Below are 72,089 nucleotides of genomic sequence, written 5' to 3' on the forward strand. Positions count from 1 at the left end.
CTTTATTTTCTTGTATTTTGGTTTCACTTCTTCAATGTCTTTCAACAATAGCTTGGCCTTGAAATCAGACTCAAGATTCTCAGGTTTGTAGTTATCAAAGTTGGATAACTTAAATGTAGTAAGTCTTCCTACTATACCTTCAAGAGTTAGTTTTTTTCCTAGTATGCATCTCAACTCTTGGATGGTTGATACTCTAATAGCATAAATGGGAAGCAAGGTTCTTAAGACTTTGCTAATAACAGTTTCATCATCTAAATGACCAGTTGCACTTCTTATTGCACTTAATACTTCCTTTATTCTAGAGGCATATTGAGAAATGTTCACCTTCCTCCGTTCTCATGTCATAAAACTTTCCTCTGAGTCTTTCTCTTTTTGCTCTTTGAATGTTCTAATCTCCTCCATAAATATCTAACAAAGATTTCCACATCTTGAATACAAAGGTACATCCCTAGATGTCATCAAATTGAACATAGTTGAGAGTAGAGGTAATCTCTAGCATTGTTTGATTGTGCTCCTTCTTTTTCTTCATATCTTCTATAGTAGGGACACCTATTGGATCAACATGTTCCACTTCAATTGACGTTTGTGCATGATCGCCTATTGATCCAAGGTGTAGCTTCATCAAAATTTTCCATGTAGTGAAGTTATCTCTGTTCAACTTAGGAACTTCTCTCTTAAACATCTTGATCTCTGCTTTTAGTACCTTTAAACCAAATCAATAGATTTCTCTAATACCAATAGTTAGAAATGCTTTAGAATAACTGAGAGTGGGGGGGTGAATTATTTTTTCAAGATCCAAATGTCTTGATAAAACTTTTTCACTAAGTATAGTGAGCCCATTAAACTAACCATGCATCCAAGCTAAACATTCTTCTTAGCAAATTACTGATAAATCAACATGTAGGAATAAGACATGAAAGATCAACACATAACATAGTGATTTATGTGGAAACCCAATTTGGAAAAAACCACCAGTAACATGCTACTCCTTTCTCACTCTCCTGAAGTGATGCCCTGTGAAAGGCCTGCCCTATTAAAGGCTACAAAATACATTGTCAAATGTGACCAGGTTAAGGGATTTCAACCACCCTATTAGAAGTGGGCCTAGTTAAAGGACTTTAGAACATTCACTTGGAATGTTTCCCTGTTAAGGATTTACAAAATGGTTATTAAACCAATCTAAGTCCATAGGATTTTTTCCTAACTGATACAATTGATAGAGAGTAACAATAAGGGCCTTTGATTTGATATAACTCACAACATAAGTTGCAGATTTTAGATCTCAATTTAGTTCACGAATTTTCTTGGCTTTTAGTCTCTGTAGCTCTGACAGCTTGTCTTTCTTTCTAGCTTTGTTTCCTTGAGTCTTCACTCTTATTGTGCTAGTGCAATCTCCTCTATACCCAACTATCGAAGTAGAATCTTTGTGCTTTGTTCTTCCCTCTTGATGCCTTTTTGTTGACACTCTCTCCAACCTCTCTTGCTTCTTGACTTGTAACTCCTTAAATAAGAGTTTGGAGTACTTTTTCACTCTAATTTTTGTGCTCTTATTTTGGGTTCAAATGGATTAGGTAAGATTCAATGTATCTTCCCCTAATCTTGTTTCTTCTAGAAACATCTTGTGGAATCCACCTATATTCACCTAAAAATGGTTTACCTAGAATTCTATACCACCAGCTCAACATCCTTATCTTCCATCTAGTTCACAAAATTCAAGGTAACAAACTTATCATCTTAGATCTGACGAATATTTGACTTTTCAAATAATGCAGCAACTCAACACTATTGAATTTCTATTGCTTGGCACATACTATGTTACTTGGCACCTACTGTGGATTCACTCGGCATCAACTAAGTTTTACTGATGCCTGACACCTATTACATTCTTTCTAGCTCAGCACCTGATCTTGCTCAGGATCTTCTGTTTCACTCAACACACACTAGATTTTGCATTTTCTTGGCACTCATTGATAATCTACTTGGCATGAACTAACTTTCTTGGTACCCACTAATAAATTTAGACAAGCTTTGTAGACAGCTTTGTTATAACTTATTCTTCTAGAGTTTCTAAGTGTAGCCGACCTCTATATCTTCAAGTATATTATCAATACATCATTTTACCATTGTCTTAATTGATCCTTAAACCATAATGCAACCTTTCCCTTAGGTGCTTTTGTTACATCTTATTGATTAAATCCTCTTCATCAATCAACTAAGCGATAGTACTAAGATCTTATTGGCAATTGTCATCCCAACAAATAGCAGGTTTGACATTAGTGAGAAAAAAAATGATTGAAAACATTCTTTATCAACAATCTCCCTTTTTCTCAACAATCTCCCTTCTTCAATAGTGATCTTTTCAATTAGATTTCAAAAACTTACACAATCATTCTAGATAGATATGTATCAAAGATAATTTAATATATTATCTAAATTCTTTAATCAACTTCTTTTCTAACTATTGAATTTCATCTTGAACTAAATGTGTTTTTAAAATTGTACGATCATACTCTTGGTTATCATTAGTTTATTAAAAAACTATATATTAATGTTAGTTTATTGTAGGGTCATACTCTTAGTTTATTTGTTTATTAATGTGTTTTAAAATATTATATTTTGTAAAAGTTTTTTCAAATAATGTATTGGTTTACCTAGTTAGCATATTTTTATCCACATAAAACTAATATTTATCTTTAGCCCTAGCAATTAATAATTTAACAAATATGTATCTTTCTAGTCCTACTAATTGATTTAACAAGTTTGTATCTTTATTCCAACTAATTGATTTACCAAATATGTATCTTTAGCCCTACTAATTGTTTATTTTATAATGATTACAAATAAATATAATGTTTTAAATTTGTAATCTGAATCATTTGGGTTAATTTAGTAGTTTTAAGCACCTATATTAATTCAATTAAACCACCCTATAAATAATTATTATTTTTCAAAATTAGAAATTAGGTTCATAGATCAATTTGGAACTTCTTTAAATATTTAACTATTGAAGTAGATAAAGAGAAGTTAATTTGATTATTTTATAATGATCACAATAAAATCTAAACTTTAAAATCTATAATCTAATTCATGAAGAATGTTCTACTAAAATACAAAAAAAATACAAATACATATACGTCTCAAGAATAAACATCTACATCTAACATCTCTACTGAAATGCATCGATATGCAAACTATATGTCTCAAATAAACATACATATGTAGCAAACTATAAAAAGCCATATACATGTGACCATCCAACTACTGAAGTACTAAATAGTCAAATAAATAGTGAAACATATACATGCCATCGAGGTACTAAAATACATGTGTATGTAAGTCTCCAGAATATACAAAGTCTCCAATATATAAATGCATCAAAATATATATAAATCTACTACTACTAGAGGGACCCCTCAAGGTGCATACAAATAGAATGACCCTCTGATCGAGTCTCTTATACATCTTGTGGTTGAGGCATATATATAGTTTGAAACATATATATACATGTGTGTACATTCAAATTAAATACAAGTGCATATATCTATTTTGAAACATAAATAACTTTACAAACTATTTAAAACTTGTACCTAAGCACTATTGGGTGCCTCAATAGAATCATCTCGTTGACGTGCATGCCCTAACCCAACACTAGATGTAATCATGTGCTTAGCGACCTGTGCCTACATGATTTATTATAACTTAAATTAAATATCTATTTGAATTGAATTTTTCATTTTCATATATTTAAATTTAAGAATATATATATATATATATATATATATATATATATATATATATATATATATATATATATATGTACCTAGATCTCTGGAGGTGGAGGTTGATCAATAGACTCCATCATATCATCTATCGATGCACCTATATTGTCTAAAATAGCAGTGTGTCCTACTCCTCCACCATCATCTCTTGAAACTCCTACACCTACTGAACCACCCTCAACACCAAAATCTCCAACTGCTAGTAATGATGAGTGAAGTGGATTATGTAACTAGCTAGGTAATGGTGTAGAATCAGTGCCAAGTCAAAATAACATGTCTATATACAATGAAAATCCCATCCTTGGACTAGTATCAATCTCAAATAGCCCTCATAACTACTCAACAAAATCATCAAGGCCCTTAAGCTATAATCCTAACATCTCCAACTCATATGCCAAAGTCATCTGTAGAGTCTCATGAGCCTAGCGTAGAATGTTGTGAGTTATGTTGTGTGGTGATTGTCACTAGTGTGGTTTGTGCCTGTGGAACTATGGGGCTTTGATGGTGTCTAATGGCGTCCATCACTAACTAAACTGGCATCCCCAGTGTATCAAAAATATAACTGATACTCTGTAATAGATCCTTCAAAAAATACAGTGCTAAATCCATATTCGTGTGTTGTCCTGAAAGAGCATGAACATTACCTAGTACTAGTAGTCCAGCATCTCTATATGCCTCATAAAGGGAGGTGCCTTAAGTGCTACTAGATGCCTTTGAAGATGGTCGACCTGGATGACTCCATCGAGTGTGAATATAATCACCAAGAGAATTAGATGTGATACTAGTAGTCGTAGATGTAATGTGTCCAATATTGTTAATTTCTCCCCTCTAGGAAGTAATGGCAACTCTATCTACAATAGGCACTAGTGATGGAGTCACTAGAGGGAGTCACTATCCAATGAACTACCTCACATTTGAAGGTGGCAGACATTGTACATTGCGATACTGGTCACGATCTATGATTCGACCACACCCCTGTCTACAATAAAATGTCTAAGTAGTTGACAGTGAACCCCATGTGCAACTCAGTGTACAACTATTTTGCAAAATAAAGAGGTATCTGGTTGTTATTAGGATAACGACCATGTATGGCTAAAAAACAAGTATAGATCATACTAGCCATAACAAGATCTTTGCATCGTGTGACTTGATAGCCTCTCACCCTACCTTGTGTACCCTCATATGATGGAAAGAGATCTCATTGATGATGTCTTTGGGGGCCACCCTCTTGATGTCATCAAAAGATGCATCTCCTAAAATCTCAACTCTAAGCTCCCTAGATATGGTAGCTAATACATTAGGGGTAAATGAATGGTGAGCTCTAAATCTAGCAGTCAAATCCTGTAAACTCCTACATATGGTAGCACATATGTCTCTATATGGACCATCATCAAAGGACAATATAGACTACTCTAATCTACCAACCTCCTGCTCTACAAATGCAAATAATGCATTGATATCAATGCATGGAGGTGGCACAGTAGGAGCCACAGTAGGACCTCTAGTAGGAGTTATAGGTAGAGGACCTCCAATAGGAGCTACACTAGGAGCCATGCTAGGACCTACACCACCTAGAGCTACACCAGGAGCCACACCAAGAGCTGGAACATGAGCCCCACCATGAGCCCTACAATGAGCCACAACAAGAGCCCCACCATGAGCCACAACATGAGCCCCACCATCAACAACATGAAAAACTACACAAAGAGCCACAATAGGAACCATATCAAGAGCCACAATAGGAGGAGTCACAACAGGAGCCTCATCAGTGCCCTCAAGATGATGAGCAAGTTGATCATGTGAAGTCATATATGTACAATGATGGAGCTAATATATATAGTAAATTGTATATAATGTATATAATGTACATGTGTCTAGTCTAGTACACACAATTTTTTATTTAAATTAAAAGATATGTAATCACATGTCTAGATAATCTATAACATGTTTCAATAAAATTTATATGATCATACATGAGAGTTAGAGTTAGAGTTAGAGTTAGAGTTAGAGTTAGAATTAGAGTTAGGGAACTTGATTTTTAAGGAACTTTAGGATTAAAGATTACCTAGAGGCACTAATACATTAGGGGTCAATTTGCGATGTCAATTTGTGATGGCAGACAAATGTGATGTGTTTTTGGCTCTTTTTTTTCAATTATAGCCCAACGACGTCGCAATTGCAATGATAATGAGATATAATAAAAAAAATGAGTAGCTCTACAACAAATTCCTCTTAGACCAAAGTGATCACTTCACTGTCCTCAACAGAGCACTCTTGGGTGGACTCTCGGGGATTCTCAACCAGGTATGAAAAATGTTTACAAAGCTTCTTTACCCCTCCTCCAGTTTTACATCATCAGCTTCAATTGACTTTTTTTTCCTCTCCATTTGGTAAGAACGTCAACGTTACAGAGTTATATCCCTGTACTTGCCCTTTTGTAGGCTAATATTTATTTGTGTAAGTAGAATGTGTTTCTTGCACTTTTTTGCTCTCTCAAAGGTTAATCAGAACATCAATTGGCCCAGTCATTTCTAAGGATGGGGAATGTCTAGGTCTAAACGTTGAGCAATGCTTTTGTATGATTTGTAGACCTTTCTAAGGATGGATATGGTCTAGGTTTGGATGTTTACTAATGCTTCCTATTTTTTAATTTTCAAGGTCAATTTAGGAAGAAAATGTTGCTCATTTGTATTGACACAAAAATGATTGATCTTGGACTATAATATAGGAGGGCGTGTCAGATATTGATCTATCTTTATACGTAACAACTCATCTGCCTTGCCACCCAAGATTGATTTGATTGTAGGGTTGGTCATGAATCTGCATGTATAGGAACTTTCTTTCATCATTCCTATCCCATCCACCCGGTAGGTCAGGTGTTCATAGATTGATTCTGCAGCTGCAAAGGCAGGGCTCGCCACTATCTTATTCTTCGCTACCAGAAGCAATGTCAGATGGATGGATGATTTAGGGAAAGTTTGAGGCGAGGCTATTTTCAGACTCCTATTCACATTCTAACCTAAGTTCGCTTTGGTTTTTCTGGTGAAGGGGAGCAATGGAGCCACTAAAGAAGTAGATAGATTGGAAAGCCTCCCAGGCCAACCCCCCGTAGGTTTTGCTTAGTATGCTGGTTATGTGAGCATTAATGAAAGGAAGGCCCTATTTTACTGGTTCTCCAAAGCCATGAGGGATTCGTTAGAAAGGCCTCTTGTTCTTTGGTTGAATAGAGGTATATTCAATCTTATTAATTAATGTCTTTCATTTTTGTTCATTAGAAGATCTTCAATTTATTTATTTTCTAAAAATTGGGGTTCTAATACTGACAATTAATTTGGGGCTTTTGTAACCCTTGTAGGGCCCGGCTGCTCATCCGTTGGCTATGGCGTGGCATTAGAATTAGGGCCATTTAAAGTGCAAAAGAATTTACCTTCCCTGCATTTAAACCCATATTCATGGAACAAAGGTTATTATCATTTCTCAATCCATTTTATTTCTCAGTGAACAAATTATTTCTATTTTTGTGAATGTTTCTATTCAAGGACTTATAAAAGGTGGGTTTTTTAAGTAAGGGTAAGAAAGACAACTGTAATAAGAAGCTTTGATGAAATGGAAATGCTAAATAATTAGATCTGGGAATTATGGTTTATTTAAAAGAAAAGGGTAAAAAATATATTATTGACCAATTTTGACTTGAAATTTGAAGAAAACAGTAAAAGAAACATCCAACCAATCAAGCCATAGTCCTAATAAAGACTCTCACTAGATCTTTTAAAATCCTAGAGTACTCCAACGATATGTCATTTCAATCCCCAATATTGCATAGCCCCATCTCATAAGAGACTCATTTAGCTAGATAGTTGGCCACATTGTTCCATTCCTCCATTCCCTTGAGCCAGATCGAAAAGCTACACATCTCAAATTTTGATTAATCACCACAGCCAATTGCCAATTCATTCCCTCCACTTCCGTATTATTTAGATGAAAGTTGGATTCTTTATTTTTTAATTTTTTTAATCAATTTATATATGGAGGATTCAAAATTTAAATATTGAAATTTATCAAAATAGTTAGATCAACATTCAACTAAATATAGTTAAATCAAAGTAGTGACCTATATTTTCCTTAAAGTTATAGCAGTTTAATTTGATAAAGTAGTAAAGATAAAAATTTAATGGTTATATTTTCCAATGAAATAAGCTTAAAATAATTTTAATGATTTCAAAATTAAAAATCTCATATATAAACATTAGCAAAATTAGAACTTTAAAATAAAAATACTTGGTTGAAATAAAGAAAAAAGTTGAAGTGATTACAATGGTATAAGAGTCTTTCATGAAATGAAAATTCTAACTAATCAGATCTAGGAATTAAGGTTTATTTAAACTTTCCAATTCACCTTGCCTTTATTTAAAATTCTAACTTGCCAATTCACCTTGCCTTTGTTCAGCTTTCCTCTCCTTGGGAACACTCCTAATTCACCCTTCATCCAACCAACTCTTAATTTTTGTATTCAAGGATTCCCTTGATCCTTATAATGCCTCAATAACCTTCAAACAGCATAACTAAGGAGTTCCAACCCCTACCAAGCATCATTTCTATCTCAATCTTCAAAATTGCCTTCAATAGGCCTGCCCAATTAGCCTTGTCCTGCAAGTAATCTGTACTTTACTCTCAAACTTCCCAAACAACCTAGTAACCTCTTCACCTTTTCAAATACCCTTTACTAATTTCTTGAAACCCTATGAATCTCAACCCTTCAACCCTTAACTGGCGTACATTTCTATGGCTGGCCCTACATGCTTCTAGGCCTAATTAGCCCTCCATTTACAAAGCAACCCTATCAAGGGTATATACTCTAACCCTATAACTTTCAACAATCCTTAGTTATGAAGCAAAACAAATGAGTTTGTCATCCTTTGGGCCATGGAACCCCTAGTTACAACCTAGCACACCATTCTTCTCCAATTCAAGCTTTTAACTAGGGCTTTCTCACAAATAACCCTACACTCACTTTTGGGATGCAAAATTAGATCCTACATCTTGTACTTAACATATCTTGACATGTTCAAAAGGAAAAGCATATTCTTATTCAGCCCAAACACTCACTGCTATACCTATGGCCCATGTTCCATTCACCCTTCAACCTGTCAACTTGCAAATTTAGTCAGCCACCTTGCTTATTCTTCAAAATCCTACATTATTAGAACCAATTACATATTGTACAAGGGTTGGATCCATCCCACAGCCATAGTAACCACAGAAAGTGGATGGATCCACCCAATTACATATTTTTTTCAATACAAAATAGTGCATTGTTTCAGGACAGTCACCTTAAAGAAAGAAAAAGCTGTTAAGAAATGATTGCAAAGGGTTCTAAGAAAATTCTTAGATGTTCCTAAATACTTCCAAAACATTATAATATAAGAAAAATAAGAAAGAACCTTATTTGATACGAAACTAAATCTTAAAAAACTAGAAAAACTGTCACTGTGACAGTGAATAGCAGAATTCCTTTATTTATTTCTTTGCTTGATACATTCGCTACTCCCTCGACTACTACTCTTGTGTCTTATAAAGATCTTAAATTTCTAGACTTTTTCCCATCTAACTGACTCATAAAACTGAACCAAAGCCCCCTTGGTCACCAATTGTCACATGACAGTAACAAATACTTTTTTAACAGCACGCATTATTTGTTTTGTTATCCTTCATGACAAGGACTTATAAAACCTTGTTTTTCATTTCTAGGGACTTCTAAAAGAATTTTAAAACAACATTCACACCCCTATAATCTCAACTAACCCATTCAAGCCTTATTTGGCTTATGTTGCCAACATTGGCAATTTACAAGATCTTGCACTTTTAGTGCATTTTACACCAATTAGAGCCTTATTACATTATGTAAACAATATTATTCATTGCCATCAACCTATAACTCTTCCTAGGACACTCTAGGACTTCAAATGACTTCATAATGACCCCTTACATCACATTGCCTATTCTTGGCAATACATTACAATTCGATAACTTTATGAAATTCCTTACATTTTGATGGCTTCAATAGCCATACTCCATCATCAAATAACTTAACATGTCTTCATTAGTCATTGATTTCCCTTAGTACCTTCATGGTCTCCTTCATGACTCTTGGTGTACCCTGTAGGTTCATGTGTCCCTTGGGTGCCCCTGCACCATTGTACCACTTCACTAGATGTGCTTCCTACATCAGCCTTGTTTTTATCTTCAACAATTACATCTCAAGCAGTAGTTGTTAATGTCTGTTGTGAATGATTATCCAGTTAAGCATCGATGATGTTAACTCCCCGAGCCTACTAAGAACTTTGTTCTGGCATTGGTGCATCAAAAATATTAACTACAGATGCCTGCTGAGAATTTTGATCCAAGTTTGTGGACGTTTGATTTAAATTTTCTCTCATTTCTTCAAAGGGCAAGACAAATTCTAGCTGTCCCTATCTAACTATTTCATTTCTTCAATTTTCCCTATGGATGACCATTTCATTTCTTCAATATTTCCTATGGATGTCCCTATCTAACTATATATCTTTTAATTGCATATAATAACTAATTTATGTGCTTTTTCATGACTATGTTTGACTCATATAATTGTGATCTCTCTAGCACTATGATGTCATTTAATATGTCTTGCTAAAGCTTGTAATTTTTTTTCCTTTTTCCATGTCATGTAATATGTCTTGCCTTGTAGCTTATATATTTTGAAATTGTTGTTAGGTCTTGTAGCTTGTATAGTTTGATTATTGGAGAGCTTCTACAGCTAAGCAAGAAGGTCGTTGCACGAGTTATAGCCGTACACTCAGGTATGAAAATTATATATTTTTTAATCTAATGTATTTAACTAGAATTTTAGCTTATATGTTTTGAAATTGCTTTTAGTGGCTTAATGTTGTAAGGTCTCTTGAAATAAGACCTTCAGGCGGTTGGTCAAAGTTTTATGAATAATCTTATCCACAAATTTGCCTAGAGAAATTGACTGAATGTTATAAAAGGTAATTGGGTTAAATGTCTTAGGAATAAAGTCAAAGAAAGTATTTAAAGTATTTAGCTAGGTCTAAGAAGATTTGTGTAGTTTCAACAGTTTTGCTTAGTTTGTGAAAGTTGTAGACCGAAGTTTTCATAGCCTAATTTTTGCTTCCTACAAAGAATGATCATATCAGATAATATAAGTGAAGAACAAAATAGTGAGACAATCGCTAGATTGTGGTCTAACTTGAAAAGAAAAGGTGATGGAAAATGTTATTGTCCTTGCAAAATTTATAAGGGCTTAAACTGTAGAAGACTGCTAATCAAAATAGTTAAGAGACATTATAGGGAGAATGGTCACATTGAAGGGGGGCATGACTATCATCCACTGGTAATTTGTTCATTATATCATTTTAACAATTTATATACATATGAAATCACTTGATGATGAGTTGATGATCATGGTTTATTTATGTTAATCAATTTTATATAGGTTGATCTCCCTAGGGAAGTACATGATATGAACTACAACAATCTGAAGAATATGTTTTCTGAAGTGGAGGAAAATGGAGGTGCGAATATTCAAGGTGAAGATAATGATCCCATGGAAGATGACGATCATGTGCCAGAAAACACAATTGAAGATGATGGTATAAATACATTGATCTATGACACATTTAGTCCAAGCATATCTGATCATGATGATGATGATAGCCTCGATGTACCTCTACTTGAGAAGGCATATGAGCCCCTATACAAAGACTCCCAAACAACTCTTCTCTCTGTTGTATTTTTGTTGTTGAACTTGAAGGTTATGAATAGTTTATCCAACATAACAATGTCACGTATGTTAAGGTATGTCATATATGTCTTTATAGTTAACAAAGGGTGAATAATGTACCACTAATATTGTTTATATTAACAACTTATATTTTTTGTTGTAGATTGATAGGCGAGTTTCTGTTACCACCATCAAATATTCTACCTTGCTCATATCGAGAATTATCTGTTGTTATGAAAGATATTGGAATGGAGTATGAAGCAATACATGCTTGTCCCAATGATCATATTATATATTATAAAGAACATGAATTTGCAACACAATGCCTTGTATTTCATATGAGTAGATATCGAACAGATCGACTAACAAAAAAGGTGCCTCAAAAGGTTCTTTGTTACATCCCCATTATTCCACAGATACGACAATTATTCAGGTGTAGTAGCTTGGCTCAATTTATGAATTATCATGCATGCAATAGAAGTCGAGATGACATTATTCAAATCCCTGAGGATGGTTCGGCATTTATGCACATAGAGAAAAAGTGGCAACACTTCAAAGAAGAACCTCATAATCTCAGGCTTTCATTGGCAGCGGACGGTGTCAATCCATTTGGAGAGATGAGATATGTTTACTCGGCGTGGCCTATTTTTGTTATCAACAATAACATTCCTCCATGGATGTCAATAAAGAGGGAGCACATTATGTTGGCAATGATTGTTCCAAGTATCTTATCATTTGATAGTTATTCATTTACGTGTACTTACAAATCTTGCAGTAAAACGGTCATAATAATTATGTAATGTTACTGTTCATTCAAGTAGGTAAATATCAAGTAAAAGATATGAATGTATATATTGAGCCTCTTATTGATGAGTTGGTGAAGTTATGGAATGGTGTCACTATGTATGATGTGTCCAGACCAATAGGACAAAGACAATTTCAATTACATGAAATACTTGCATGGACAATACATGATGCCCCAAGGCTAACACATTTTTTTGGTATGTTATAGTGAATTCAAGTTGTGCACGATAATTCTAATTATAAAAATCAACATATTTAATAATCCAATTATATCATTATCTTGTAGGTCTTCAAACAAAGGAAAAATTTGCATGTCCAGTTTGTGGTCCAAAGATGAAATCTTGTCATTCAAAAAGTTTAGGAAAGCAGGGGTTTGATGAGTGTAAACACTTGCTCCATAGGAATCATAAGTATCGAAGTATGGAAAAACATATTTTCAATGGGAAAGAAGAGACTACATCAAAGCCACAAAGAATGACACCTCGCCTATGGAAGTTGGAATATAATAGAATTAATCATCGAGGTAATGTCATTCCACCTAATGGTTTATGTTTGTAATTTATATATTTCTATTGTGATTTTTGTTTACTAATTGTGTAATTGATGATTGTGAAGGTCGTCAAGGCAGTACTAACAACCTTCCAAAGGGACTAAAAAGCTATCCCAGATAATTTAGTAGGTTTCCCTACTATGAGCACTTACAAATTGTGCATTTGTTTGATACTATGCATATTGGAAAGAATATAATAGAGACATTGTGGAAAATATTGGATGGAAGGCGTGACAAAGAAAAAATTGTCAAAATTTGTAATGACATTCATGAATCCAATCATGCATTGAAGAATTTCATTCACTCAAATAGCAACAGAGATTAGATTAATATAAGTGTCCTTCCTTGGTTATTAATGGAGCAGCAAAGTGATGCCATAAAAAAAGTCATACGAAAATTTTGATTTTCCACAAGATTTGCTACAAACATAAACAATCTCATATCAAAAAAAAGTGAATTTGGGCCAAGGCTCAAAATGCATGATTGGCATACTTTTGTCAAGGTAATTTATGTTCTTCTATATTTACAATATATTCATAAACTACGTGTATTGTTTGTTATGTTATGTTAGAAAACAATGAAATGATTGGTTTATAATTACTGTAGTATGTGCTTCCTCTATCTCTCCCAGAGCACTTCAACAATAACATCAAACAAGTGATATACGATCTTGGAAAACAAATGAGGTAAGCAGTAATATCTATTCTATTTGTTGTATATATTTATTATATTCACGATTTTTTTTTCTTGCTATGTAATCTATTATATATTATTTTGTAAAGTCTCGTATCTATATTTTTTTGTGACTTGAATCTCTTAATGTAGGTGGTTGCCATCTAAAGAAATCCATAAAGAAGATATAAACTATTGGAAGAGAAGAATTCCTCATTTACTGTGTCAAATGCAAAAGTGTCTACCTCCAACTTTTTTCAATGCACAGGAACACTACCTCATACACCTAGTTGAGGAGATTGAATTGTGTGGACCTGTACATACTAGGTCAATGTGGATGGTTGAGAGGCACTTGAAATCTTTGAAGGCTTTGGTTTGACAAAGAGCACATCCTAAGGGTTCTATGGTAGAAGGATATATGGTATACCAGACTATGGTGTACATTACTGAATATCTTCCTAAGTTTGCATCAAATATCCATGTAGATCGCATTTGGGATCTTGAGCCTTTTAAAAAATTAGAAGGGGAGTACTTGATGGGGAAAGGTAAATTGAGGAAAGTGAGAGGTAATAAATTATAAGATGTTATTGTAATAAATTATTTCTTAATCTTCAAAATAAATCGGTTGTAATTTGTCTTTTTTTGTTGTGTGCAGGTACTCAAGAGTGGGATGCACTACATTTGTATATTGCAAACAATCTTGATTGGATGACGGTATGGATTGAATGATGTCAACATTCTAGTCACACATTAACATGGGAAGGTGTATCTTCATTGGTTAAAGAAGCTCATCGTAATGGAGATTCCAATGTTACGCAAAGGGAAATAGATTTAGCAGGTGGTTCAAGAAATTTATAGGTACGTACAAATTTATTAATCACTCGTATGTTTATCAACTCACGATACAATAATTTGACATGTTTCACATATTATTGCAGGTTAAACACCACAAGGCTATATTCTGTAATGGTCAAAAATTTCATGTCAAAGTGTTGGATGACACGAAGAAAACTTGTGATTTAGGAATAACTGTAGTCTTTCAAGTGACTAATATTTCATCTAGAAACAACTTACATCCTCAAGAATCTGAAAATTGATACTATGGCATTTTGGATTATATACTTGAGTGTGACTTTAGTTCCTTCAAATTAGTACTCTTCATTGTCAAATGGTATAGGCTACGACTTAATCCAAATGATCCTGATAGAACTATTATTGAACATGATAATGGATTTACAATGGTTAATACAAGGTTGTTTGAGCCAGTTAGGGATGAGCCCTATGTTCTTCCAAGCCAATGTGAGCAGGTATTTTACTTAGAGATTTCACATAAATCGGGTTGGTCATTTGTTGTTAGACATGAACCAAGAGGAAGGCCAATAAAGTATAATGTGATGGAAGAAGAAGATACTGAAGAAGTAGAAGATGATGTAGATGGTGATCATGATCGATAGCTATTGGATGATGTTCCTGACACAAATTTTCATGAAGAAGAAGAAGATGATATGATGATGATGCTACTACTGATGATGATGATGAAGATGATGTTGATGTTGATGATGATGATGACAATGACAATGACGACGATGATGAAGAAGATAATGATGGCGAGGATGATGATGATGATGATGACGATGATGATGATGATGAGGAGGATGATGATGATGACAATGAGGATGATGATGATGAAATTTAGAGGTATTCCATCAATCCTTAATCTATTTAATATTCATTTCTTGATAGAAATATATTTTTCTTTTATGGTTACATAGTTTATTCATTATCTATTTAAAAGCTACAAGTTTCAACTACAAATAGAATACTGCTAATCTAAATTAACTATTAATCTAAATTAATTAAATAAAACTATTTAAAACACATATTAATACGTGAATGTATTGAGCCTTATTTTCTTTCAGGTCAAAAGCATTTGTAAGTGTTTAGTTTAGAAAAGGGAATTCATTAAATATCTATGAGAGGGAGTTGTACCTAGAATAAAATTCATAGGGAAAACATAATATAAGTTCTTACCCAATTTGTTGGTTAATAATTCTGCCTCTATAGGTGATGCAGAGACCCTAGGTGGACTTGCAATCATTCATAACAAGAGGGACTTCCATAGTGTTCTCACAACACCAACCAAGCATCTTCATAAGACCCCTCTCCTTGATCCAAGCCAACTCCATAACCTATCAGAGTGCACACCAAATCTTTATACCACCTTAGGTTCTACATCTTTGGAATAATCCCATGAATGTCCCTCAATCCATCCAATGGATTCATCCAAGCAATCTAATCAACAAACTATCAAATGCTCACAATGCCTCAATAGGCGCCAAACTTGATTTCACCTTAACTAGGTGTTTCTTCCACCTCCACACACATCAAACAACTTCAAATAGCATGTCCCCAAGTTGACTAAGCCCTCAACTCATTAGCTGATACAAAAACCCAGTTTTAGCCCTTCACTAGGGCTACTTCCCTAGTACGCTTATAATGTGAGCCTGATTTAAGTGTTATGTTGTGTACCTTTTAATGTTTTTAATTTTTATGTGATGCTTATGATGGATGTGATTATGACTACGATGTGATTATGCTCACGATAATTGAATTACATTTGTAAGAAACTGAACCCCTTTCAGGAGCATCCCGCACAGTCATTATTGTTTTTTCTTGTGAAGGTATATGGGCAGGTATGAAAACTGTGTGCTATTTTGGATATAAATAAAAGGGTGTCTGGATAACTGAATGTGTTTTCCCATGCTAATATCATGTATCTTTATACCAAGGCCGTCTCTTTTCTCGCAAAATCCTTGATGATGTGGGCTACAATCATAGAGAGTCTACATAGAACACGAAATGTACATCATGATCACACAACAAAATGCCCAACTGCAAAGACTGGCTTATATGGTGGAGCTTCCAGATGCTTCTTTGTTTTGGCTTATATGCCAAATGCTTGCCCTTAATGCAAGGGAAGATTATGAAGAAGACGAGGAGGACATCAAAGGTTAGTATGGGCAGGTATTGACAACTGAATATAACATTCCAGCTAGAGCTGCTCATGCCTAACCTATGACTGTGGGTTTAACAGTGACCTACATACTTTGTTCAAACTATTCCTTACTGACAATGTGTGTAAACAATTAATGCTTAAAATCATTTGCACACTCTCTGAGGAGTTTAATGACAAATATATTTTTCATAAAATTAAATCTTTTGCCAGTATGTGATATATTAGCATTTAAATTTGTATGCATGTACATAGTAAACTAAAAATCTCAGGCAAGTTGACATTATATTGTAGTTATTTTAAATTGGGTTTGTGAAATGTATGATGCACCTGCTTTTAAATTTTAGATCTTAATGCCACAGTATTTGGGATTATATTAGCAACTAATAAATTAATGAAGGTAGAACTCTTCCTCTACTCTGCCACTGTCTCTCCACCTGCACTAAACAATTATATCCTTGAGGCCAAGCTTAGAGAAAAGCACAAGATACAAAGATTGTATTTAATATGTGATCTATTTTATGTATTTTGTCAATTTAATGAGTGATCAGTAAAATCTAACATTTTCTTTAGTTTCATAAATTTTGAAATTTAATTATTATTTGGCGTTCCCTAAAGAGATCCTGAAAACTTAATTCAAGGTACATAGAGAATGAGCATTTTGTTTTCTGGGTGGTGCTTCAACTGCATTATTTCTTGGTGAAAAAAAGCTTTTACTAGTTCTTATTTACTTTGATTTCTATGAATTGAATCTTTCTTTGGGATGTTTATCTAATGTCATCCATATATCTTGACTGTCTCTTGAGGGATAGCAATGCTTTCAAAGTAGTAGTTATATAGATCTGTCATCCAGATTGTTCAGCCTTTAATTTTTCGCTTGTGAAGTGCACATTACAATTTGTGCTATGATATTTCAGTACATGTTTGTTATACTATTTTTATTATATTCCAAATGAATCATTTTTATTGCACGGTCAAATCTTAGTGTCAAGATATAGCTTGCATTGTGTTGTTAAGACATATCTTTGGAAGAGGCTACTTCCCAAGATCATTACAAAGCAAAGTCAATCATTCTGCTACAAGCATTGGACATGGCACATTACAATAATAATAGGCTTTACGATTATGTAATGTCTCATTTGGAAATATGATTTTTTCTTACAGCTAAATAAGGGGCAGCTGAAGCCAAGAGTTTTATATTGAAGTATGATAGAAACATCTTTTGAAGTGACAGTTTCTAAAAGTAGTTCAAGCCGAAAAAAAAGACACAAGTTCAAAAAATGAGTCTAAATTTTGAGCTGACTTCGCCAGCCTAAAATTTTATCTTGATAAACTGGTAGAGAAACATTAGAAGCTACATGACCACTTTTGCAAAAACAGAAAAGAAAGTAGAGTAAGGAGATTTTGATCTATTATTCCTCCATCTAAGGAAATCAAAGATCCTTTTTCCTCTTTGTCCTTTTGTGGGTTCAATTCTTGAGAGTCATCTTGGCTAAACCATCTGCTAAACTATTTCCATTTCTGTAGATGTGGTAGATGTAACCTGCTCTAATTTGTTAATAAAAGATAACACAACTTCCAATAGAGAATGCAATCTCCAATTTTGGTTAGCCTTTGATCTTACTAAAATTATCATAATCAATGAGTCCCCTTCAATTTCTAATTTTTGCTAACTTCAATTCTAGTCATAGGGATAATCCTTTTAGTAAGGCTTTGAATTCCACCATATTATTGGTATCCTCAGCTAGAGGTAGTGCTTACCTTGCTACAGTCTATCCATTGCTAGAGTGAATGATACATCCAACACCCGATGGGTTGCAATTTCCTCTTGGGCTCCATTAAAGTTTAACATGTACAACCATTGGCTGGCTAGGCCCATTTACAATTCTCTCTTTTCCTTGAGCTAACTTTCCCTCCTTTAGCTATAACCCAAGGGACAATGAGTTCAAACCAATTTAACCATCCCATCCGGTATGAAATTTCGGGGAAGATTATTGAACTAAGATTCATGAATTCATTATTTCTAAATTTCTACTATTGTTGCTTCTATTTTGTTTAACAATGAAATAATGCCCATGCCTTTGTTTTGGAAGATTCTCCTATTCTTTTCCTTCCACAATTCCTAGATAAGGATTGGGGGTGATATAATCAACAAGTTTCCACATAAACTCTCTTGGTTTATTAATGTTCATGATTGAAAAAGGGACAACATATCATTTGGTAATGCATAGAGCCGCCCTAATTTTGTACACAACAACTACCAATGTTGTGATGAAAAAAAATCGGTGAGTAGTAGATGATTGGCATACTCCTCGTTCATTTGGCAGAGGGGGCATATTGATGGCCCTTGGAATCCAAACCTTTTAAACTTGTTTGCAATCAAGATCTTCCCTTGTAACACCACTGAAGAAAAGACTCTCACTTTTGAGAAGGACACTTTTCTCTAGCATAACTAAATTGGCATTTGAGATTCAATTTGATTTTTTTGATAGGAGATTACCTTGTATGCTTCCTTCCCACTGTATTTTCTTGATTTAGCACCATTCCAAATGATTTCATCACTACTTGGTTTAAGAATGAAAAACCTATCTTTGATGATTTTATTTAGGTTGTCTATGTCTTCCCGATGCAATCTTAGACTTTCCAATTTTTTCCATTTCAACATACTCTTAGGGTTAGGCTCTGGATTGTAATGTTGTCCTTGGCATATTTTCCCCATCTTTCAAGGCATTTTTTTTCATCCTTTTGAATTCAATAGTTGTCTAACGATGGGTATCCTCCCCATGAATCATCCCAAAATAAAGCTTTACTTCCCTCCATTATGTTCCATGTGGTGTGGTCTAGTATTATTTTGCTAGAGTTAGATATAAAGATCCATATTTAGAATCCTTTGGGAAATTTCGTAATTCTCAAGGCTTCCTCCCTATTTAGGTTTGCAAGGTATATCTCTCTTAAGATTCTAACCCATTTGAAATGTGCTTCATGATGAATTTTCCAAAAATAATTTTCCCCTAAAGCTTGGTTTTGATGTAGTTGATTTTTGATACTAGTTCCCCCATATCCCACTAGTTAAAAAATTCTGTTCCAAGCCATAAATACAAATTTCTTATTGGTATTTGTTCCTTGTAAAAAATAATTTCCTCATTTTCTTTACAATATCCATATAATTACCCGTTAGTTGCAAGATGCATGACATCAAGTATATTAGGATTGTTCTTAGTTTAAATTTCTAGGGACCACATTGCATTTTACCAATCTGCTTTAGTATTCAGAATAAATTGATTATTCGATTATGTATGCAAAAAAATTTAAATTTAACTTTTTCCTTTGTATTTGAAAACACTGACTTAGTTTTACAAAGCTACAGTTAATATTTTACTTCCTTTATGTGTTCTGCAGCCTGCTTCGAGAACTGCTATTACAGGGAAGGGCATTGTCATTTGCAAATACCCTTCTGATCCAACTATTGCATTGGGAAACTTCTCAATCATATTGTCATTCTTATCAACTATGTTTGGGGTTGTAGCTGTATTTTATCCCTACAAAGGGAAAGTTGTTCCTCTGTACGCTCTCCAGAGGACCACTTCTCTAGTGGTGTTTTTTGCTATTGTTGTGTAAGTAATCGCAAACATATGTCTTGATAGCTTTTGAATTTAACCGTGTTACAATTTTTTATCATCAATGTTTGGAATCTTAAAAAGAAAATAGAAAAATGATAGGTGCATTTTCAATATACTAGTCAACACATTTTTAATATTCTCTATCTACAGTGTACAGTTAGTTTCTTTTCTCTGTTTAGGTGTTTGAGGACATAAATGTTGAATGGAAGAGAAAATTCAAGGATTGGATAACATTGTTATAATTTAATGTGAGATGAGCCAGTGGAGTTTAATCAACTAGCTATTTGAAACAACTTACTACTTTAACCTTTTCAATTTTGGATATAAATAAAAGGGTGTTTGGATAGCTAAATGTGTTTTCCCATGCTAATATCATGTATCTTTATACCAAGGCCATCTCTTTTCTCACAGAAGCCTTGATGATGTGGGCTACAATCACAGAGAGTTTGCATAGAACATGAAATGCACATCATGATCTCACAACAAAATGCCCAACTGCAAAGACTAGCTTATATGGTGGAGCTGCCTTCCTGGCTTTAGATGCTTCTTTGTTTTGGCTTATATGCCAAATGCTTGCCCTTAATGCAAGGGCATATTATGAAGAAGATGAGGAGGACATCAAAGGTCAATATGGGTAGGAATTGACAACTGAATATAACTAAGGAAATTTTTTTTTTTTTTAAACTTTGTATCCATTGCAATTGCGACGTCAACCACAAGCATTGCAACAAGGTTGCTATAGCGATGACACCAACTGTTGTCGCAATTGCCAGGGTGTCCATCGCAATTGTGACGTTAGCCACAAGCATTGCAACGGGGTTGTTGTAGCTGCGATACCAATTGCCCAGGTTTTCGTCATAATTGCGATGTCATCCACAAGAATTGTGACGAGGTTGATGTCACAATAAAGTGGTTGCATAGCAATGGATAGGCATCGTAATTGCAATGGTATAGGATAGACATTGTAATTTGTGACTAAAAACAACGACGTCTATTACTATCGCAATGGTGACACATTGCTATCGTAACTGTGACACATAGCTGTCGCAAATCGATGCCAAATGTATTAGTGAGGTTTGACTTAAAGGGTTCACTTGGGGTAGATTAGGGTAATGATTAGGGTTTCATTTAGATTAAAGGGTTTGATTTCTAGGGTCAGTTAGATTAAGGTTCAATGAGTTAGATTACCTAGGTTTGATCAGTGTTTCATTTAGATTAAAGGGTTTGAGTTTTCAGTTCTAGATTACATTAGAGTTTGAGTTAGAGATTACGGTTTGAGTTTCCAGTTACCTAAAATCTTACATTAGAGCTTGAGTTAGATAAAAGGTTTTCATTTCTAGATCTAAGGGTTTGAGTTTTCAGTTAGGATTACATTATCTAGTTTGAGAACTTAGATTAGGGTTTGAGTTTGAAGTTAAGATATAATATTAAAGAGTTTTCTCATTAGGGTTTCAATTTGAGTTCTAAACCTGGGTTAGATTAGGGTTGAATAGTTATAGTTCTAGGGTTAGGTTAGGGTCATCTAGTTAGAAATTAACAATTCTAGATTAGGATTTGAGTTAAAGATTAGGTTTTGATTAGGGTTCAAATGATTTCGATTAGGATTTGAGTTGTAGATTAAATGGTTTGGTTAGGGTTATGATTGTACGAATTATTTAAGATTTGAGATAGGGTTTGATTTAGATTAGGGTTTGAGTTAGATTACTTGGTTTGGTTACAGTTTAATTTAGATAGGGAACCATGATTCTAGATTAAGGTTTGATTTAAAGATTACCTGGTTCACTTGAACTTTATAAATTAGGGTTTGAGTTTTCAGTTAGGATTAGATAAAGGGCTTGGTTACGGTTTAAGTGATTTAGTATTTAAGGGTTTTCAAGTTAAAGATTAGGGTACACATGATTCTAGGGTTTGATAAATAGATCTAACCTGGTTTGGTTAGGGTTTGATTTATAGGGAACTTGCATGGTTAGATTAGGGTTTGTCTTAGATCGGGTTTAGATTAGGATTTCATTAGGGTTTGAGTTAGGGTAACTTGAGTTAGATTAGGGTTTCAATCTAAGTTAGGGTTTAAAGATTAGGATTTTAGTTATGGTTAGGGTTAGGTTAGGGTTATCTAGTTAGATTAGGGTTACGATTAAGATTAGGATTTGAGTTAAAGATTAGAGTTTGATTAGGGTTCAAATGATTTAGATTAGGGTTTGAGTTCTAGATTAACTTAGGGTTTTTTTGGGTCTTACGGTTGTACATTACTTACTTGGTTTGAGTTAGGGTTTGATTTAAAGGGTTTTTAGTTTAGATTAAAGGGTTTGAGTTAAAGATTAGGGTTTGGTTAGGGTTTGATTTCTAGGGTTATGATTAGATTAGGATTCATGATTCTAGGGTTTGATTTAAAGAAATTAGGGCTTGATTAAATATTAGGGCTTGAGTTTTTAGCTAGGAAATTAGATTAGGGTTTGATTATGTCGTTTGATTCCTAGATTAGGGTTTGAGTTAAAGATTAGGGTAATATACATGTGATTAGGGTTTGATTTAGTTTAGGGTTTGGTTAGGGTTTGATTTATAGGGTTATGGTTAGATTCTAGGGTTTGTGTTAGATTAGGGTTTAATTTTAGGATTTCATTTAGATTAGGGTTTGAATTAGATTAGGGTTTGAGTTTTCATTTAGGATTAGATTAAAGGGTTTTAGTTTTTAGTTACAATTAGATTACGGTTTGAGTTAAGGTTTGGTTAGGGTTTGATTTCTAGGGTTACCTTAGATTAGGGTTTGAGTTAGATTCTACGGTTTGATTTAGATATAGGGTTTTATTTAAAGATTAAAGGGTTTGAGTTACATTAGGTTTTGATTATGATTTGATTTCTAGACTTACAATTAGATTAGGGTGTTCAGAACTAGAATAGGTTCATGATTAGGGTTTGATTTAGATTAGGATTTGAGTTAGATCTAAGGGTTTTAGTTTTTAACTAGGATTAGATTAGGGTTACATTAGCTCATTTTAGTTATGAAACTCTAAGGTTAGATTAGGGTTAAAGAGTTTTCAAGTTAGGGTTAGAAATTAGGGTTAGAGTTTGAGTTAGGGTTCTAGGGTTATGGTTAGTGTTTAAGGGTTGGAGATAGCTCATTCTAATATTTTTTTATTTTCTACAGTAATTTGTTTTTTTGTGTTTTTTTCTAATGTTTTTCTAATATTTCAAGTTTAATATTTTTTCTGATATTTTGTATTTTTTTCAAATATTTTATAATTTTTTTCTAATATAAAATGTTTTTTCTAATGTTATATACTAATTTATTTTCTTTAATGTTAAATACTAATATTTCCTAATGTTATAATACTAATTTATTTTTCTAATATTGTAGATTAACGTTTTTTTAATATATCACTTAGTAATGTTTTTCTAATAATTCTACACTATTATTTTTTAAATATTTTTATAATTTTTTTATAATATTTTCTAATTTTCAAGACTAATATTTTTAAAAATATTTTCTAATGTTTTTTCTAATTTTTTATAATTTTTTTCTAATATTTTCTCATAGTTTTCTAATATTTTCCAAACTAATATTTTTAAATATATTTTCTAATGTTTTTATAATATTTAAATGTAATTTTTTTTCTAATATTTTTCTAATAAAACTAATATTTTTCTATAAAAAAATTCTAACATTCTATGTTACTAGTACACTATTGTTTTTTTAATATTTCACTTAATAATGTTTTTCTAATCATTTTAAATTATTGTTTTTTCAATATTTTCTAATATTTTTCTAATGTTTTTTTCTAATATTTTCTCATATTTTTCTAATATTTTCCAAACTAGTATATTTAAATATATTTTCTAACATTTTTCTAATATTTAAATGTAATTTTTTGCTAATATTTTTCTAATAAAACTAATATTTAAATGTAATATTTTTTATGTAATGGTTTTTCTAATGTTTTTTTTCTAATTTTATGATATTCTAGATTAGCATTTTTCAATATTTTCTAATGTTTTTCTAATATTTTAAACTATTGTTTTTCTAATATTTTCTAATATTTATCTAATTTAACGCTAATTTTTTTCTAAATTAATATTTTTCTAATATATAACTAACAAATACAAAAAAGGTATAAATGTTAAATTAATAGAATTAAAAAGTTTATTAGGCGCACTGCAGTTTATAGGGGGGTCGTGTTGCACCGATTCCTGCAGTCTAAAAATAAATAATAAATAAAAAATAAAAAATAAAAAAAATTAATAGAATTAAGTAACATAAATAAACAATAAAAACATTAAATTAACTTGAAAATATGCTTTAAAAACATTAAAAAACTTTTAAAAACATTCAAATAATAACATATAAACATACCTGGAATAGCACAACAACAAGAATCTAGAGGAGAATGACAGAAAATGATGCAGCACACTTACCAATCTGGTAGGTTCGCTCTAATGTCCATATCGAATTCACTCGCCATAAAAATGAACGATAAAATGGGAAAACAGGGGTTTTGAAAGTGAAATCTACATAAAATATGTTCGTGTGAACATATTAATGAGGTATGTTCACCTAAACATATCTCATATATATGAAATGTTCGCCTAAACATATATTTTAATTATGTTCGTGTGAACATAATTAGTATGTTCGGGCAAAAATATAATAAATATGATATTCAAAATCTGCAATTTTTTTCAATTTCCTTCATCCCACAAAAGTGGAACCCATTATTGTGGGTTCACCCCAGTGTATGCCAAGTTTTCCAGTGCAAACTGAGTTGTGCAGTGCTTATCGAGTTCACAGTTGATGTGTTGTGAGTCTAGAGTTAACCAAGCTACTCAGTGTTAACCAAGAGACTCGGTTTATACAAAGCTTGAAGTAATAGTATTAACTAAGCTATGCAATGTGAATCAAGTGATTCAATTTGTATGCTGAGTTTAACAGTATTCATTGAGCCACCAATACAGACCAAATTCAAGACTACTAGGAAGTGATCAGTATGGATCGAGCTTCTATGTCTACCAAGTGCATGACGATGTCAAGCATTAATAGGTGATGTTGAGTATTAGAGCCTCACTGAGTCAATCTTCAGGACCTGAGTTTCTACACTTAGCCGACTTTGTAATATTTGTGAAAACTTTTATCATGGCCAACTTTGTAATTGTGTAATTGGATTGATATATATGTAATGTATTGTATCACATCCAAATAATTGAAGAGAAGTAATGTAATGATTAGAGAAAAATAGAAGAGTGAATTAAAAGGGCTATAGTAGTATAAGGAGCAGAAAAGATATACCTATCACAACAAGGTGATTTATACACTCAAAGGAATCTCATTTAGCAAACCAAGATGCAAATCAGAGATCAGCTACTGCTTCATCCTAACAGGTGGATCAGTCAAATCCTCTAACAAGGTAGACCTAACAGTCTTATGTAAATCTCTTTACCGAGTGCAAACTTCATTTTATGTTTGTAAATCCTTTTGCAAGGTGGACCTAGTAGTCATTATTGCTCTTAACAAGGAAGATCATTAGAAATGATCATTGTAAGCCTTAACCAACCAACTTTATATTGTAGTACTAAAGCTTGTGGGTATCATCCCCACCCTAGTTTTACTTTCTATTTGGAAGGTTTTTGGGTTACCAAATCTTGTGTAAAAGTGTTATGTATGCTTTCATGTTTCTAGTTTCTCATTCATGCAGTTAGATCATAATATAAATAAGGATTAATTGCTAATAGGGATAAAAGTTTTAGAAGTTACTAATTCACCCCTCCCCTCTCAGTAACCTTTCTTGTCATAATATTTTCAACATATAGAACAACCACAACATGCCCAGTTGTGAGGCCTTCTAGGTTGTGGTCTTAAAAAGAGAAAGAAATATATGAAATCAAAACATTGGCTTGCATCTTCTTAATAGGAATCCTCCTACTAACTACTTCCCTTCTACCAATTCTACTTTCCTACATCTAACTGAGCTTCTTTATCGCCAACTAAGCCACAAGTTGGCTACTCAAGCATTTTAATTGCAATTTAGGACCATACTTAGAAGACTAAATGTAAAACCCGCACAAACAAACATATGAAATCACACAAGGTAGGTCCACATGTGTGCTAGGAGTGAGCTCCAAATTGTATAGGATGACATGTAATAAATCAAAATTGTGTCAATTGGATCAACATGTTACACAAGGTGGAAACAACAAGAAAATAGGACTGACGAATGATAGAAAACTCAAGAAATATCCAAAATAAGAATTCACACACTTAGGATAAGGATCTAGGATAGTTCCTCAATATGATGACAATTGTGCATAACATAGAAGAAAAAGAAACACTTGCTACTCTGCAAACAATAGACTAGTACATAAAACTGGAAATATTTTTGGTTAATGCAAGATCACTTAAAGACGCAGGATGCTCTTGTAGACACCTAAATTTGATTACACTACTTTGGTAATCCTATTTAGTTATCTCTAAAGGCATCATTAATTAAATTCCTATTTAATTAATCTTTTGCCATCCCCTAGCTGATTAATTTAATTAATCATCTATAGTCCTAATTGATAAATCAAATAACCTATTATTTATCAATTAATCCTATTCTTCTATCTAATTCCAAAATCCTCATTTATTAAATAAATCTATTTCATAAATAAAGCCCTCAAATCTAATAACCCCTAACCTATTCCTAATCCCCCTTTTTAGCCTAATCCACCCCATCCACCCATACTAACCAAGCTTAGCCACTAACTCACCCACCCTCATGAATGCCATCCACTTGCAAATCTCTAACATCCCTAATCTAATCCTAAACCCAAGCCTAATCCACCCCCTAATGTTGTCACATTCCCTAAGCAAGCTTAAGACTTTCTTAAGCCAAGAAAAGTCAACAATCTCAACTCCCTCCAAAATATCCCAACCACCCAACAATGAATGCTCTTACAAAAGCCATAAAGACTCTTACAAGCTCTTACAAGCCATAATGAAGGATCTTTATGAAGATATTATCCCTTGAGCCTTCTTTGTTGACTCATCCTTCCCCTTTCCTCCATCCACTCACCTTGTGACATGTGTCACTCCCTGGTTGGTGCTAAACAAGCACAATCCATGTGCTCCCCTTTGAGTGCATCCTAGCCCTCCTTAAACTTTCATCTCTCCTTGCATCTTAACCCTCCATCCCTCAAGCCCTTAGCCTATAAATTGAATCCCCTCAACTATGTCCTTGGTAAAATGAGATTGAAATCCATGCTGATATCTTCCCATGGATTCTCAGGTATAGGTAATGGCTGATACAACCCTGTATTTTGCTTCACTCCCTTTTCCATCTAACATACTCTACAAGTTTGTACAAACTTCTTTACATATTGTTGCAACTATGGCGAGTAATAATTCTGAGCAACCAAAGAAATGATTTTATCTCCACCAAAGTGTCTAGCCAATCCTCCACTATGCTTCTCCTTGATCAAATTCTCCATCATAGAACTTCTTGGAATGCACAACAGACTCCCTTTGAACAACATTCCATCCTAGATTATGAAATCCAACCACTTTTTCTTGTCAAGCATAACAAGTTTTCTACAATCCTTCTAATTTTGACCAAAATCAGGATCCTATGGATACAAATTATTGTGTTCCTTGAACCCAATCACCTCAATCTACATTTCTATTAGAAAAAAATTTCTTCTACTAAGAGCATCTGCAACTTTGTTAGACTTCCCACTCTTGTGTTTCAAAACAAATGTATAACTGTGCAAAAACTCAACCCATTTCAAATGCCTTTGATTCAATTTTTCTTAACTATTCAAATATTGCAAAGGTTGATGATTAGTATACAAAAGAAATCCTCAGGAAGAAGATAGTGTATCCACTTCTTCAATGCCTGAACTATAGATTAAAATTCATGATCATGAAAAAAATACTTTCTTTCAACATCATTCAACTTCTCACTAAAATAAGCAACAAGCCTACCTTAACAGCTTAAAATAACTCCTATTGCAATACCATTAGCATCAAAGTCTACTTAAAATGCCTTATTAAAATATGGAAGCACTAGAACAAGTTACTTTACAATTTTTTGTTTTATAAGATTAAAACTTGTATCTACTCCTACCATCCACTTAAATTCTATCTTTTCCACTCTCATTTTTTAGTCAAGGGTCTAAAAATATTGCCAAAACCTTTAATAAAAATTCTATAAAAACTAGCATGTCCATGGAAATATCTCATCTATGTCACACTCCTTGGAGTAGGCCATTCAAGGATATCCTTCACTTTCTTAGGATCCATTTGTAATGCCCCACCCAGAGATCCTCGGAACAAGGATGAAATACAAGCCAAAATGTTTTTTTTTAAACAAGTATGATTGCACATGAAAACATCATACATGGATCACATAGATCATAATGGAAGACTTAAACACCATCTTGGTGACCAACAAATCTCCAAATGCCACTACCCGAACTGACACACACACAATAGAAAATAGAAACCCAAAATGACAATGACACAAGAATCTAAGATCTGTCAAGGCATGGAAAATTAAGTAAACCCAATGGGTACTAGAATTGCCAAAAATTGATCCCCAAACACTAGTGGAGATGCCCCCTATTTTTTGAGCAAGGACCAATAGCAAACAGATTCTTACGCAAGGATGTGTAATACACCATGCGAGAACATGCCTTTTCTGCAAGGATGTGTACCAAATGACACGAGAAGGTACTTGGCCAAATAGCCAAGACACCCAAAACTAGTGTTGGGTTTCATGCGAGAAGGTGCCAAAGGCCATGTGAGGGAACCCAATACACCACACAAGATCTTACATTCTCTTGTGAGAAAGCACAATTTTGCACGAGATCCCAAGATAGCACGCCAAAAAATAAAAAGGTAAAATGCTAAGGATAAAAATTCCTCCACACTGGGGAGTACCATATCCATAATTTGAGGCATAAACACTCGAACACACTACTTGTAGATTGAAACAACATCTAACCATCTAACAAGTAAACATAGAAGTGAAAGGAAAGTATAGAAGGAAACATCATTGTGTAGTAAAACAACATCACAATAAACTGAAACCACATTGCAATAACTTAACAGAATAACCAAACTAAGTGTGTGGCTCCTCCCAACCATAATAGCATCATTAGACCACCATGGGCCCTAGCCATCCCCTATGCATAACATCCCAAGCTACCAAATAGATCATCGGTACTATCATAAAGGGACATAATGACTAAAACGTGCAACATCATAAGCATAAGGAAATCTAATATGCTAGGAGAAAAGCATAAGATAATCCTACAAATATGAGCAACATCAACTATCAAACATCATCTAACATGATATAAAAGCATTCCAATGAAGGCATAAATCACAAAAAAACCTAATCCAGAAACCACAGTACCAAGTGAGAACATTCAGCCATAGCCACACTAGGAAAAAAAGACCATCTCTGTACACCAGTCCCTAACAGTGGTATAGGTAGCTACACCTCCCAACCACATGGAACCCATAGGCCCACTCTTGCCATGCTGATGGAGATAATGATCCAACCACAATTACACACAAATCAAATGTCCATGGCTAACACACACGTCAAATAATATGATGACTAAAACCAAGACATAGACAATGCATAAACTATAGGTCCTAGTCAAACACTCAATGGGCTACTAAGTGGGGGCTGACATCATGGAGAGTCGCTTGGAATCAACAAGCCCAAGCTAGTATTGGTAGCTGCAATCCCCAATAGAAGGTGCACAATTTGGGTGGCAACTCTTCCCAATGGAAGGTACTCTCCCCAACATTTTAATTATCTTATATTTATTACCACCCAATATTTTAATTTAGTTATCACTTATATAAAACTTCCTCTACCAACCAATGGGAATAGTCACCAAGTTACAAGATAAAAGCCACTCCACGTGCTACCCTACCCTACCATGCTCATCTAATGATGAGTGCCCATAGGCATGCAAATTTCCAACACAACCCCAATGATCATAACTTCTAAAAGCACCACAAAAGATCAGGCCTCACAATTCACCCAATAGATTTTGTGCACGTAATCATGTGTGACACATCACTATCATGAAGATCAAACACAAGGACTAGATGAGAACACAAAGCAGAAAGTCACTCAACTAAAAACATAATTAGGAGGATGGATGTGACATGCATCCCAATGCAACATAAAAGTGCAACAATGGTCTAACTATTAGAAATATTCAAGACTATGCTAGGTTACTAAGAGGGAAGGGATGAATCAATAACCTCTAAAACTTTATCAAATTCAGCACTTTATAGCAATATACCAATTATCACTTATTGATCTAATTGCATGCATGAGAAATTGAAAACATAAAACATTTATAACATTTGAACACAATAATTTGGTGACCCAAAAACCTTCCAAATAAAAACTAAAACTAGGGTGGGGATGATACCCATGAAACATCATTAGTATAGCATAAAGTTGGCCTGTTAAGGCTTACATTGATCACTTTTGATGATCTACCCTATTAAGAGAAATTAGGACTGCTAGGTCCACCTTGTTAGAGGTTTTTACAAACACACAATAAAGTATGCACTCTGTTAAGAGGTTTAAGAAAGATTGTTAAGTCTACCTTGTGAAAGGATTTAGACTGATTCGCCTATTAGAATGAAACAATAAATCTCTGACTTACAACTAAATTGCTGATAGAGATTACTTGAAGTATTGATCACCTTTTGTGATGGATATGTTTCTGTTGTTCCTTTTATGATATGGCCTTCAATATATACTTTATCTATTACTTGATCACATTCACATTCTTACACACTTATATTCATGAATTACATATCCACATACATTGGATATGATACAATACATTACATATATACCAATCCAATTTATATATTAACAAAGTCGGCCATCATATAGGCTAACACCAATATTACAAATTCTACCCAAATGAAGACACTCGGGTTTTGAAGATTGACTTGGTGAAGTTTTGATACTCGGTGTCCATTGTCATTACTCAGCATCATTATGCACTTGGTAGATATAGAAGCTCGGTCCATACTAATCACCTCAAAGTAGTCTCAAACTTGGTTTGCACTGGTGACTCGATAGATACCATGTAACTTGACATAAACTAAATTACTAGTTTACCATGACTTCACTTGGTAAACACTAACTTTGCATATGGCTTGATTAACACTAGCTTTGCATCACATGAGCTGCTAGCTCTATAGAAACTATAAAGCTTGCTAACCACTAGAGTGCTCAAATTGAACTGCTAGACTTCACACTACCTGATTCTGCCCAGTTTGAATTGATGCACTTCAAACTAACTGAATTCCCTTGGTAACCACTCGAATGCTCGGTGGCCACTGGAATCCAGAAGACTTAGTAGCAACTATAGAATTTAATGGCTACATAATTACATGGAAAACACTATATATTGTTCAATGAGCTCAGTAGCCATACAAAATTTGAATAAGTGTTGTCACTAATAACAAACTTGATTGATATTTCAACAATCTCCCCCTTGGGCATTAGTGACAAAAACACTTATTAGTGAAAACTTATATACATCACCATGTGATACTGACTCAGAAGGGTATACTATTTTGAGATTTTTCAAAATTTGTCTTTGTAAGTATACACAATATACTTTACAACATATCTACAAAATTCTCCTTTGTTTTATACATTTTCTCCCTTTGCATGATTCTCCCCCATACAATATATATAGTCTCACTATACATAGTCTCTCCCCCATTTTGACAATAATGCCAAAGATGTATTCAAAAATTATTTACATGGAAACACCAAAATGAGATAGACACTCATAATGTACCTTAAGAATAAGTGCTAGATTTTTATCCCAACTTTCTTGCAAAATCTTGCATGTATGAAGAGCAATTTGAACTTTTGTAGAGAGTTCTATCATGTGATCTGCAATAGAGAAGTTATTGTCATGGATGAAGGTTTTTGAGTAAACAATGTGTTTTTGCATTGTATCCATGATAGGAAGGATTATATTTTGAATATCTATCAATGTAGACTAGATCCTTGCTTCTTCTCTGAACAACTCTGCCTACATGTCTGATAGAGATTTGATCTTCATATGATGTGCAGAGCTTGAACTAGAGTCAAGTTGCAATTTTTGTGCACTATCTTTTAGATCCTCATCAATCTTTGTCAATTTTCTCTTTATCTCCTTTGTGAACTTGGTAACATTACATAACTTCACAAAAAGTGATGTCACATTAGTGCAAGAGGTTTCAAGATTGGTCAAAATTGAGGAAAGCTCAACTTGATGGATAGCAATTTGTTGAGCAATGTGCTCAAGCACTTTATTGTCAAATTTCTTTTTTGTTTTCTCAATTTACTTATCTTGACCACTAGAGTCCTCGTTAAAATTTTGGACTACCTCAGCTAATTACAATAAAATAGGTTGAGAAGCACCAACCTCAATACCTATAGCCTTAGACAAAATATTCTTGGCATCATCAATAATCTTATATTCTCTATCTCTTTCTTCTCTTAATTTATGTTGTTTTGCCTTCTTTTGGAGGAGTTCACTAGCTATATGCATTTGATCCATAGTAAGATTATAAAAGTCCCATTTGCAAATTTCTATTTCCTCATCTAGGTCTATATCCTCTTCTATCTCCTTTCCTCTACTCAAAAATATTGTACTCATTTGAGCCTTAGGTTCAACTATCCTTGTACTTAATGCCTTCGTATTCGGGATGGAAACAATTGTAGATATACTAGGAGTTGCAGTGAAAATTGACATAGAACTAACCGATGGAATACTAACAGGAATGCATGGTGAATCCAAAACTGAAATAGAATAAATTGTAGAATCCAAAATTGAAGTACTTACTGCTAAAGAACTCAAAATTATAGAAGCCATTAATGACTGGAACTCAAGAGTTGAAGAAGAGGGAGGTTGCAACTCAGTAGATGAAGTGGTAGTCACTTCTATCAATGATGTGTTGAGTTGTATGGGGGAAAAGAGTGATTGGACGTTTGAAGTACCTGTAGTTGTCACAATCAAACTTGTTGAAGTTGTCTCTAAGCTTGATACAGTAACTGGTTTGCTTAGAGAGTGAGGAAGTGAGGAAATGACTGCAGCTGCTATCTTCATAGGGCCAGTCTCCTTATCATCTTCTTTATCTTCCTCGGTAGCTTCCTCCTCTTTATCTTCTTCAACTTCCCCATTGTCAAAATTTGTGGGCTCAATATAAGTTTCTTCTTCATCATCATCACTGTTATCATCATCATCCATAACATCTATTGGGAAGTCACTTTGTTTATGCAAATGATAAATATTCTTCCACATGCTTGTGGCATTCTTAACCACATGCTCTATATCCTTGATCAAAATTAAACAATTATTAAATCTAAGAGTCAGTTTGTCTTGATTTTTCTTTAAAGACTCTTTTACCTCAACATCTATCATGCTCGGTAGTAACTGCCTTAGGGTTTGTGCATAAATTTCTTTTGTTGTTTGCATTGCAAAGTCCCATCTTGGCTTTATTTTCTCTAACAATTCATTAGAGATTTGAGAGGCTATTGATTTGGTGAATACTTCCATTTTCCCATTTTGGTTAACTCTAGTTCTTCAACCTATTTCTTCTCTGCCTCTGGCCTAGTTTCATACTTCAAGGATTTGAAGTTTATTATGCTTGCATCTTCTTCCATCTGTTTCAATTTTTCTTGGAAGGTGGGAGGACTACAGTGGATGGCTTAGGTGGCTTGTTGATGATCACCTTGCCTTTCTTCTTCAAGGGTTCTTCTTCTTTTTTTTATTCCTCTTCATCCTTTGCCTCTTCATCTATATCTTCTCCTTTGCTCTTGGTTAACATAAGAGGTGTGCTTGTTTTTAGTTTTGCTATCCTCCTCTTACCTTTTTTAACCACTTGTGGGAGCTTTATCTCTAGCTCTATCTTTTTCCTTGCCTCATCATATGTTCCAAAGTATGGTGCCTTTGGATCAACAGGTTCATTAATTAGAGCTTCAATAATGTCCTTTGTTTCATCAATGTTTACCTCATAGGGAAGAGGTTTTACCCATAAAATTTTGGGTTTTACTGCCTAAATGTAGACTTTGTCACTGTCTACCATGAAAAAAACATCATCTTTGTAATCTTCTACCTATTTCTTAGGTATTTCGAATATGTTATTCATTTTATCTTTGAATACTTCAAAGTGGTTGTCCATATTGCTAACAAAGTTCTCTCCCATTTTTGCAATGTATTCATTAATTTGGTATAGTACAGGCACATCTTTTCTCCATACGACCGTGGCTTTAGAAGGGAAGAACTTCTAAACATAGAAGAAAAAACAAGACAACAGAGAGCCAAATTTGTAGGGGTTGTTCTTGGAAGCCTGAATACTTTCCATGTTCTTGTTGAATTACTTCAACAATAGATCTACCAAGTCATAAGACAAATTGTTCTTCACAGTTTTGTAAGTTAAATCCATAGCTTCACATGATACACTATTGAGGTGGCTCAAACTATATATCTTGTGAGCTATCATATATATCCTAAATTTTAGTTCTGCATCAGTTACACTACTAATTTTCATGCCTCTACGTTCCCACTTAGCTAGGGTTTTCTTTTCTAGCTCAGCCTGACCTAGGGTTTTGGTGGTTTTGGCTTTAGTGAGCATGGGGAGGTCGGTGATGCAATGAATCATTTTCTTTGTGATTACAACTGGTTGCTCAAGCCATAGCTGACCATTATGCACCCAGCTTAGAATGTATTTCATCCATTTGATTTGAAAACCTTAGAGCATGTGAGGAATGTGGGTCAAACCTTTGTCTTCCAAATGTTTATGCTCAGGTTTGAGAACTCCATTAACACATAATTCACCTAGGGCATCATCCATTTCTAGGCTTCTAATTTCTTGAATAGAACACTTGAAATGAGTACAAATATCGTTAATAAGGAGTACCTTTGAAGGAATTTGCGATTGAGCTTTGGCTGAGTCAAGGGTTTCTACAATTGCGGGCACAAGTTTAAAATCTAGCACTTTCCACTTGACTCGTCAAACCAACATCTCAAACCCTTTCTTCGCTTTGGTGCTGCTTGATGCCATTGTACTTGGTAAACTATGAAAACCTTGATAACTTGCTACAAATTCACTTAAGGTTGCTTGATCACTTTGTAAATCATTTCTTTGCAATAGCATTATAGATTTTACGGTGAAAAATGAATTCAATTTCATGTTTTTTGTTAAAACTTTTCCATTAATGCTCGATATGAAGGTAGCTGGGTTGACATCATGCTTGAAACTATGCTTGACAATATGCATGACAGGCTATCATCCACTATTCTATTGATTACTTGGTGAAGGCTTCGTGACTCAGTAATCATGTGTAACTTGTTACTCTCAACCTTGTTTAGTAGAGTCTATAACCTGACCTTACTCGGTAGAGAAGGTAACTCAGTGATAACTAATATCAATCTCTCTTGGTGATCCTTTTGTATCTTGAATATTGATTTGGATCTTTGTCACCTTTCAATTGGAACTGTTTGAATGTGATCTTGGTAGCATAGTTCTAGTTCTCCTTTGGAAACCTCGTTGAAAATGGTGGAGTCACCCACTTCTTGAGTGGCATGACCATCATTGCTTGGACTAGCATCCTCGGTAGATTTAGGAATCCATTGCTACCTCATCTACTTTTTCTTTCTTTTCATGTTAAACTCTATCTATATTCATGCAACTTTTGTCTAGATGACCAAGTTAGGTACAAGTGAAACATCTTATGGTGGTATCTCTTTTCCTTGTGATATTTTTAACACAATTCATGCCAATGTGTCCAAATTATCCACATTAATGACATCTACACCAAGTTTTGTAGTCCCAACCAAATATTTCTTTCACAATTTTCTCTGTTGGATTGAATGACTTGGTTATGTAATATGATGCCTTGTGACTTTGTTTCTTGCATTTGTGACATTGGCCTTCAAATTTTGGTTTCTCTTTGCATTCATTAGCCCTGTAACCATGCTGATTGCAATTGTAGCATTTTTTATTAAATTTTTCTTTACCATTACTCCAACATTTGTTTGATGTATGACCTAACTTACCATAGTGATTGCAAGTAAGTCCTTGATTTCTTTGAGCACCTTGTTCAGAGGATTCACCTTCTTCTTTGTATCCAATTCCTACTTTAACCTTTTATCTATAGAGATTCTATTCATTTAGTTGATTTAATTGATTCATGTCTACTTGGGATTGCATCATTCTTTCATTGATTTTTTTTTTTAGTGTTTAGGTCATTTTTTAATCTTTCACTGATTTTCTTTTTAGACCTCAACTCATTTCTTATTATTTCATTGATTTTTCTTTTCAAATTGAGATCATTTCTTAATCTTTCATTTATCTATCTTTGGCTCATGATTTCCTCATTTGCATTGGAGATTTGATCCATAAGATCTGCATGCTAAAGGGATTGGTTTTGGATTTCATTGTCTCTTCAATACATTTCTTCTTTTATCTTGTTCCTCTATTCCAAGATTTCACATAGCCTCACTGACTGAATTTCTTGTTCTCTTTTCAGCTTTCTTACTTCTTCTTGTAAGGAACACTTCTTCTCTAGGAGTTCTTTGATTGCATCATTTGCTTCATCTGAGTTACTTGAAGGAAAAAGTTTTCAATTCTTTCTTCAATGTAGAGATGATCATTCATTTGATTTGCAAGTTCCTTCCTTCTTTTCAAGGATTGGGAAAGTTGTGCCTTAGCCTTTTTGAGTTGTGCAATGGCCATTTCTAGATCCAACTTTTCATTGTCAATTGCCTTATCAAGTCTAAATATCTCCACATCCTTGATCTTTGCTCAAGCTATAAAATTTCTCCTGAGAACCACAAAGCTCTAATACCAATTGTTGGAAATATTCAAGACTATGTTAGGTTATCGAGAGGGGAGGGGTGAATCAGTAACCTCTAAAACTTTATCAAATTTAACACTTTATAGTAATCTACTAATTATCATTTATTGATCTAATTGCATGCATGAGAAATTGAAAACATAAAAAGTTCATAACATTTGAACATAATAATCTGGTGACCCAGAAACCTTCCAAATAGAAAGTAAAATTGGGGTGGGGATGATACCCACAAAACTTCAATAATGCAGCATAAAGTTGGCTTGCTGAGGCTTATAGTGATCACTTCTAATGATCTACCCCGTTAAGAGCAATTAGGACTGCTAGGTCCACCTTGTTAGAGGTTTTTACAAACACACAATAAAGTATGCACTCTGTTAAGAGATTTAAGAAAGACTGTTAAGTCTACCTTGTGAAAGGATTTAGACTTATTCACTTGTTAGAATGAAACAATAGATCTCTAACTTACAACTGAATTGCTGATAGAGATTCCTTGAAGTACTAATCACCTTTTGTGATGGATATGTCTCTACTGCTCCTTTTTTGATATGGCCTTCAATATATACTTTATCTTTTGCTTGATCACATTCACATTCTTATACACTTATGTTCATGAATTACATATTCACACACATTGGATATGATACATTACATTACATATATACCAATCCAATTTACATATTAACAAATTCGGCCATCATATAGGTTAACACCAATATTACAAAGTTGGCCCAAATGTAGGCACTCGGGTTCTGAAGACTAACTTGGTGAAGTTCTAATACTCAGCATCCATAGCCATTACTCTACATTGGCATGCACTCAGTAGATGTAGAAGCTCGGTTCATACTAATCACCTCAAAGTAGTCTCAAACCCGATCTATACTAGTGACTTGGCAAATGTTGTGTAACTTGACACAAACTGAATTACTAGTTTACCATGACTTCACTCGGTAAACACTAACTTTGCATATGGCTCAGTTAACATTAACTTCGCATCACATGAACTGCTATCTTTGTAGAAACTATAAACCTCGGTAACCACTGGAGTGCTCAGGTTGAACTGTTAGACTTCACACTACCTGATTCTACTCTACTTGAACTATTGCACTTCGCACTAACTGAATTCCCTTGGTAACCATCAGAATGATCGGTAGCCATTAGAATTAGTCCAAAAGACTTGGTAGCAACTATAGAATTTATTGGCTAAAGAATTACATGGAAAACAATGTAGATTGTTCAATGTGCTCAATAGCCATACAAAATCTAAATAAGTGTTGTCACTAATAACAAACTTGACTAATATGTCAACACTAACTGACATCCAAATAGATCATCTAGGTCCATGACCAACATCATGCCAAGAAAATGAGGTTAAAACCCCAAAAATTGGAAAACTTAAAAATTAAAACCCATTTATTCTTTGGGTACAAAAGCCTCAAAAATATAATAATATTTGGGTTCAGACACTGTATGCAAAAATGGCTAGCATAACAACACGAAACCCCAAACTCCCATCCCAAAAATAGGGAAAATGTTCATACCCAACCAACTAGGTAGAACTAGCAAACAAAAATGGAGGAGAACACTAATTCTTAGCCTCCTAACAAACAACTACTAAAAATAGAAGTAGCAAAAGGGGTAGAAACCAAAAGCCCAAAATCACAAAAAATCACTTAACAACTTTCGTGACAATGCAAACCTCTAAATGCACAAACATGCTCACTGGTCTAATCACATAATGTAGATGAGTTCAAATTTAATAATCATCGAAAGGTTTTAATTAAATGGTTTAAAATAAGGATACGTCGACCATATAGGGGCGACATTGGTAAAATATGAATAGTTGAATCACTAACTCCATGTGTCACTACTAGGGATATAAATCTTGCATACTAAAATACACAATCAAGTGCAATTTCTTATAATATCATAGCTGAAGAAATAATGCATTAAATACCTAATTAATCCATTTACATCACTCACATTTGCATAAAGCATAAAGAGACAAGAATGAAGTAAATCACCATAGAATAAAATCCATCACATAACATAATCAGAACATATGTCCAAATACTAGTTAATCAGATATCATCATAGATCTATTGTCATCTCAAAATGGCACCGACATGCAAATATCATAAACTAAACAACATAGCAAAATAGCATCTATGGTACTGAATCAAAGTATAATATTCGACCCTCAAGTCATCTCAAGGTATATATAATAAGAGTATCAAGTATCTCTTGAAACAAAATAACAAGGTACATACTGCAAACATGAGAGGCACTACACCATTTTTAGACCTTCTACTAAAACTACAAATCCTAGGTACACCAACTCCTTCTTCACAAAACTACACATCTTCAAATTTTCTCAACAACTTTTCTTCCCTCAAATTATCAAACACCTTATGAATGTGCATCAAATTCTCCTCTAATGTCTTACTAAATATCAAAATATTATCTAAGTAAACAATGACAAACTTACCTAGAAACTCCTTTAGTACCTCATTCACGAGTCGCATGAAATTTCTTGGTGTATTAGTTAGCCCTAAAGGCATGAATAACCACTTGTATAATCCCTCACTTATCTTGAAGGCACTCTTCCACTCATCTCCTTCTCTTATGTGAATCTTATGGTACACACTCTTCAAATCTATCTTTGTGAAATACACAACTCTACTCAAACAATCATAATATCATCCCTTTATCGAAATGAAAATCTATACTTGATTGTGATCTTGTTGATAGCTTGATAATTTGTACACATCCTCTATTCCTTATTATTCTTTGGTGCTAATATTGTTGGTACAATACATGGACTCAAACTCTCTTAAAATTAACCCCTTTTGTAACAATGCATCCACTTGTCTTTTCAACTCCTCGCTTTCTGTTGGCATCATTATGTGTGTTGCCTTGTTTGGTAAACTAGTTCCTAGAATCAATTCCATCTAGTGACTGATATTCCTTACTGGTGGTAATCCATCTGGTACATGATCATATACAATATCTGGGAATGCTTGTAACAAAACTACAACTTTAATAGGTACCTCTTCTACTTCTTCTTTGCCATCTTTTGGAATTACAAAAAAATACATATGCTCATGCCTCATACCCTCTAGGAACTTCTTTCCATCAACAAAACATACTCTAGCAACATTGCATACATTTTCATTTGTATCCTTCAATGGCTTTAGTTTATGTTTTACTCCCTCTTTTGTCAAAGTGTAGGTATTTGCATGCCCATTATGTATAACATGTCTTTCAAACTACCACAACTTGCCCAACAACATATGGCTTATGTCCATAGATATAATATCACAAAGCACCTCATCCTAGTAGCTTCCAATCTTGAACTTTACTATGCACTGCTCATTGACCATGAACTTGTGGTCATCCCACACCTAGGAAATATGGTGTGGATGCAAGTGTTTTTACCTCTTGAGAATTAACTTCTTGGCCAGCTTTTCTAAAACCAAAGTGTCAGTACTTCAACCATCAACGATCACATCACAATATTTATATTCACATTTTCACCTTGTGCAAAACAAGCTCCTCTTTGATCAGGTTCACTTTCACCACTCAATGAGACTCTTGTATTAACTAGGACTTCTCATCTTTCAGCATCTTCAAAATGTGAGGATTTGGCATCTTCATTAACTTGTGCAACTTTGGCCTAGAATTTGATTCTCTAATCAGTGGTTTTATCTTTCCCTCTTCTATTTTGCTCCAATTGAATCTTATGCCACTAGATCTCCATGTGACCCTCCAAATTGGCCTTCACAAATTTGACCCTATTAGGATCCTGAATATCTTCACACTCAAAATATTCTTCTAATTCATTGATCCAATTGATCAATTCCTCCAAGTTAGGATTTTTCAGAAATCTTTTTCCAAGCTTGGAAATGGCCATAAAAATCTTTCCTTCTTTTGGGTTCAAAACTTCCTCTTCAACCTGATCAATTTTTCATTCTCCCTCTATTTTATCCTCACTCTCATCTCTTATAGTGAGATTCATCCCTCTACACATTTATTCTTGCATTTTCCTCTAGAGGGCTCTAACCTTAGGTGTAATAACTTTGGCACCACACTTTCTTCATGGAGCCATTTTTTCACTTATGTTGAAACCCTGGTGCAGTCAGGTTCACAATTGGTGATATGTCTATATGCTTAGCCCAAACCATACTCGTGGTGCAAACTATGTCATAGTCAACAATCTATTTACACACTCAAGAACTCCCGCTCTAGTACCACTTGAGGAAGGGGGCTCCCTTTAATACCACAACACACAATAGAAATAGAGAAAAAACATAATTTGAGAGAACAAAATATGGGCTTTTTATTACTGTCACAAATTTGAAATTATAGAATTACAATATTTAAACCCACATGGGTGCCTTCCTTACAATAGTCTACAAGAAAAAGTTGTAATTATCATCCAGAACTGCCCTAGACAACCTATGGGTCTTCCTTATATGGGCATTTTTCATCACCCAGGAAGCTTCTAAATACTAAGCCCTAACCCTCGAGGTAGACCAAGCTCATACTATTTTATTTTATTACACTTTATTACATGGGATCAACTTATAACAATTTACAAATTACTTTTTTGGATGGCTCTACTTTTGGAGACCATAACTAGCAAATCGTTGACCTGATGGGCTATTATAACCCCAATCCAGAACCCTCAGCTAAATTTCTACAATGAAAATTTGGGTGATATTATTCAATTGAGGTTTGGCCTTATTTTGAAGTCATTTAGGCCTTCATGATTGGACTTGAAGTTTGGATAACCAAAATTCATACCGAAAATCTGCAATATCTGCACTAGTCCATATGATATGACAACGAAACTCATCTAGAAGGTTGAAATATTTAAGATGAACCTCCCCATATCAGATTAGAACAATCTAAGCACATAATACTAACTTACTAAAATTAGCAATCCTCCACAAATAGAAACTCTACATTGGAATAACCCTTATTGAAAACACAAAACTAGAAATAGAAATATTTTGGGTGATGCAAGATTGCCCTTACACCTAGGATTCTCTTGCATCATTATGATGATATTCTCCTAATTTTTAGAACTTCCAAAGTCAAAAGAAATAAATTATCAAATAAAAAACATATTAAGACTTTAAAGTTGAGATATAATAATCCCAATACCAACATGGTCCTATTAATTAACCCAAAAAGTCCTCCTCAAGTAATTGTTCCTTTCTCTTGTGAGATAGAGATAGTATGTATTTTTACACTAACTACCCAACATAACTCACAAAACCAAAAAGAAATAAAAAAAGGTTTTTATTGATGTTGTATAACATCTATATCACTTTTTTCTATGCCCAATCAAATTGGATAATCACTATCCATTAAACTACCTTCATTCAATGATACCTAGAGCAATTTATGGATTACTTTGAAAGGTGGGAATATTACACTTGGAAGATTCCAAACCTACATTCATGGGGGCTATGGTGATATTGATAGTTTCATGCTTGGTCTAAGTGTTGTCCACTTGTGCATGAATAACATGATTGAAGTTAATACATATTAGTCCACATGTAGCTAGAGGCATGTTATCTTAGTGAAACTTTCATACATTTTAACTAAATACAAGGATAAATTATTATATTCTTTTGTTTTCTATCTCCCACTTTTTAATTCCTCTTACATACATGATTTAATTGTTGATCTCGTCTAAGTCATTGTCTTAGGATCATAGTCTATTTTTAGCTAAGGCCATTTATCATATTCGTATTGCTCTCATTGGCCATTATCATTTTAATCAAGACTTGTGACTATTATTTTTCTTTTTTGTATTCACTTCTCTACCATTTATTGTTTTCATCACATGCGTCTTAAACCTCTAGCATCAAGGTGTCAACCTCTTATTTCAATTTCTATTAATTGCTTTTTCCAAGGAATTTTGTTGGTGTGCAACTATTCAATTTTGTATCTCTTTAGGAATGTTATAATGCTGATCTTGATGAGTAAACTATTCTTCTTTGAATTTGCTAAATGGTAGTCTCATTTTCTAGTTTTTTCTTTTAAATACATACAATAAAGAATATCATAAAACATTTTATTTCCTCCTATTTTAAGGTTATCTCTATGAGATTTAGGTTAAATTTTATATTCTCTTTTAAATCCAATGGGTTTCCAAAGCTATTACTTGTTTCATTAAACATCCTTCATATTATTAGTTTTAGCACCTTGAACCCAAAGCACTATCTCCTTCAATATTTTTCCTTCTTATCATAACCAAAGATACCAACTCAACTCTGATCATCTACATGCTACTTTATTCCCTTTTTAGGACCGTATCCCTTGGAATTGTGCCTTAGAATATTTGAGCTAATTGATGTAACTCACCCTTATATTTTTCCATTCTTGCCTCCATATCCAAAAAGTTTGTAGTCACAACTTTTAAGTTCTATTTAAATTTATTTACTCTTGTTAATTGTAGGATTGACTTATGAAAGAGATGTCGAGGCTTTTGATTTTCTCTTTAATCATTATATTGCTCCTCTTCCTAGTAGTTTACTTACTATAAATCTCCTTACCAAATGTATTATTCAACCATTTCATTTTTTAACCATTGATGTTTGGGACTTATATTGAAGTAGGGTTAGAAATTTTGACATGGGAGACTAGAGAAAAGATTGGGGAAAATATTATTTTAAGGGCATATTAGAAGATTTGGTATTTTGAGAATAGTTTAGAGTTTTTGTGATGAGAATTAAATAAAAGGTTGGGGGTCAATCCTAATCCTTAAGGGCTTGTTGCTACTATAGTACAATTTTTAACTAGGAATAGAAGTAACAAGATAAGGCTTAAGGTAACAAGCCTTCCTTACCAATATATTTTAGTAATACATGTGGAAGGAATTGTGAAACCATGAAATCTTGTAGAAGAATAAAATGGAAGAGTAGGGGATACAATTTATATACTTATAAGTATTATCTAGAAATTGTTGTCATTTCTTTATCTTCTTTTCCATTTATTTTATCCTCTCTCTAAAAGTACTCCTTTTGGGTTATCACCTTTTTTACTTATTTATTTAACTATATACTCAAGTTTTTGCTGATAAGGTTTTTGGGAATCAGTGTGTATATCTTCCCTAATTTAAATATTTAATGAACTTATGTTTTAAGGAGGTTTCGCTACCATGGCTTGTTTATAGTAGACACACTACTTATAAGTCAAATAAGTGACCCTCTAACTATGTGTACATGAGTGGCCATTATAGGTGAGTTTTTTTTTGTGTGTACTTTATTTTACTTATAGATTTCAACCATAATTGCTCCCAAAATCTCTATTTGTCATTGGGTAGGTTAGGGCATTCTTTACAACTTCTTCTAAGAATCCATGTATCCTAAAAATGCATCATGTAAAATAGATCTATATCATCACCTTCTTCAAGAAAAGTACAAATAAATGGGGACCTCTCATGTGGGTGATTTTTCTCATATAAGCTAGTAAAATTATAGTCTAGTTCATATATTCAAGGCTCTATCTTACTATGATTAACCTCTTCATCCTAAATTTCAACTAGACCTTGATCATCATATTGTTAAGATTAAGACACATCAATCCCATAAATCTTATGTATAATATTTTATGTAAATAATTTAATAAGGATATGTGGTGCCTTGTACCTATTCTCCATTTTGAATTGTCAAAATGATGAACCCTCTTTTTGTTTCTTTACTTGTCATAGGATTGAAGTTTTTGTCTTTTTTCTTATTTTATTTTTACATTTTAATTTCTATTTCTATTTTTCATTTTTTCATCCTTTTATTTTCTCTTATGTTGTTTATTGTTGATATTTTACACTTAATATTCAAGCATGCCTTTTGAGGTTTCCTCAAAATATTGATATGTTTTTGTTATACTTTTAGTGTTGGTCCCTTGATATTCCTATTAGACTATCCCTAAACTATAATGTATGTAGAAAAATGTCCTCATTACCTACCTCCCTAGCTCAACATTAATGATAACCTGCTTGTTTTTTCATTTTATCTCTTTAATCCTAATTTTATTTTATTTTAATTTATCTTTTAATTTTTTATTTACTTATTTTCTCTAGTGATTTCAAAATCCCCATCTACAAATATTTGTGATTCTAGGTCAATAATTTTGTTGATAATGTCATAAGTTGCAAAGGTGGTGTCCTTGCATGTGCATGTGCATGGTTGTGTATTCACAAACAGTCCTAACCATTATCTTCTTTACAAAGAATGGTTTATTCCATTTTTATTTTGTTGTCCATAATTCAAGGTTTTTGTGGATGTTTGTTGGGTAATGTCAAGCATATTTGTTTTATCTTGTTTTCATTTGTTATATATATATATATATATATATTAGTCTTTTAGTTATTTTTGTTCTTGTTGTGGGCTATCTATCATGTGTAATTACATTTTTGGGTCATTCCCTTATAAAAATCTATTTGTCAAAGTTGCAAACTACATGTTCTTAATGACATCAACATGATGCCATATTTTCCTATTAGGGTTTATTCCATTTTTTTGTTTCGCCGAAGGTATCCTCATAACCCTGCCTAGTATCCAACCTACCTTACCTTAGTCTTACTTGTTACCAAGTTTAGGGTTGCAAATAGGTGTTTGGAGAAAGACTAATTCTCTATAGATTTACCAAGTCACCCCCACAAGGCAAGTTCTCTAGGTGAGTCTAGTCTTGGAGTTGAACTTAAGACCACTAGGGAACAAACCCAAGGCTTAAGCCAACTCATCTACTCATACATGCTAGGATTTATGCCATTTTTTTTCACTTTTGTCATTCAATATTTTATGTGGAACATGAGTAGGGCCATGATGTTAATTTAAAAAATGGAAGAATTGTTTAAAAATATGATACTAATGTATGATATTGTTGTTGGAATAATCAAATATGGAAAGAGTACTTATGAGAGTGGGGGGTGAATCATAAGTATCATATTTTAGCCAATAAAACTTTTAACTGAAAGTAAATTGTATGCATGTAAATACATCAAATAAACATGAAACTAAACACATGCATCAACAACTCATAACACTGGAATTTGGTAACCTGGAAACCCTCCAAGAATAAGAAGGTAAAACTGGGGTGGGGATGATACCCACAAAAATTACTGCAGCAATATTGGTCAACCACTTCTGATGGTCTGCCCTGTTAAAGGCTTTTACACTGTATTAATAGTGACCTAGTTAGAGGATTTACAAACACTTAACATGAAGTGTCACCCTGTTAAAGGATTTTAATCACCTAATTAAAGGATCTGATGAAATAGCTATTAAGCTAGCCTATCACCATAGGATTTTCATTCTAATACAATTGCCAGAAAGTATTAGTTATAATGAACCTGATAGATTACAATCCTTAATTGTTGAATGCAGGCACCTTTTCCCTTTCACTGATCTTGATCCTTTGTGATCTGATAATCCTCGCTTCTGAAAATAGATTTCCCTATGCACCCTTGTATATCCACTCATATATTATAAAATGAAATTTTGTCTTCCTTATAAAGACATTTGAGGATTTAGGGTTAGGTATGGATCTATGATCCATATTCAATCTCCATTTTTTGCTCATTATTTGCATTTATTCTATTGGTTGCATGCCTTCATCATTTTTCTTATTGGCTGCATGAAGATTGCATAGGAAAAATAAAAGATTCGATCTCATCATTAAATCCTTTAGAGTTTACCTTATGTTGGCTGTAAAAATGGTTTACATCATAATTTGTGCAATTACAAACTCTTATGCTGATATACTGAGTTACTCGGCTCCTGAAGTATTATTGATACTCGGCACTTGCTGTTTCCTGGATAGCTCGGCACCTAAACAAAATTGTATCACTCGGAACCTTAAGTTACTCGGCACTTGTTAACACTCGGCACCTTGTGTTGCTCGGCACTTGTTAACACTCGGTATCTAATCTTCACTCGGTATCTGATCTTCACTCGGTATCTGATCTTCACTCAGTATCTGATCTTCACTCGGTATCTGAAAACTACTCAGCACATGAAGATCACTCGGCACCTATTGTGCAGCTCGGCATGCATGGTGTACTCAGCTTCCAATGTGGAATGTGATTAAGTGTGTTGGCACTCAAGTGTCAAAAACCATTATGAGGTTAACAATCTCCCCCTTTGACATGAGTGACAAAAACACTTAACTGACCTTATAAGTACATTTACTAATCTGATTGGTATATACAGAGTTTAAAGAAAACTTGATCAAAGTTTGTAACTTACAATCTTACAATATATACCTCAAAAGTTTTATAACTCCCCCTGAGTTGATTGTGCCTTATCTGTATATCAATCAAGCTCCTCCTTTGTATCTTTTCTCCCTCATTAATTCATCTCATAATATCTAGATTTCCCCTTATTATGTCTGTTTTCTCCCCCTTTTTGACACTTGTGTCAAAGAATGTTTAAGGGTTAAGACCATTTTTAGCCAAAAATGTGCTATTTACCTCCATAATAATTCTAAGAGTTGCATCCCAATTGTTCAAAGCAATTTCCAGTGACTTATGCTGGATGGCAGTCTCAGCAGCAAGATGAATAAGTCCATCTAATGTAGAAAGATTTGGGTCTTTCTTGAGAACAGTTTCAGCATATACTTGTTCTTTATGGAGTATCTCTAAGTGTGGGGTAATGGAGGATTTGAGTTGTATTAATTTGGCCTTGATATTAGCCTCATCTGTTGTTAATATAGCTATTTCTTTGTGAGTGTGAAGCGATTGAGCAAAATGCTTCTCACTTTGAGCTGGATCATTTGGTAGTTGCATGCTTGAAATGTTCAAATTTCTTTCCAAGCTCAATATCTTTTGGCTTGTTTCTTGTGTGAAGTATGAAAAATCACACAACTTTTTGTACAATGAGAATATATTCTCAAGTACCTTTTTCACTTTGTCAATAAGCTTAGCCAATTCAACTTGTGAAAGTGCAATTTGACTTGATATTTTCTCATTCACTTTCCCTTGAAAGTTTCTTTTTGACCATTCCATAAGTTTTGCATTTGTTTCTAGGTCTTCATTTGTCACATGGTCAACAATATCTGTTAGTTGCTTCGTGATATGCTTTGACTCATCTGGTGATTGCAAACTGAAGGCATCCATAAAGATATCCTTAATCTCATATAGTGTTTGCTTATGTTTATACTCCTTCCTGAGTATCTCCTGTCTTTTTTTCCTATTCAGTGCTTCCTGCACCTCATTGATTTGATCAATGGTTATTGATTTTGAGTCATATCTTGGTATGACTATCTCCTCATCTAATTCAGGGTCTCCATAGTGAAGTACCCTTGCAACTCTGGTAGTACTGGATGATGGTACAAATATTTGCAATGGCTGGTGTGAAGGAGTTCCCGAGGTAGGCAAATTTATTAATGTTTTTATTTCCTCCTGTTCTTTAGGGGTTTTCACTATTTCCTCCTCCTTCTATCTACCATGATCAATTATTGTAATTTGTGGAAGTGCACCTTTTGTTTGTACTATAGGATCAGATGTAATAGTTTGTCCTGTTTGTTCTGTTCCTTTTTCTACAGCTGCACTTGGCTTCTATCTTGCAACATCAATTATGCTTGTTGGTATTTGGAATTGACTACTAGTAGTTGTAGAGATGATAGAAGGTGGTTCTTGTGGATTCACCTTATCTTTGACTATACTTTCTACTAGTTTTTTGCAATTCATCTATACTGACCAATACTGGATCTGTACATAATATTGCTTGTTGTGTAGATTGGTCAAGAATTCTTTTAAGATATTCTACAGTTAATGGATTGATATTCTAACCAGAAGTATCATGAACATCAGTAATAGTTACAGTGTCTGCAGGTGAGATGGATGCTTGAGGAGAGCTAGGGGGTGGCAATTGTGTGTCTTGCACACTCTGATCTGGTTGCTGCTATTGCTCAGTTGTTCCCATTATATCATGTTTTTGTGTTTGTTCCTCCTCTCCATCTTTCTTTTCTTCTTCCTTCTTTTCTTGTTCTTCTTCTTTCCTCTCTTCTTCTCTTTTATTTTCTTCATCTTCTTTCCTTTTTCTCCTCTCCTCTATTGGTACAGCAGCTTCTTCCTTGTATTCTTCCTCAAGAAAATCTTCAATCTTTTTGTACAAGTTCTTCCATGATTTCATTGTTCTTTGAACAATCTCTTCCATTCTATTTTGGAGTATGAAGAATGCCCTGTATTTAGGTGTAAACCTATTATTATGCCTTTTGACTGCATTCTTTACTTGTTCCCTAGTCAAATCCAGAAATACACTTGCTAGGGTTGATTCCCTCATCTCCTTTTCCATTTTCAAACAAAAATGTCATCTGTCTTCTACAATTTTTGACAGTTCTTTTGGCAATTGACCATCTAGTTCAAGTGGAGTGTACTTGAACTGTGCCATCATTCCATAAACTATTTCTTCTATTCTATTCTATTTTTCTTTATTAAATTTACTGAAATCAAATTTATTTAAATTACTTAAGTCACCACTTGCAATCTTTTTACATAAGGTATCAACTGATGAATTGCTTACCTTTCCAGATTGATCTTCTTCATCAGTGTCAGATTGAGCCACATATCTTCTTCTTTTCCTCGGCTCTTCCTGTGTTTCCTTGATTTGTTTCTTCTTTGTAACTTCTTCTTTAGCCTTTTGAGTGGAGACCCTTGTTGTAGCTCGTGTTGTTGGCTTTTGAGGTGATGGCATGGCAGCTTTCTTTGATCTGGGCTTAGCTGGAGGCTATTCTGTTGCCTTTCTCTTCTTTGGCTCAGCTTCAATTGGTGCTTCCTTGGCTTCTTCTTCCTCTACACCTTCCTCCTTGTCTTCTCCAAGACCTTGTGTTAATTCCATTGGCCCTTGTTCTTGCTCATCTTCGTCATCACTATCATCTTCTTCTTCTTCTGCTTCAGCCTCAATTTCTTTACCAAATTTCTTGTTAATCTTCTTTATTAGTTTGTCTTTCTTCTTCAATGTGGAAGCAGTTTTTAATTCCATGTTTATCTTTGATCTTACCACATCATAAGTGCCAAAATGTGGAGCACTTTTGTCTGTTTCTTCTGCTAATAATGCAGTTATTGCTGCAGATGCCTCATCAATATTAATTTCATATCCAAATGGCCTTAGCCATCTTACCCTTGGTATAACTGCTTGAATATAGGTAAAATCAATGTCAACTAAGAAACATATATCATTAGTATGTTTTTCCACTAAGGAAGCTGGTATCCTTGATCTTTACTTCATGGCTTTCTTGAAATCCTCAAAATAGCTTGTCATCAAGGTATCAAAATTTTCTCCCATTTGTTCTATGTATTCATTAATTTGGGCAATGATGGTTCTTTCATTCCTCCATGCCACTTTGCCAAAAGAAGGAAACTCATTCTGAACATAAAAGAATATGCAAACTAGGATTGCTCCAAATTTGCATTGAGTGCCCTTTGTTCTTCTTATGGAAGCTAGGTTTTCATTGATCTGTTGTAGTTGCAGTTCTGCAAGATCATAAGTATGATCCTTTTTCACCAATTTGTAGCCTACATCTACTACAATACATGGTACACTGTTGAGTCTACTAGATTGATAGAATTTATGGGCAATGACTCTAACAACAAACTCAATTAGAGGATCCTGTATGGTATGAATTGTTATTCCTCTTTTGTTCCACTAGGCACCAGTATTCTTTTCAATAACTTCCTTTGATTCACTTCTCAGGGTTTTGTACCGATCTAGGGTTAGGTACCCTGTTACTCTATGTATGATTTCTTTGGTCAATTTGATGAGAATATCTTCTAACCACAAATTTCCACCATGAATTTTTCTTAGTACAAGTCTAACCCATTCTATTTTGAATACGGTGGGAAAGCTTAAAACTCGGGTCAAACCCTTTCTTTCAACGATTTTGAATTCTTCTTTCAAGACTCCATCTACACACAGTTTATCATATGCTTGTCTTATTTCCATGTCTCCTAAAGCACCTATCTTACAGTTGTAACATTTTCTCACGTCTTGGACCATTACAACTTTTGGGGGAATATGGGAGAGAGCTCCGGCTAGGTCATTTTTGTAGGCAACTTTGGGAATAGGACGAAAATTAGGTTGCTTCACCTCATTTGAAACTAACTGAACTTCAAAAGACTCTTTTTCCTCGATTTTCTTCGAACTTGACGCCATTTATGCAATCTAGGGTTTTTACAACAAAAGGATACGAAACTACGTAGCTCGACACAAATGAAAATACCTCAAGATCGATGAAAAGTGTGTTGAATGCGGTTGCAATCTGCTTGATACGCTGGATTCTTGCTATGAAGTCGCTCAGCTCTCTTTCTTCTTCTTTGCTTCTTGATCGCGATGAGTAAAACTGATTGAAATCGCGATAATATACCCTATTTCCATCGCATTAAATGCTCAACTACCAACTCGGCTTCTGAAGAAATTTTAACCTAACTCTGGCTTCCACTATATTTCCACTTTACTCAACTTCTATTGGAGTTATCCAACTCGACATTATTTATCAGCTCAGTCGCTGTTAGGAGCCCGGCATCTGTTGGAGTTTAACTCGGTATCCAAAGTCAGCTCGGCAACAACATTTAATTTTTGTCTTGACATCTTGTTTCATGTAGGTCTATACTTTTCTTTGGGACTGATGTATGATATAGCTTTGTATATCAGTCCTGTGTACTTCTCATGCTTAGTTTGATGAAGTGTGATCACTTGACTCATTGGGTAAAGTGATCCCTCCACTTGATGTGTTGCACTCATCTTTCTTTCTCCAAGTCTTATTCATTTGTCCCCTTATCTTTTCGACATCAATCTTTTTTTTTCCTTTGTTTTCTTCAGTCTTGGGTGCCTTTGATCTTGTAGGATAGTTTCTGCTGATATGACCAATTTTCAAACAATTGAAACATGTAGTTTGATTCAACCATCTTTTGTAGTTCCCTTTGAAATGTGTTCTTATGCAGTTCTATGGTATATGTCCATATTCTTGGCAATAGTGACAACTGTACCTGGTGTTGTAATCCCAATGATAATGACTTTCATTCCCTTCTATTTTTTTTGGTTGATTTGATGTCCACATAGGTTTTGATCTGCATTCAAATGCCCTATGTCCATACTTTTTGCAATTATAACAATGTCCATTAAATCTCTGAGTCCTTGTGACATTGGATCTACAATTTTGTGTCATATGTCCTTGCATGTTGCACTTGTGATAGAAACTCTTATTTTTGGGTGTGTTTGATTGATTGAATCTTCTACTCCTACACACATTAGTTGTATGCCCCTTCTTGTTACAATGATGACAAGTGGGTTTTGAATTCTTACCTTTGTCACTTCTTTGTTCAGCATGCATTGATGATTCTCTGACTTCAGTGCTATTGTATCCTAGTCCTGATGTATCATGGGCAGATTTTGGGGATTTCAGCAACTGTTCAAAATACTTGATGGCTTCACTTGATTTATTGAGATTCCCTGGTACCTCTTTTTCTGCTATCTTTTAATTTTTTATTTACTTATTTTCTCTAGTGATTTCAAAATCCCCATCTACAAATATTTGTGATTCTAGGTCAATAATTTTGTTGATAATGTCATAAGTTGCAAAGGTGGTGTCCTTGCATGTGCATGTACATGGTTGTGTATTCACAAACAGTCCTAACCATTATCTTCTTTACAAAGAATAGTTTATTCCATTTTTATTTTGTTGTCCATAATTCAAGGTTTTTGTGGATGTTTGTTGGGTAATGTCAAGCATATTTGTTTTATCTTGTTTTCATTTGTTATATATATATATATATATATATATATATATATATATATATATATATATATATATATATATATATATATATATATATATATATATATATATATATATATATTAGTCTTTTAGTTATTTTTGTCCTTTTTGTGGGCTATCTATCATGTGTAATTACATTTTTGGGTCATTCCCTTATAAAAATCTATTTGTCAAAGTTGCAAACTACATGTCCTTAATGACATCAACATGATGCCATATTTTCCTATTAGGGTTTATTCCATTTTTTTGTTTCGCCGAAGGTATCCTCATAACCCCGCCTAGTATCCAACCTACCTTACCTTAGTCTTACTTGTTACCAAGTTTAGGGTTGCAAATAGGTGTTTGGAGAAAGACTAATTCTCTATAGATTTACCAAGTCACCCCACAAGGCAAGTTCTCTAGGTGAGTCTAGTCTTGGAGTTGAACTTAAGACCACTAGGGAACAAACCCAAGGCTTAGGCCAACTCATCTACTCATACATGCTAGGATTTATGCCATTTTTTTTCACTTTTGTCATTCAATATTTTATGTGGAACATGAGTAGGGCCATGATGTTAATTTAAAAAATGGAAGAATTGTTTAAAAATATGATATTAATGTATGATATTGTTGTTGGAATAATCAAATATGGAAAGAGTACTTATGAGAGAGGGGGGGGGGGGGGGGGGGTGGTGAATCATAAGTATCATATTTTAGCCAATAAAACTTTTAACTAAAAGTAAATTGTATGCATGTAAATACATCAAATAAACATGAAACTAAACACATGCATCAACAACTCATAACACTAGAATTTGGTAACCCAAAAACCCTCCAAGAATAAGAAGGTAAAACTGGGGTGGGAATGATACCCACAAAAATTACTGCAGCAATATTGTTCAACCACTTCTGATGGTCTGCCCTGTTAAAGGCTTTTACACTGTATTAATAGTGACCTGGTTAGAGGATTTACAAATACTTAACATGAAGTGTCGCCCTGTTAAAGGATTTTAATCACCTAATTAAAGGATCTGATGAAATAGCTATTAAGCTAACCTATCACCATAGGATTTTCATTCTAATACAATTGCCAGAAAGTATTAGGTATAATGAACCTGATAGATTACAATCCTTGATTGCTGAATGCAGGCACCTTTTCGCTTTCACTGATCTTGATCCTTTGTGATCTGATAATCCTCACTTCTGAAAATAGATTTCCCTATGCACCCTTGTATATCCACTCATATATTATAAAATGAAATTTCGTCTTCCTTATAAAGACATTTGAGGATTTAGGGTTAGGTATGGATCTACGATCCATATTCAATCTCCATTTTCCACTCATTATTTGCATTTATTCTATTGGTTGCATGCCTTCATCATTTTTCTTATTAGCTACATGAAGATTGCATAGGAAAAATAAAAAATTTGATCTCATCATTAAATCCTTCGAAGTTTACCTTATGTCGGCTATAAAAATGGTTTACATCATAATTTGTGCAATTACAAACTCTTATGCTGATATACTGAGTTACTCGGCTCATGAAGTATTGCTGATACTCGGCACTTGTTAACACTCGGTATCTGATCTTCACTCAATATTTGAAAACTACTCGGCACATGAAGATCACTCGGCAGTTGTTGTGCAGCTCGACATGCATGGTGTACTTGGCTTCCAATGTGGAATGTGATTTAGTGTGTTGGCACTCAAGTGTCAAAAACCATTATGAGGTTAACAATTGTAGCATTTGAAGTGATAATATTGTATTGAAGGTCTATTACATACCTCCTCAATTAATATATAAATTGTTGATAATATTGTCCTTGATGTCACACAAATGTCATATCAGTCATTAGTCTCAAATTCACCAAGATCAGACAGTCTGCAATGCAATCTACAGTGTCAACCGAGCTCACTCGATCATCGAAAGAAATGTGGAAGATAGTGTTAACCGAGCTAACTCGGTCAACAAAGGAAAGGTGAAAGACAGTGATCACCGAGCTCACTCGGTCAACGAAGGAAATGAGGAAGTCAGTGCTAACCGAGCTTCACTCAGTCTCCAAAATGTAGTTTCCACCGAGCTCACTCGGTCATCAAAGAAATCATGAAGAAAGTATTAACCGAGCTTCACTCGGTCTCCAAAGGATAGTTTTCACCGAGCTCACTCGGTTATCTCAAGAAACTCAGTACTTACCGAGTTCTCCCGGCAATTGAAGGATTGTCACAAAGTTCGCTGTATTAACCGAGCTTAGTCGGTTAACACATGAATTATTTTCTAAACAAAGTTTACCGTGTAGGGTCGGCCAGTATAGGTATTTGCAAATTAATTACTTCTAGCCGACTGTTGTAATTGTTTGTTTAGTCAGTGATTCCAGCCGACTTAGATAATCTGAAAGGTATTTATGGTCATTCCAGTTATGAATTCAAAGCGTGAGATTGTGAAAAAGAAGTTATGAATGCGAATTATAGTATGAAATGATAAGGCGAATATTGAGCAAAGTCTGATGAAGGATCAGATGTGTTGAAGGAGCTGTAAAGTTGCATTTGATTAGTGAGGATCTAGCCACGCATAATAGAGATCTGTAATCAGCAAAGATAAGTTGTGGAACAAGCTAAAAGAAATCTATGGAGGAGATGATAATGTGAGAAGAGCAAAAGCAGAAAGTCTAAAAGGACAATTTGATCAAATGAGGATGAGAGAGGATGAAAACATTGCAAAGTATGTTGAAAGAGTTAAAGCATGTGTGAGTGCAATCAGAGCATCTGGAGGTGATATCAAAGAAGAAATAGTTATAAGCAAAGTTCTCAGAACCTTGCTTCTTGTGTATGCAATCAGAGTTTCTGCAATTCAAGAAAGAAGGTGTAAAGCAAATCATCAGATAAATCTTGAGGCCATAGTTGGAAGACTAACTGCATTTGAACTAGATAACTTTGACAACTATGTTCCAGCTTCCAAGAATATTGAATCAGCATTTCAAGCCAAGCTCTCACTCGAGGAGAAAAACAAAAAGGAGAAGAAATCTCAGTCAAAAAGTGAAAATGAATCAAGCCAAAGTTCAGACAGTGACCTCGAAGTGATTGAAGCTCTACTAGCAAAGAAATATTCTAGAGGCAGAGGAAAATACAAAGGTAAAGTTCCCCTAATCTATTTTTCTTGTGAAGAAATTGGTCATATTGCAGCAAGGTGTCCAAACAAGAAAAACCATGATGAAAAGAAATGGAATGGCAAGAAAGACTTCAAATCATCCAAGAACAAAGGTAAGAAATCATGCTTCATGGCTAAAAATTCTAAAGATTCTGATAATAGTGAGGATGAAATTGTTTATATTGTCATTAAAGATGATTCTGATAGTGATGAGGAAGATAAAATGACACTTGTTTCTCATATAAGTAAGAATGATACATGGATTATAGACAGTGGTTGCTCACATCATATGACTGGTGATAAAACTAAGTTTGATCAGTTTGAAGACTATGATGGTGGCAGTGAAAGGTTTGGTAATAATGAACCTTGTTTCATAAAAGGAAGAGGAAGAATCTATCTAACCAAAGAACTTGTATGTAACAATGCCTATTGGGTTGAAGGTCTTAAACATAATTTGCTGAGTGTGGCACAGTTACTTAATACTGGATTCAAGGTGGAATTCATGCATGGAAAGGCAAGACTGTTGAATGAGTAAGGAAAGCTGATAGGATCTGGTACCCAAACTAAAGGTAACTTGTTTTATCTAGAACTTGGTGAATGCTCATGTTTTATTGCTCAAATTGAAGGAAGCTGGTTATGGCATAAAAGGTTGTGTCATGTCAATTTTGATAATCTAGTAAAAATAAGCAAATTCAAGAAAGTGAGAGGCATTCCTAACATTAAGAAACCTGAGGTTGGTCTATGCAAGAATTGTCAAATTGGTAAAATGGGAAAGACTAGTTTTAAAAGTAAGAACTATCAGTCTAAAGATATATTAGAAATTGTGCATACTGATTTATGTGGACCCATTGGAATAGAAAGCTATACTGGAGAAAAAAATTTCATTCTTTTTGTTGATGACTACTCAAGAATGATGACTGTCGTGTATCTAAGGAATAAATCAAAAGCATTTGAGAAATTCAAATGGTATTTGGCAAGAGTAGAAAAAGAAACAGATAGAGGTGGTGAATTCATCTCACATGAATTCAACAACTTCTGCATTGAAAAATGTATTAAAAGACAGGTCTCAGCACCAGGAACTCCTGGACAAAATGGAATAGCTGAAAGAAGAAACAGATCCATCATGGATTGTGCAAGAAGCTTGATGATAGAAAAGAACATTGCTATCAAATACTAGAAGGAAGCCATCAGCACTGCAGTTCATACCTTAAACCGAGTACAGTTGAAGAAGGACTCATTCAAAACTCCCTATGAATTATGGTATGGCTACAAACCCAATGTAAGTTATCTGAAAGTATTTGGAAGCAAATGTTATATTTTGAAAGAATCTAGAAAAGGAAAATTTGATGTAAAAGGTGATGAAGGAATATTTTTAGGATATTCTTGCAAAAGCAAAGCATATAGATGTTTAAATCTATCCACTCACAAAGTCATAGAAAGTGCACATGTGAAAGTTGATGAGTTTGCAAACAAATCTGAAGAAGAAAGCAAAAAGGTACCTAAAGATTACAGAAGATTTGTTTACATTGAACCAGATACTATACCAAGCATACCGTTCACTCAAGAATCTTCAACTCCCGAGTCATCAGTAACCGAGTTACAAAAGGTTCAAACCAAGCCTTAGCAACATTCAGACATTTTCGAGCAAGTATCTATCGAGTCTGAAGCACTCGAGCCAATCCTTACCGAGCCAGAACAGCCAGAACATGAAATTGAAGCACAAGGAGATAGCAATGAAACTCATTCAAGAGGCAAAGAACCTGCATTAGCTATATATGTGAGAAGACATCATGCACCAGATCAGATCATTGGAGACAAGTTTGAAGGAACCTTGACAAGAAGCAAGCTGAAAAATACTTGTTTACTTGCTGATTTTGAACCTAGAAACATTAAAGATGCATTGACAAATGATAGTTGGATTGAGGCAATGAACAAGGAAATAGAACAGATAAAGAAGAACAAGAGATGGACTCTTGTGCCCAGGCCTAAAAATAAGAATGTAATTGGAACCAAGTGGGTATTCAAAAACAAGTTGACTAAAGATGGTAAGGTATCCAGAAACAAAGCCAGATTGGTATGCAAAGGATACTCTCAAGAAGAAGGCATAGATTATGGATAAACCTTTGCTCCTGTTGCAAGATTGGAAGGAGTCAGAACCTTACTTGCATATGCTGCTCAAAAAGGATTCAAAGTTTATCAAATGGATGTCAAGTCAGCATTCCTCAATGGAATACTGGATGAAGAGGTTTACATTGAACAACCTGAAAGTTTTGTTGATCCAAATAAAAAGAACATGGTCTGCAAATTACACAAGGCACTATATGGTCTGAAACAAGCCCCTAGAGCATGGTATGAAAGATTGCATAACTATCTTATTCAAATTGGTTTTTAAAGAACTAATGATAATAGTAGCTTGTATATAAAGGAAGGACCAGATAATAAGATTGTCTTGGCAGAAATATTTGTAGATGATACTATTTTCACAGGGCATGATGATCTTTGCAAAGAATTTTCAGAACAAATGAACAAGGAATTTGAAATGTCTATGTTTGGTGAAATAAAATTCTTTGTTGGTCTCCAAATTCAACAAAATAAGAATGGCATCTACATCACTCAATCAAAATACATCAAGGAGATATTGAAAAAGTTTGGTATGGAGGACTGTAAACCTGTTGGAACTCCTATGTGTACTGGATTGAAACTTACCAAAGATGATGAATCCAAAGAGGTAGATCAAACATTGTATAGATCTATGATTGGAAAATTGCAATACGTAGTTCATACCAAGCCAAATATTGCCCTTGCAGTTGGTATTGTTGCAAGATTTTCAGCAAAGCCAAGAGAAACTCACCTGATGGCAATCAAAAGAATAATGAGATATTTGAAAGGAACTAAAGATTATGGCTTATGGTACAAACTTGAAGGTAATTTGGATTTGAAAGTGTTTACTGATGCTGATTGGGCAGGAAACCTTGATGATAGAAAAAGCACAAGTGGAGGAGCATTCTTTTTTGGAAAAAGATTGGTTTCTTGGACAAGCAAAAAGCAGAATTGTACATCTCAATCTACAACAGAGGCAGAGTATGTTGCTGCAGCAGTAAATTGTTCAAATATTGTTTGGTTTAAGCAGTTATTGCAAGGAATGAAGATGGAGATCAAAGAACCAATTTTCATGTTCTGTGACAATACTAGTGCAATCAACATATCTAAGAATCCAGTGATGCATTCCAAGACCAAGCATATTGCAATAAAATATCATTTTGTCAGAGAATTGGTGCAAGACAAGGAGATCAGACTGGAATATGTCCACACAAAGGAACAAATTGCTGACATATTCAGAAAGCCTTTACCTAAGGATGCATTTTTGTATCTCACAGGTAAGTTAGGGGTCATTCCCCTATCTGAAGTCCACTAAAAATGAGTTCTAGAGATGCATCAACGCATACAAGATTGAAGATCTATCTATTGATGTAGTTTAATCAGAAATCATTGCATATGAATCAGTACTAAAGGTACATTACAATTCACTTAACTTCTGTTGTCTTTGGCATGTGTTGTCAAAGAGGGAGAGATTTACTGTCATATCCTTATGAAATTTGTGAGATTTGAAAATTTTGCCATGAAGTCCCTTAACAGAGGGAGATTATTGAAAGAGGGAGAAGTTTGTTATCTTGTTGGACTTGTTTTCAAATTTTCATTCTGTTATGACATGTTGTGTTGTCATCAATGCCAAAGAGGGAGATTGTTGATAATATTGTCCATGATGTCACACAAATGTCATATCAGTCATTAGTCTCAAATTCACCAAGATTAGATAGTCTACAATGCAATCTACAGTCTCAACCGAGCACACTCAATCATCGAAAGAAATGTGGAAGACAGTGTTAACCGAGCTAACTCGGTCAACAAAGGAAAGGTGAAAGACAATGATCACCGAGCTCACTCGGTCAATGAAGGAAATGAGAAAGTTAGTGCTAACCGAGCTTCACTCAGTCTCTAAAACATAGTTTCCACCGAGCTCACTCAGTCATCAAAGAAATCATGAAGAAAGTATTAACCGAGCTTCACTCGGTCTCCAAAGGATAGTTTTCACTGAGCTCACTCGGTTATCTCAAGAAACCCAGTACTTACCGAGTTCTCCCGGTGATTAAAGGATTGTCACGAAGTTCGCTATATTAACTGAGCTCAGTCGGTTAACACATGAATTATTTTTTGAACAAAGTTTACCGTGTAGGGTCGGCCAGTATAGGGATTTGCAAATTAATTACTTCTAGCCAACTGTTGCAATTGTTTGTTTAGTCAATGATTTGAGCCAACTTAGATAATCTGAAAGGTATTTATGGTCATTCCAGTTATGAATTAAAAGCGTGAGATTGTGAAAAAGAAGTTATGAATGCGAATTATAGTATGAAATGATAAGGCGAATATTGAGCAAAGTCTGATGAAGGATCAGATGTGTTGAAGGAGCTGTAAAGTTGCATTTGATCAGTGAGGATCCATCCAAGCATAACAGAGATTTGTAATCAGCAAATATAAGTTGTACTTTATATCAGGTCACTTCATTGTTGCTTTCTAACCATTGTAACAGTGAATTCAAAATCTCTTAACAGAGTTGGTTTAACAGCCATTCAATAAATCCTCTAACAAGGTGACAGTTTAGTTGAATTGTTCTAAAGACCTCTAGCAAGGCCACTCCTAACAGGGTGATTAAATCCTTTAACAGGGTCACACCTAACAGTTTGTTTTTGTAACCTTTACAGGGTTGGCTCCTAACAGGGCTCACTTCAGAAGAGTGAAAAACAGTATCTAGTTACATTGGTGGCTTTTCCCATATTGGGTTTCCACGTTAAATTTGGTGTCTCTTGTGTTCTTAATTGCTAAATTGCTTTGTGCATGATAACATATTAGTTCTTAATATTTGTCATTTGCTGCATTATCAAGTTTTAGCATTTCATATTAATCAGATCAAGGAGATATTCAAACATCTTAGGGACTGTGAAAGTTTTTGGAGTAACTGATTCACCCCCTCCCCCTCTCAGTTACTCGACTTCCAATGTGGAATGTGATTAAGTGTGTTGGCACTCAAGTGTCAAAAACCATTATGAGGTTAACAATTGTAGCATTTGAAGTGATAATATTGTATTGAAGGTCTATTACATACCTCCTCAATTAATATATAAATATCAGTATTAGATAATTGATAATCATAATAAGGATTATAGAGTAAACATCAACCTTTAAAGAAGTTTCAAGTTAGAGTGCATCACAATGATGTGTAGTAAAACAACTTAACAAATAATGAATTATGAAATGCTACCTTAGATAACCATGATACATATATAATATATTTATATAATTGATAAACATTTCTATTATCATACGTTACATATCATTTAAAATTATTCATATAATACATTACTAATAACACATTGAGTAGACTAAAAATAATATACATGTATGAATAGGAAAACAAATTAATGTATAAAAGTAATAAGAATGTCATGAAAAAATTAAAATACACCATTAATTTTTATATGATCATACAATATCAAAACTATAACCCATGTTTAATAATTACACAATATTTATAATCAATCCACATTACACCAAAATATCTATTAAATATAAATACATATTATTAACAATTAATAAGAATTAAACTAAAATAATAACTTAGCCAATAAAGCATTTTTTATTAGATATCAACTCCAACACTCAAACTACATATTTAGTCATCTTAAAGCTCAACTCCTTGCCAACTCCTAAATGCATTTTAAAGACTCTCTTTCTCCATTATTAAACTATATTAAAGATGTAGCAGCATGGTAATCTTAAAAATTATCCCAGGCCATACACTTGGTCCTTTAATCCTTTAGGGTCTATTTGGCTACTAACATTAGAAAATATTGCATTTTTCTTATAATCGGTATTTGTCAAATGTTGGATTTGTTGATTCAAAACTGGGATTTGTTGAGTGGAAAAAATGAAATGAAAATTTGATTTAATTTTGGTTCCAATTCCACATCTTGAAGTGGAATTAACAAATCCTCATTTCAAACCAAAATGGGAATTTGAAGCTCATATTCCAATTATGGCTTGATGCATCCAAACTGAAGATTGATTTTTAAAAAAAAAATTGTCCTATAAATTTTGGTTCGATTCTAGCAAACAAATGAACCCTTGTATTAAACAATCTTATATCCATATATGTTTGCACAAGGTTATATTGAACCAAAATTCTTCAACAAGACAAATGACATTGTACAAGTGGACTTGAGAGGATAACAAGCTTATAGAACATCACTTTGTGATAAGGCACCATTAATGTGCAATATTTATTTGGATAATCATAATTCTCACCAAAGTGAAGTCAAACTCAAATTAATACACAACAAGAAAGCTCTTTTTTGGTTCACATTGCTTTGAGTACATATTAATATAAAACAATGATTTCCATAGTCCACATGCAATGTAAAACCATGCAAAAATATGTGAATGTCTAATTGTGCTCATAACATGAAAGATTAGACAAACTATAAATTGTAAGAACTCTTAATTGAATAATAATATATCTTTGTGGGACATTTCATGCTTTTTTTTTCTAAGTTTTCCTTTAGGGGTTATCAACTCTCAAATAAAAGAACTAATTGGTAAGGTTGATCTTTAAGATATGAATGAGGTTCACATATTTTGATTATTTTAGAAAAGTGATAGCTTTGAATTTTAGAGTCATTTTTATAATTTTCTTTGTTTAAGTAAATTTGAGTAAATTATATTTAAGTTGATAAGAAGAAGATATTTTTTACATCATGCCAAGATATAAACTTAATTATATAATTTTTTGGTCAAATTTTTTGATCTATATTTCATGAGTGGTGGTTCATACAAATTCATTTCTTTTGGATCCATTTAACTCATATGACATTGAGACAATGCTTACTAAACTGAAATGAGTTATTGACCAATATTTCATGAGTAGTAGTTCACACGAACCCATCTCATATTGGTTCACATTTAAAAATCATTGCATCTAGATGATGTTCATAGAAGTGAAACAATTTATTGACCCATATCTCATCTGTCACAATTCACACAAACTCATCTTTTAACTATCCACATATGACTCATTTCATTTAGGTGATGATCAAAAAAGTAAATGGCTTGATAACCCATATTCCATGTGCAGTGGTTCACATAAACCTATCTCTTATTGAGCTTATATTTCACGATTAATGGTTTACACAAATAGATCTCTTATTGATCTAGGAAGCATTAGTTACATCTTTACATGCTCACAATAACAAAGCAACTTTTTGACCTACATTTTGTGAAGAGCAATTTGCACAAGCACATCTCGTATTGGTCCACTTAAACACTCATTACACCCACATGGTGCTCATAGAAATGAAGAAACTAACTTATTGATCCACATCTCATGAGTAAAAGTTCACATGAACCCATCTCTTATTGGTCCACTTAACACTCATCACACCTAGATGATGTTCATAGAAGTCAAGTGAATTATTGACCCACATTTCATGTGTAATGGTTCACTTATTTTATCAATCCACAAAGTAGACAATGGATCTTAATGATGTTTAGAGAAATCAAGTGACTTCTTGGCCCAGATATTTTAAGTGGCTAGTATGAATGCATCTCTTATTGGTCCACTTAATGATCATTTCATCTAGATGATGCTCACACAAATGAAGCCACATATTGACCCATATTTCATTAGTAGTTCACATGGACCCATCTCTTATTGATCCACTTGACACTCATTGAATCTATATGATGCTCATAAAAGTGTAAAAAATTACTTATTGACCCATATTTCATGATAAGTAGTTGACATGAACACATCTCTTATTGGTCCACTTAGCATTCATTACATCTAGATGTCACTCATAGAAGTGAAGTGATTTACTTAGTGGCCCGCATGTACCCATCTATTATTGGCCCACTTAAACATTTGTTACATCTAGACGTTCTTCATAGAAATGACTTATGTATTGAACCCCATTTCATGAGTAATAGCTACTGTGAACCCATCTCTTTTTGGTCCACTTAACACTCATTACATCTAAATAATGCTCATAGAAGTAAATAATTTACTTATTGACCCACATTTCACGAGAAATAGTTCACGTGCATCTATCTCTTATTGGTCCACTTAACACTAACTACGTCCATAGAATACTCCTAGAAGTGAAGCAACTTACTTATTCACTCATATTCCATGAGTAATGAATCCATCTCTTATTGGTCCACTTAATACTAATTACATCTAGGTGATGCTCACAAAAGTAAAACAATTTACTAATTGACCCACATCTCAAAAGTAATAGTTATGTGAACTCATTTCATATTGGTCCACTAAACACTCGTTACATCTAAATGATACTCATAAAAGTGAAACACCTTACTTATTGGCCCATATTTCATAATAAAATGGCTATACAAGTGACAAAACTTCCTGACAAGACCAATTATCCAGTTTATTATACAAATAGAAAATCACAATGCAGTTGTTTTCTAATTGTTTATTTAATTCGTAAATGATAAAAATTTCTATAATTCAATTGCGTAGATGATGCGCTTAATTTTATATACCGGTGTCTTAGTAATCCATTTGATATCCTTTACATCTTGATGCTACTCTAAAAAAATAACTCGTAAATGACCTCTTAAAATCAGCAGTAGCTATACAACCACAAAAATAGACATTATAGAAAAGGAACACTTAGTACACTAAATGATAGAAGCACTTGGATCACTTTGGACTACCCTTAAAATCGACATTGTCTATGATGCCACAAGAATAAAAACAAAGAATCAATGCATATATGTCGCCCCATAGCCATGGTCTTAGAATCTACCCAAAACAAATCAAGGAAAAAAATGGGACAGGCTAATCTCCAAACAAAATGCACTAAGACAAAACAAAGTTAAACTTTTCGTTTTGCAGATTCACGAAAACATAGTGATTTTTTTGTAAATTTGTTATTCTCAACTACAAACTATGCAGATCATGAATATCAAATGCTTAACTTTTCGGAAAAATCCATGATGTTTTGGATTTTTTGAAAATTGGTCAACTATAAAATTTGATGAAAGGATAACCGCGTCTGGAAAAAATACCTGATCCAAAGGTCCTTAGGAAACCCAAAGAGTACCCTTCTCAATAAGAAAAACTACCTAATCCAAAAGTCCTTAGGATCCCATAGAGTACCTTTTCCTCAATAATGTTGTAATTCAAATCTGAGTCCTTTCTTCATCGTACAGTTATGACATGATGAAAAACTGTTACCTAGCAGAAGTAGTTTCACGCTGAAGGGGGATTGAATTGACTAGCATAAGGACCAGCTACTTCCTAACTGTCAATGCACTCAGACCCCTTTCTTCTTCATCTGTAAGAAATCCTGCACCGAATATTCACACTGAATGCCCGTCTTTTTCACTACATAGCCCCTCGATGCAGACGCCATGAAAACACCATAGTCAAAAAGAGAAGATACTTGATTTCACGGAATGCCCAATAGACAAGCGCCCTGTCCCCATACGACCACCCGCTTAGCTCCCAGGTAAAAATTTCCCTTCAAGATCTTGGCAATTGGGAAGATAACTGGAGAATCGCGAAGCTTTTTCAGTAGAAATTTGAGACACACGTGTGCCGATGTTGACCAGAACGCCCTTCGCACGATCTGTCAGAATATAACTCTGCACTGAATGGCGATCTTTTTATAATAATAAAAATGGGTACTTGATTGATTTTTATAATAGAAATGTGTTCTTGATTGATTTTTATAGTAAAAGTTGGTACTTGATTGATTTCTCTCGGGTTTCTGACCATTTCAGATTTCTACCTCTGACCGCTTTGGTTTGGCAGACGAAAAAGCTGAATACAGCGGATGAGTTGAATTGAATTGAATTGATTTGATTTGATTTGATTTGATTTGCTTGTTGGGCTCACCTCACCTCACCGACAGACAGCTTTGGGAAGAGCGTGTGATTTTTATTTTATTTTTATTACGTCGTCTGTTCTGTTTTGTTTTGCTTCCGTTCGATTGGATTTGGGGTCTTTTTTTTCCAGGGGTTGTGACGCAAGGCCGCACGCGGATGTAGAGAGATGAAAGCATGGAATACGGTGTGGTGGGTTTGTTTTGTATTTGCTGGAATGTCAGACAGTTGTTTTCACTGTTTTGATTACGTTTTGTGTTGGTGGGTTGGTAGTGTGTCTCGGAAATATAATGGGGACAGGGTTTGGTGCGGCTGGGGATTCGAACCGGGGTCGTATGGGGAATAGGCGATCTGAGCATCAAGTTCCGAGAAATAGGCTGGGGTTTTGTTAGGAGGGGAATAACGATGCTTAGGGCTAGGCTAGGTCTTAGGTTGATCTAATAGAAGAATGTTAAAATTAGTAGTTTGTTTTAATATTTTAATCAATAGGGTTGCAGGTAGAGTGGGTTTAATCATGGAGGAAACTCTTGAGTTAAGCGAGTTCAAGTTGGAGTAATACTGAGATGAGGTGGTTGACCTATTGGAAAGTCCCGATGCTTCACCTCTGTGAGCATCACCTAGATCCAATGAGTGCTAAGTGTTCCATTCATTCTCATGAGAGATGGAGTCACTACTCATGAAACATGGGTTTATGAGTTTGACTCAAAACATACACATTTAAATGATAGCAATGAGTTTGACTCAAAAACTACATAGTTAAATTTTACTGTAGAAAATATCTCCTACTTATCAACTAATATTTTTAACTTCGTGTTTTTTTTTTCAAATTGTAAAAAAACATATTACATAGAAAACAATGGTAAAGCTATATTGTTGTAGTAGTAGCTATAGCAAGCAAACATATACAAAGCTTAAGTTCAAGTTAAATAACTATTACAACACCATATATACAAGATTAAAAGACATTATAGTTGCAAATATAAAAAACTAGTAAAATGGAAGTATCTCCATTTCTAGACTAATTTATTAACTCATTTCTTAAAATCTCCTAGAATAATTGACCAAATGCACTAAAACTAGCATTGGCATGTAAAGGTGCATAAGAAAGTAGATTTTCAAATATGTGAAATTAAAAATTATAATTGATCATTTATATATTTGTTTTCTTTAGTACTAATTGTTATTCTAATAGTAATAAATTGTAAAACATTAATAATTATTATAGATTGTATCTATATAGTCTTAATTAGATAAAATATAGGCAAGAGCCTATAACACATCAATAAATTGTGAGCCTCTTATTGGGAGGTCTTGAGTTTGAATCTACTCGAGATTAATACGTATTAATAAATAATCTTAACACTAATAATAAATAATCTAGACTTCAACTGATTACCTATCAAAAAAAATTTTAGATAAAATATAAAATGCATTAAATAAACATATTATTAGTATTTATTATTAAATAATATTAACAATAATAATAAAATGTACTTATTATCAGAAAATTTAATAAAATATTATTTTATTTTAAAAATTAGAAAAATTTGAGTAAAAGAAAAATCAATATTAGAGATAATCTTTTTATATCTATTATAAATGCAAGAATCCAATGTTAAGAAAGTGAACATGAAATATCAATATGTTAGACTTAATCAACAAACCTCCACTTTTTATTAGCATAAATTGTTGACATATCAATCAAGTTTATTATTAGTTACACACACTTATTCAGATTGTGTATAGCTACCGAGCTTATTAAACATTTTAAAGTGTTTGCCATGTAATTCAATTGTTACCAAGTTCTATAGTTGCTAACAAGTCCTTTGGACAAATTCCAATGGCTACCAAGCATATTTAGTCAGTGTGAAGTCCAGCAGTTTAAACTATGCATTTTAGTGTATACCAAGTTTATCAATGGTTACCAAGCATTGTAATGCTTACCGAGTTCGCAGTTCATGCGATGTGAAGCTAGTGTTAACCGAGCTTACGGTGATAGTGTTTATTGAGTTCTGTCATGGTAAACAAGTGATTCAGTATTTTTCGAGTTGCACAATATCTACCAAGTCACCAGTGCAAACTGAGTTCAAGACTACTTGAAAGTGATCAGTTGGACTGAGCTGGGTGATCCCACAATAATGGGTTCCACTTTTTGACTAATTTTGACACTGAAATCAATATTTTTGCAACAAATGTCACGTTCAAGTGACTATATCTCCAAAACTATAAATAATTTCAAGATGACATAAACTAGTGATTTTGAGTACTTTGTTCCTACTTTGTAACTATATTTTTTAATCTAAAAAAAAAAATTATTTATGTCAATTTTTTTTATCTCCTCCAAAAAGTGATACATAATAAAATTCAATATTTTAAAGAGTGACAGTCCGTTTGACACACATAACTTTTTTTTCTAGAAATGATAATGAAGTGATTCTTTCGGCGTTGGATTTGTAACATCAATATTCAGTGTCTGCATTTGGTTTGATTTATTTTTGTTGAATATTGTATAGTTTATGAAGTTTTGAAGTGACACGAATCGTAATTCAGACATACGTTCCGTTTGACACAGATAATTTGAAGTCAATTTATCATAAACCTAATTTATTTTTTTTGAATAGTAAGGTATCTCAATAAGCTAGTGCTTACATATTTTTCAAAAAAAAATTGACCTAATTTACTAATTTTCTCGAGGTGTCGAAGTCGGTTGATGTTCAATCGGTAATGAATCAGTAATGAACCTATAATGAGTTAAACTCCTATTTGAAAGTCTTAATGACTAAAATATGTATTGAAATTATAGTTGTTGGAAAGCTTGCTCCGAGCAACACATTTTGACATTTTTTATTTTACAGTAGAAGATCATTCTCTTGCAATTATGGGAGTCAAAAGAGCAAAAAAAAATTTATGAAAAATGGGTTGAAATTTTCTTATTTTTGTGCATTCGCCCGAACATGGTGTTCGTGCAAACATATGTTCAGGTGAACATGCACATTAAAATTTCACGGCGGCTGGAAAATTAATTGGCCATGTTTGCGTTGTATATGAGCAATATTAGTATGCTAATAGAAACCAAATTTAAATAAAGCTTCTACAAACTAAACAAAATTCATAAACTTCAAGATAGACTAAGATGAGCTCTCAATTGAGAATATGAGCCATTAATGGACTCTCTCAATAAAAAGCTCTCTTGTTGAGTGGCTTTGTCTAAATAGATAGGATGTATGCTCAAGCTTATGCTTCAAATGGAGTTGGAATTTGGGTGTGAGTGTATGGTTTTGATGTAAAATGGCTTCTCAAAATGGCATTATGACTTTACTTCATGGATTATGTTATTTTGCAAAGGGGAAGGATCCAATTTATAGGCAAGAGGCTTGAGGGATTGAGGGCTAAGATGCAAGGATGGGAAAAAGCTCATGGAGGGCTCAGATTGCATGAGAGGAGAGCACATGGATTGTGCTTCCTTACAGCCAATCAAATAGTGACACATGTCACATGGTGAGAGGATTGAGGAAAGGGGAAGGATGAGTCAACAAAGGAGACTCAAGAGATAAAATCTTCATAAAGACCCTCATAATGGCTTGTAAGAGCAATAAAAGGGCTTGGAAGAGTCATTTATGACCTTGTGGGCTTCATAAAGTTTTATGGTTGAGATATTTTGAGGGAGATGAGAGCAATTTCGACTTGGGCTTGATTAGGAAGGTTTTAAGCTTGCTTAGGATTGTGCAAATGATTAGAGGATGAAATAGGATGGTTTAGGATTAGCTTAGGGATAGGCAAGTGGATGGCATTTAATGAGGGTGGGTGAAGGAGGAGATATTTGTTAACTTTGGCTTGGGTTAGTAAGTCTTAACCCATGTTTAGGGAATGTGACAAGGTTAGGAGGGGATTAGGATTAGGTTTAAAGACATCTTCTAGAAGAGTCTAGACTTTGGATGAGGATAAAGACTTTCTAGAATAGTCTAGAATTTCCTAGGATGAGGATGAAGACTTTCTAGAAGAGTCTAGAACTTATTAGGATGAGGATAAATTAGATTTTTAGGAAATAAATAAAGTTTTATTTATTTCAAGGGTTTGGGTTGAGGAGATATTTATTAAAACTTTTTTAATAAACATTAGGATTAATATTTAATCTTAATTAAATATTTTGAGTTGGGATTAGGGGTAGGAAATGATGGGATTAGCCTTTAATTAAAATTAAAGAAGGATTAGAAGATTTTGGAAGAGGTTAGTGGTCTTAAGGAAATTGGCCAAGTTTTGGGCAAAAAATAAATTTTTAATTTATTTTGGATTTTTTGGTCAATTTATTAATTAAATAATTAATAAATAAGGAAATAATGTTTAAATAAGATTTAAACATTTTTGGGAGGGATTCCTTAATTAAATATTTTTAATTAAGATAAAGGGATTTAATGGCATAAAAATAAATAAATTAATTAAATAATTAATTAATTAATAAATGATGATGTCATCAGGACTTTTTCATAAAATAAAAATACTTTATTTTCTAAAGGTTTTTAGGTGTCTACATTTTGCCCGTCTTTGATGTGATGCCGCAAGTGGCATGGCATCAAAGATAAGAAAATAAGATGCCCAAGGCTAGAGCAGAAGAGGAGAGAATGGACTGTGAGATGCCCCCTCAAGAAGGCGGCAGGGAGAGAAAACAAGGCTCAATGGATTCTTGAAAAGTACAAGAATCTCGGATGAGCAAGGAAACTCAGATTGGCAAAGAGAAGGGGCTGAATTAGCTCAAACTCTCACTATGGGAGAATGATAAAGGAGAATCAGATGCACAAGAGGAAGCAAGCTTAAGACTTAAGGGAAGGTGGAGGATGAAGGAGCAGAGTGCTATAAAAAGGAATCTAGGATAGGGAGATGGATGAGGGGATTATAAAGCTGATGCAATAGGATTTCAAAGAGTCAGATTGGTGGAAGATGGGTTTCAGAGATCCCTAGGACTAGGATTGTGGATCTCGAAAGATGAGGCTTGGTGGATTGATTTGGATTGGTGGATCCCTAAGACTAGGATTGTGGATCCCTAAAGCTAGAGGTGAGGAGTGATTCAAAGAGATATTGATGCATAAGCTGGGGTAGGAGAGACGGATGCTGGATATGGATGGGGGATAATGGAGATGAAGAAAACCATTGAAGCTTTTTGAGCAGGGGGATACTTCAAAGAGAAGTACCACCATGTAGTTGAGCACTAGATTTGCTATAGGACTATTGGTTAATTGCCAAGGTTACCAAGAACATCAAGGCCTTTTCACCAACTGTCCAGAGGACTGACGAACTGACTCAAAAAAAATACGCAAGGATTGCCCCAGTATCACACATGAATCCCAGAGGAAGCAGTGTGGAAATGACACTGGGTAACCCACAAGCAGAAAAGAAAACAAGCAAAAGACATGATCAATACCTTACGCTCTGATTGCCCCATTCGCAGTATACCATGATATGGAAGATCGTGGCAACCTTGAGGAGGGAACAAGGAGATTGCTTGGAAAAGATATTTCAAGACCCAATAGGGAAGAGTCCAAATCAAAAGAAAGCGAAAATCCAAAAGAGAACCGTTTGCCAACGAGATGGGTAGGACGAGGTACTAACGGACCAAGATCAGACATGAGGAAAGCTATATCCTGCAAGGACCTATCAGAGAGCACCTAAGCTGGTGGATTTGGATGAGTGATGCGTCTGGCAAGCTGAACTAAGAATGATAACACTTTGGTGACAGGAAATCTAGCTAAAGGATGCATTGGAATAGCTAACCAAGATGTGCAATGGGTGCAAGATGTTGATCAAGGATGAACTCACACAAACGCTGGATAGATACAATGGTACTAAGCTAAAGAGAATGTACAAGCTAATGGACCAAGATATGTTACAAATGTACAAGTTTGTTCATGTTTTGGTTTTTGTGAGATGGAAATATTTATGAAGGATGGGATGTCTATAATAGGTGATAGGTGGATAGGTAGATGGTTTGCGAAAAGCTTAAGTGAAAATGGGGTTTTGTGTGTGCACGTGATAGTATACAAGCTAGGATACAAGATTATTTATAGGCTGTATAGGAGCTCTAGATGATAAGATAGCGAGATGGCTCAAGTTGGTGCAAGATGCAGAAGC

At 34.0% G+C, this 72,089-nt stretch overlaps 1 pseudogene; it reads left to right on the forward strand.

Moving 5' to 3' along the window:
- The first annotated feature begins 16,444 nt into the window (after nt 1–16,444).
- LOC149535815 (uncharacterized) lies at nt 16,445–20,880 on the forward strand (annotated as a pseudogene).
- The last annotated feature ends 51,209 nt before the right edge of the window (nt 20,881–72,089 follow it).

Source organism: Cupressus sempervirens, chromosome 10 (genome assembly GCF_028749045.1).
Source record: "Cupressus sempervirens isolate cs-2001-9-10 chromosome 10, ASM2874904v1, whole genome shotgun sequence".
NCBI classification, from domain to species: domain Eukaryota; kingdom Viridiplantae; phylum Streptophyta; class Pinopsida; order Cupressales; family Cupressaceae; genus Cupressus; species Cupressus sempervirens.